The 51,722-nt window shown below is 34.3% G+C and overlaps 1 pseudogene; it reads right to left on the bottom strand.

The window, feature by feature from the left end:
* Nucleotides 1-26,832: 26,832 nt before the first annotated feature.
* On the bottom strand, nt 26,833-30,806 carry LOC134234521 (uncharacterized; annotated as a pseudogene).
* Between the last annotated feature and the right edge of the window lie 20,916 nt (nt 30,807-51,722).

Here is a 51,722-nt window from a genome sequence, read left to right as displayed (position 1 = left end):
TGACCTGTTATGTGACCTTTCAGATCTGTGTGATGTGCGAGATTTCTCATCTTTTTCTTCTAGCTCCTTTGTTGGACTTGTACTTATGTCCAGCACCACCATATCTGCAAACATATCATTATTCACCGAGGGTTTAGTCGAATCTTCTTCATCAAGAACATGGATGCTATCTTGTGGAGAATCATTTTCTTCTTCCTCCTCACTGCCACATTCATCTACTACGGAAAATTCCATGAAAACCAACTCATTTTCCTCCTCTTGCATAATTGTCAAAAATTATTCACTTGTTTTGCATAAACACGTATTTCAAGTATCCGTTTCTTCTTTCTTTTTGACTGAAATAAAAATCAGTATTAAGCTGTTAAGTACAACCAATGAATGAATGAGTGATGATTTTTATACACTTTAGAGCCTGGGTAAATTACATAACCACGGTCTCAAGCCACGCACTGTAAAATCAATGAATCGTCAACAAAAGTTAATTCTATCAAATACGACATTTTTTAACATATATGAAAATATAGAGCACCTCATCTCCTACAAACACATTATTGATTTACTGCCATTGCATACATCTCCTGCAATCTTAGAAGCAAGCCAACCCCCCCGAACAACAAATTGAAAATAGAATACACACATGTAGACGAATAAAAAATTTAACAAAATAATCATAAATCACCGTTCCCTACGATGTTTTATTGTTGTTTTTCTCTGAAAGTTACAAAATATAACATCCACACTTTTCAGTTTTTTTTAGAACCTCGTTTTGGTTCTGACCGGAAATTGAAGTTAGATAAGACACTCACTATGTTATTCGATCATCTACCATATTTGCAGCTAGCCACATATGTTTCTATATTTCTTTCGTTAGGTCGCTTTCAATAAACAATTTATAAGCGGAATTGTATTCTGTTCTTACAGGGACCATAGCAGTTTTTTTTCCTCGGGACAAAAGAATAGAATAGGAATGTTGCACCGTTTTCGAAAGGGGGATTAACTTATACACGACGTACCTAGCAAACTTGACAAATAGAATCTGTATTGTTACAAGTATTAGCTTTCCTAAAAAGCTCGTCTGACGTGGTTTGCTTAAATTTTAAAAGCGGAAAGAAATAATATATTATGGTATATAATTTCTTTCGTTCGATAATATATCTTCAAGAGACCATGCGTTATGCGTAATCAATATTGTATACAATAATGTGCAAAGAACTTTAAATTGAAGCTCCTGGCTCCAGGATCATGAAATAAACTATAAGAATTTAGTGAAATTTTTAATCGCCGATAAAATATTTATTAATTATGGAATTTATTTCTTCATATGCACATAACAACGTCACTGTGAAACAATATTAAAAATATCCCTAACCCTAACCATTCTGGTATGCTTGACTTTTACAACATTTTATTATAAAATAGAGAATTGATCGACTTAGGCTTAAGATGTTTCAAGATCCCGGGTCAGCATTTTTCAAGTAATGTTTTATATGTTAAATGACCTAACTGATTTTTAATTCAACAATCAGAATAAAATGAAGGTTGTAAATGATGAAATCAATGGGAAGATATTTGATCAATTAATGGGCGCGTATAACTCTAATCCTAACCCTGGAGATAACAATCTTGGCAGAGCGTTACACATGCTGACCATTCCCCTGCTTTTCTTGAAAGCTTTTATTGCTTCTTAAACCATTTGATATACAATGATTCTCTTCTTAACACTGTTACGTAATTGATTGATGAAATTCTGAACTGAAGCATCTGGGAAAAGAAACAAGAAGATGCAAACTAATTTACAATGAAATATCGTCCAAAATATAATCGTTGGATAGGAGTGAAGCTTTACACTTCAGCAAAATACAAATCTATTTACACAATAGAGAATTAAAAGCGAACTTGAATAAGACATTTTTTTCTGTTTTTCACTGCATTTTTCTCAGGCACTGTATTATCAGTTTTAACAATACTTGGAGCAGTACAACTAAGAGAAAATATTTGACCACGTGCCTGATGTTTAGGTACTAATGTGAAGGTATAATTTTATTGAGACTAAAGACAAGAACATTCAGTAATGTAATATAAAAGCTCATTTCCTCCTGGGACGAACTACATGCGTCTTTGGAGATTATGCATGTATCGAAATTTCAACCATCGAACTATCTAAACAATTTCATGGAACGACTGCATAAATAAGCCCTGGTTAAATCTAGTACTGTCTGACGCCGTGACGTCAGACAATAATTTGAAAATCATATTTAGAAGATTAGGGGAGTTCCAACCTTTTGCAGTATCGATCTTAGCATAAGGTGTCCGAACCCAGGGGGCGGCGGGCTAGGGGGCACCATACCCCCTTTCTTTTTTCGTAAGATAGGCATAACGGAGGCGTAGTCACAAACTTAAAAGTGGGGGGGGGGGTGTATGGAATGCCATATACGACAGCTTACTGCCAACTGCTGACTGCTTACTGCCAACTGCCACAAACATTTGAATAAATTTTATATTTGTATTGATATTTATATGAATTTTCACAAAAAAAGGCACGGATCCAGGACATTTTTTTCCAAGGGGGTCACCCTGGGAATTGAATAAAATGACCAATATGTTATATCTTACGTAAAATTCAATATATGCGGTTGATAAAGTACATTTTTTTTTGTATTTGTTTTCCTATTTGAAATAGGTAATAAAATGACTATTTTCTGCTTTTAATCTTTAAAGAAGCCCCCCCCCTCCCGGAGACAACAAAACCTTTGAAGAGAGAATAATAATGAAAAAAGATTTGTCGTTTCGCAGAAAAAGATGTTTTGAAAATAAATTTCCGTTTTCCATTATATTCTACTGTAAAAAAATTTCCTCAAATTAAAGATGTATATCTCTGTGTGTTTTAATGTTTTAATGTTTCACATTATCATGACACATGCATGCATAGATCTTGGGGGGGGGGGGGATTTAAAATTTGTACAGTCATACATTAAATAAATTAAACGAACTACCGGCTGACCTTGGACCCTCTACTTAGAAAACGCCGATCAAACATTTATATCCCCTTATTTGTACAAATAAAATATGTTTTACATGCATAGATCTAGAAAGAGGGGTCCGGAACACCCCTCTGAAATTTCTAATTTGTAAAGTTATTTAATGCACAAACTAAACCAACTAAAAGTTATTTAATGTATAAAATAAATGAACTAAAAGGGACCTTAGACCCCCCCCCCCCAACCGAAAATGTGGATTCGTGTTAAGTTGTTATGAAAAATGTCATACACATGAAGGTATGACGCATAAGAACCCCCTCTCTACGGACGAAATAAATTTTCACATTTAGGAAAGGACTTTACATATATTTTTCTTGTCAAGATATTTCTGGGTTGGATTTTTTTGTTACCAGAGTGATAGTCTCATTTACCCCAGACTCTCGTTCTCGAGACTTTGCCCGAGCGAGAGACTCTCGCTCGGGCAAAGTCTCGAGAGCGAGAGTCTGGGGAAAACGAGACTACCAGAGTGACCCTCATGGAAAAAATGTCCTATAGATCGGCGCCTTTTTTTAAATATACATAAATATCAATATAAAAATAAAATTTATCCAAATATGTGTGGCAGTTGGCAGTAAGCAGCTGACACTTGGCAGTAAGCAGTCAGCAGTTGGCTGTCGTATATGGCATTCCATGGGGGGGGGGGGGGGGGCTCAACTCCAAAAATTCTTTGACAAGCAAAAAATAAAAAAAAATAAAAAAAATAAAAAAAAAAATAAAAAAAAAAAATAAAAAGAAGAAAAAAGAAAAAAAAGGTCATCAGATATGGAATGCCATATACGACAGCCAACTGCTTACTGCCAACTGCTGACTGCTTACTGCCAACTGTCAGCTGCTTACTGCCAACTGCCACACATATTTGAATAAATTTTATTTCTATTTTGATATTTATGTAAATTAAAAAAAAAAAGGCGCGGATATATAGGACATTTTTTCCAAGAGGGTCACTGTGGTAAAAAAAATCCAACCCAGAAATTTCTTGACAAGAAAAGAAAACGTTTTTAGTCCTTTCCTAAATGTGAAAATTTATTTCGGCCGGGGAGAGGGGATTCTTATGCGTGGGGAGAGGGGATTCTTATGCGTCATACCTTCATGTCTATGACAGTTTTCAAACCAACTTAACACGAATCCACATTTTCGGTTGGGGAGGGAGGGATTCTAAGGTTCCTTATAGTTGATTTATTTTATACATTAAATAACTTTTAATTGGTTTAGTTTGTGCATTAAATAACTTTACAAATTTCAAAGGGTTGGTCCGGACCCCTCTCTCCCTCTCTAGATCTATGCATATATTTTATTTGTAAAAACAAAGAGATATAAATGTTTGATCGACGTTTTCTAAGTGGAAGGTCCAAGGTCAGTTGTACTGGTTGTTCGTTTAGTTTATTTAACCCATTACTGTACAAATTTTAAATGCCCCCCCCCCCCCCCCCCCGATCTATGCATGAGAAACATTATAACACACAGAGATATACATCTTTTTAAATTTGAGGAAATATTTTTAACTATAGAATATAATGGAAAATGAAAATTTATTTTCAAAACATCTTTCTCTGCGAAACGACAAATCTTTTTTTTTTTATTATTATTCTCTCTTCAAAGGTTTTGTTGTCTCCGGGGGAGGGGGGGGGGTCATTTTATTACCTATTTCAAATAAGAAAACAAATAAAAAAAATAAACAATGTACTTTATTATACTTCTGTTAAAATGTTTCCTATATAAAGTTCAGAAGGTAAAATAGCTATCTTGTATAGTTCACGAATAGCAAAGCTGTACCCCGGGGTATAGTTTTTGCTATCCACCCTCGGAAAATTTTCATGCGATTTTTGCCTCCAATATTGAATTCAAGCGATAAATCTATTGACTGATGATGTCATAATGACTTCAGTAGCATTGTGACGTCATCAGGATATCAGATTATTCTTGCCGTATTATCTAACTCCAAAAACATTAATTGCCATTCTCTGTAACCACTTAAACTTCGTTGCCACGCATGGTCACCGATTTTGATGAAACTTCACCCATGCTTAGTACTTGACACCAGAAACAAATATCAAACAAAATTTCGTTGCTAAGTGTCTCGGTTGCTATGGCAACAGCCGGAAAAGTTTGAAAAATCGAGATTTTCAGCCACTTTAAATCCTGACTGTGGCTTAATAAAAACTAGAAAAAGCAAACAAACCATTCTAACAAAAATATGACACCTTGTTGTCACTTATACTATGAAGAAACTTTTTAGAATATATCTCTAAGCAAGTGGTAACCAAGGGTACATTTGGAATACATTTAAAATGCTGAAATATGCTGAAAAACATTCCATATTCACTAATGGTAGGTGTTACATGCTAAAACTCAATCATTGACATAAGAAAAACAATGAAAATGTTTGACCTTAAGTATATGAGTATAAGCAATATTATTCTATAAATAACTTTTATGGTTGCCATGGTAACACAGTGTTACCATGCAAAACCAGTAACTAAGATTGGGTTAATGCTACTGTCTTGAGAAAAAACATGAAAATTCAAGACTGGCAAATATGCATCCTTAGGACCTTGCAACACCAAAACCATAAGAAAAATTGGGTATAATTGCTACTTTGTAGTGTTACCATGGAAACAAAGTACCAGTGCTTAAAAGTGATTTTTTTTCCGCTGCATTAAGAATTAAATTGCCATTTAATCAAGAAACAAATTAAAGAGATCAGCTGGAATAGTCTTATCTGTTAGAACTGAGGTTAAATATCATATATTGATAAAATTTGATGAATAAAACAACACTGTTGCTATGGTTACCAAGAAGGGAAAATGTTCGATTTTTTTAACTTTATATCAATATTAAACCCTGTGTGCCAACTTCTTGCATCCACTTAGAGATTGGATGATAGTCAAAATTAAAAGTCAAGTTAGCTGTTAATAAATATCAATCATAAAAGTTTTGGGAATCTACATTTAAGGGTACGTATCCAAGGAAACAAAATATTTTTCAGGTTTTTAAGCATATATTTTCTGCTTATTTCCATAGCAACGCTCTATTTAAAGAATCTAATCTGAATTTTTTGAAATGGGAAAATTTGGAGCACACCAACATCTTATAAAATCGATCATTAGTTATGAGGAAATGTGCTTTTTTTAAAAGATAGGATCATATTTAAACATACATAGTGTTACTTTGAAGGCTCTCTGGGGCATAAAAACCTTGGCAACCATTGCCAACCAAAATGAAATATCATTTTTTTCTTGGTATGTGTCTCAAGGCTCTTTTTTCTATTATTTCGTAACATTTCATCCTATAATTGCTTTTCATTTTTACGAGTATGACTTCATAAAATTCAATGAATATTTTTTTTTATTTTGAATTCTTTGTTACCATAGTAACGTATGTAATAGTTGATTTACCAAACATGTTTATCATGCATTCGAGACATCTTACCTTCAACTTTTGGAAACAGTCATTAACAATTGTTTGCTTTGCCGCAAATGTTAACTATGGGGCTCTAAACATGTTAAAAAATGCCATTTTTCGAACTTTAAGACATGTTGCCATGGTAACTATAATACATAGCAACCAATTTTTGCCTGATTTCAGTTCAGGGTATCAATGCCTTTTATCATAGAGAGTTTGGAGAAATTCTGAGACTATGCGTGCCACAGCTCCTATATAAAATTTCAAATCATTACAGAGAATGGCTCTTAAAACCTCACAAATTATATTATACATCAGTATAAAAAAACGCTTATCCACTGTTTGTGAGTGGGATAGCTCTTTTATCAAACCCTCGACAGAGACTATTCCCCTTGGGGAAGCCCTCGGGGAATAGTTCCCTGTCGCGGGTTTGATAAAAGAGCTATCCCATTCACAACCAGTGGATAAATGTATATTATCAACCGCATATATTGAATATTACATAAGCTTTAGATAAAACATATTGGTCATTTATTAAATTTAATTTTACCAGGGTGACCCCCTTGGAAAAATTGTCCTGGATCCGTGCCTTTTCTCCTTTTTTGTGAAAAATTATATAAATATCAATATAAATATAAAATTTATTCAAATATGTGTGGCAGTTGGCAGTAAGCAGCTGGCACTTGGCAGTAAGCAGTCAGCAGTTGGCAGTAAGCAGTTGGCTGTCGTATATGGCATTCCATAATCAGACGGTTTTATTGAGGGGACACCAGCATATAGTACCTAATTTTTTCTGTAGTATATATTCTATATATTGCCAACCCTCCAACCCCCAATTCCAAAGCCTTAAGGTCGTGTGTGTTAATAAAGAAATATTAAGATGTACAACATGTAATATCCATGGGCGAATACACATTGGCGGATCCAGGGGGGGGGGGTTCCGGGGAACCCCCCTTTATTTTTTTTATTTTTTACCAAGTGGAGAAAGAGAGAGAAAGAAGGGGGATAAAACATTTCCCGAGAATAAGTATTTGTACGTCTAACTTAAATATGTATTGAATTGATAGATTCTCACACATTTAGTTTTTCCATTCACCTTCACTATTACTTTTTATGAGTGAATGGTAGAAAATATTCTACTTATTTTTATATATCTTATGTATATGATATGTAACATGCGAGGTTAATTTTGATATTAGATTCCCGCGATCTTAATTTGGCTGTGTTGTACGGAAGCCCATTGGTGCCACGTACGAAAAATATTTTATCTGGCGGCCGCCACTTATTATTTGGCGGCCGCCAGATAATTGTGTGGCGGCCGCCACTTATATATCTGGCGGCCGCCACTTATTATTTGGCGGCCGCCACTTATGTATCTGGCGGCCGCCACTTATTATTTGGCGGCCGCCACTTATGTATCTGGCGGTCGCCACTTAATATCTGGCGGCCGCCACATAATTTATATGGCGGCCGCCACATGAATTATTTTGCAAAAGATAAGTTTTATTGGTTGAAGATGGATGTTGATACTACGGAAGCCCATTGGTGCCACGTACGAAAAATATTTTATCTGGCGGCCGGCACTTGTATATCTGGCGGCCTCCACAAAATTATGTGGCGGTCGCCACTTATTATTTGGCGGCCGCCACTTATATATCTGGCGGCCGCCACATAATTTATATGGCGGCCGCCATATAGTTTTTCTGGCGGCCGCCACATATTTTTCTGGCGGCCGCCACATAATTTATCTGGCGGCCGCTATATAACATCTGGCGGCCGCCACTTATTATTTGGCGGCCGCCACATAATTTATCTGGCGACCGCCACTTATTTAATTGGCGGCCGCCACTTATATATCTGGCGACCGCTACATAATATTTGGCGGCCGCCACATAATTTATATGGCGGCCGCCAGATAACACCTGGCTTCCTGAATCGCGCGCATGTTTTAATGTGTGGTTTAAGAGGTGGATACAGTGTAAAACTAATAATAGCAACATCAATATACCAAACTTGTAAGAGATTTATTATGAACCAACACTCCAATCCACACTTCTAATAGAGATGTTTTTGCATAGAGCAGATTTATATTTGATTTGAATTATGCAAGTATTTGTAGAGTGTTTCGATTATTAAGAAGCTTCATCAGGGGTCACGGACATAAATCATGGTGTTTGCTGTAAGCTATGATTGGTTGAGAATTAAATGAAGTTTTGCATTTTGGATTTCCAAGAATGGTGTTCCAATATTTCAGAATTCGTTTTTTATCATTTACTTTTTTATCAATAAGCAGCGGTTGTGTCAACATCCATCTTCTTAACCCAATAACACTCACCTTTTGCAAAATAATTTATGTGGCGGCCGCCATATAAATTATGTGGCGGCCGCCAGATATATAAGTGGCGGCCGCCAAATAATAAATGGCGGCCGCCAGATACATAAGTGGCGGCCGCCAAATAATAAGTGGCGGCCGCCAGATATATATGTGGCGGCCGCCAATTAATAAGTGGCGGCCGCCAGATAAAATATTTTTCATACGTGGCACCAATGGGCTTCCGTATGATACAGCCGCTGCACTGTACTTTCATTTGGGGTTTACCCACAAAGAAATTTTGTGTTCTTTGGCGGTGAATCACCGTATTGTTGTTAGTTTAAGAACTCTAAAACGAGTGTTAAGTCGACAAAATCTTTTTCGTCGAAAAAATTACACCGATATCATTGATGTCGCCATTTTTATTTACACACAACTTCGTGGATCTGGTTGTATGCATGGATACAGATGGATGCATCAAAAGTGTCTCAAAGAAGGTATGACAGTTCCGAGGAATGTTGTTTATACTTTAATGCAAATTTTGGACCCCAAAGGCATTGAAATTAGGAAGAAGGGGCGTTTGAGAAGAAGACAGTATTTTGCCAAAGGCCCAAATTATTTGTGGCATGTGGACTCTTACGACAAATTAAAACCATACGGATTGTGTATCAGTGGTTGTATTGATGGATTTTCGAGGCATATTATGTGGTTAAATGTGTACCATACAAGCAGTAATCCAAGAGTAATTGCAGGATACTATATGGAAGCGGTTACAGAATTACTTGGGTGTCCTCAAATGGTAAGGGGAGACATGGGAACTGAGAATGGGCATATAGCGCGAATGCAGACGTTGTTGTCAGGAGAAGAGAGCTTTCTTTATGGTGCTAGCATGCATAATCAAAGAATAGAAAGTTTTTGGTGTACACTTAGAAAGGAGTGCTCTCAGTTTTGGATGGATACCCTGGGATCATTAAAGAATCGTGCTGACTTCACTGGTAGTGCTGTCGATATAAGTCTGATACAATTTTGTTTCACAGCTTTAGTACAGGTTAGTGAGAAAACAAATACTGGAGTTGAGCTTTCATTGAATACCTTCTCTCTCTCTCTCTCCACACATACACACACCCTTACACTCTCTCTCTAACACACACACACAGCTCAGGGAAGTTCATTATTCCATCCAATGACAATGTTTGTGCCTATTATATATGTATGTATCGTTCCGATATTCTTCAATAGTCGTTTTCGGTGGAATGCTACACCAAAATTTTATTTTATGGATCGTTAGAGTATCAATTCTGAAGCAAGATTGCGTTGTTCAAAGAAGGATGACTAATAAGCGGAAGTAAATTTTTGAAATGTTAGACAGCATTCTGATAGAGTTTATTGAGTGAGATGATAAATGAGTGAGATATGAGGCCTCAAAGTTGGCGTCTAGGAAGTGGAAGAAAAAAAAGAATAATAATCTTTACCAATAGAATCAGTGAAAGGTCTTCCGTTGGAAACGGAAGACCTTAATAAAATTTTTGTGTAGCATTCCACCATAACTGTATTCTACCTGTATCTCAATAGACCGAGTAGTTAGCGACGAGCGCACTAGGTTCGTTTGTCATCGAAAGCAATATTTTTCGTCTTGCTTAGACAGGTCGAGACCACTACCTTATATGGAAGGCAATTTTCATCACGTGACGATGTCTTTGTCATACACGTTCTCCAATCAAATGAATGAGTTCCAAAGCATGACAATCTACAATGAAGCGCATTGAAGTGGTAAAATTTTCTGTTTGGATAGAAATTTTTGAGTTATCTTTGGACACGCCCATATCTTTAGAAAAGAAAAATTCGGTCAAATGATTCCATCGAATACCTGAAGAACAGTAGCCCTTTTCACAAAAATTCTTACGACTAAGATTAAAATTTCCAAGTTTTTTATACGCATCTAAATTATAGTAACTTGCAAAAAAAATTCATATTTCTATTACAATGAAGCGCATTGAAGTGGTAAAATTTTCCGTTCGAATGGAACGTTTTGAGCTATCTTTAGAATGTCTATTGTCATCTTATGACACGCCCATTTCTTTAGAAATGGATAAAACGGTCCAGTTGTTTCTTCAAATACCTGTAGAACAGGTTTTCCATATATATAATAGCCAGTCAAATTGAGGATCTAAATAAACACCGAGTAAACACATGTTCGACCGAAACATGTGTTGTGGTAACTTCAATAGACATGATAAGTTGAAAAATATGTACATATTTGTTGCAATATGTGTTTTACAGAAGCGGGGAGTCTCTAACTCTCTCTTTTAAATTTTTTAAAGCTCCATTTCAGTGTACCTCATGATGCTTGTTGCGAAGAATGGGGTGTCCTAAAACTACGACGAATATTTCTTTCTCATTTCTAAAAATATGGGCGTGTCAGTATGTTATAATTGACATTCAAAACATGACTCAGAACTTTTCATCCAAACGGAAAATTTTACCACTTCAATGCGCTTCATTGTACATGGAAGTATATTGTGAATTATTCTTTAGATATAAAAATTTTCTTCATTAACCAATGAAATTACAGAGTCATCAAATTTTAATCGTAGTCGTGAGAATTTTTGTGAAAAGGGCTACAGGTATTTAATAAATATAATAGCCAATGAGATTGACGGTTTACATAAACACCGAGTAAGCACGTGTTCGACTGATACATGTGCTATGCTAACTCCAATAAACACGATAAAATCATATTAATTATGTACAAATTCGATGCAATGCGTGTTTTACATAAGCGGGAACTTTATGCATATCTCTTTCTTATTTAAAAATCTTCATTTCAGTGTACATGTAAATCATGTTACTTGTCGCGGAAAGTGTAGTGTCCTAAAACATTACGACGAATATTCCTTTCTCGTTTCTAGATAAAGAAATGGGCGTGTCGTTATGTTTATAATTGACGTTCAAAACATGACTCATAACGTTTCGCCCAAATGAAAAATTTTATCAATTCAATGCGCTTCATTGTACTTTCAAGTCCATATGATAAAGATTCAATAAATATGCATAATTAAATGCTTGTTGTGCATATATATAATCTATACTTTTGCAGAAAAATGCTTTTGATATGCTCCTTAAAACTGTGCAGCTACAGAATTCAGCAGAGCCTGTACATCCTTGTACATCCCCCTTTATAGTTGCTATGACACGCCAAATTCATACAAATGAGCTACACCTAGTTTCACAATTGATAAACTAGGTTTATCGACTGTATACTATATAATAGTTCACAAACCGTGAACTATAGTTTACAATTCGTTAACTTTAGTTTTCATCTGTAAAACTATATTTAACGGTTGTTAACTATAGTTTACGAATACTAATCTAAGTGTATCTGTCTGTAATAAAACGTTAAAAATAGATTTTGATGATAAATATAGATACACGTCTGTAAACTATAATTTATGATCGTAAACTATAGTTAAGAGTTGTAAACCATAGTTTAAAAATCGTGAAACTGTATTTATCAGATAATCTATGTTTTGCAATCGCAAATAATTGTTTTCGGTGTTTATCGCCTTAACTAGGCTATGGTTTACAGATGTAAAATATAGATTAACATTGTTAACTATACAGGTAAACTTCGTTATCTCGACATCGGCGGGACAGTCGGGAAATGTCGAGATATCCGAGGTGTCTAGATATCAAAATTGAGACTCGGCGTCTCGAATTTATTGCATAGTAAAACATACATGTGTATAAACTACGTACATGTCTTCAATAGACTTTAGCTCGTGTGTTTAAGTTTTCCCTTTAAAGCGAGCGCAGCGAGCGTCGCGAAGCGACGCTCGTAACTGCGAGCTCTAACGTCAACGCCTGGGCGAAGAGAAAATTCGGACTTCTGCACATTCATTCCACAGAATTTTTTTCCCCAGTTATTTTGACCCACAGTGCATCGCTTCGTGCACTTACTTAAAGCAACGTTCCCGCGAGAATAACGACAAAAGTTAAACGAATAATAAACGTGCCTTGGTTTTAATGAAATCATCTGTTTATTACAGTGTAGTCATATACTAGCTGATTGAAATCAGCCCTGTTCAGGCTTCGGTTTTGTAAAGCAACGAACGACGTCATTTGACGTCAGAGTCTTAAACGCACCGAATGTCACGTGCGGTTTGATGAGTCCGATCTAAATGAAAACTAGATAAGTATCTGCGCTCGCCCCTTCAACATATTATTTATTAGAAAATCTGAGAAATTATTCACAAATGTAATTCATGAAATGCTTCCCGTTTTTATGGAAATCTTCTAATTTTACTAAAAAAGTTCTCCATCCAGAAACTTGCTTTTCAAAACAGGATACGAAATGCGCTTTATAAACTTCGAACCGTAACGGTATAAATTCGACTTCCGTGATACGGGAAAAAAAATTAGTGCGTATATTTTAAGTTATTTCACTGCAATTCATTTTTATTTCATCATTATTTATCTTTTTTTCATTTCATTTTCAAATAGAAATTTAAAAGGATTTGCGTATGAAAGCAAATTCAATGATGTAACACATGATGAATATACGGCTGATAGTCGTGAGCATGTCGTAGATTTGATTGCTTCCTGTTGAAAGTATTTTTACCACAATTTCCAAGTTAAATTGAATTTAATGTGTATATTATTCAGTGTAATTCAGCTCCTTTTTTTTTTTTTTTTTTTACAAAATGTTAAATTTATGTTAGGTTTCGACATAAACATGTGTAACGGGAAACTTGGTGTGTTTCCATAATTATCCCAAAGTTCTGCGATTTACAGTGACAAAAACAATAATAACGTTTTACAGGTTTAATAAGTTAAACAATCAGGTAATAAATATATAAATAACAAGTGAAATCTGGGGATTGGTGGAAGATTATTACCTATATGAATAACGATAAAATTTGATGTACGTCCGTCGACTACTGGTGCCTAGCTGAGACTGCAACAGGCGTATCACGGTGGTCAGGCCGGTCACTGGCGTTACTAAGAACGGCCTGACCCACGCGCTGCGCCAGCAACGTTCCCGACTGAATACTATGTATTACGCAATATAGTTATCTATAGTAATAATAATACACGAGAATAATATAATAAATATACAAAAATAAATCTTCAACCATTACACATGATAAATAACAGGTTGTGCATTTACGCAGAGTCGAGCAGATTCAGGTTAACCCAATTAACGTTTCAGGGACACCGAAGGGGCTTGGGTTTCCTCTACAAACACATTTCTACAGAAGCGATGTGTATAGTCAAAACATTGGTGTGAATGTTGTGAATTTCTGACGACGTCGAGATACACGGAGTCGTCCGTGCCGACTGCGTGACGCCCGACCAGCTGACAACCAATTATATATACATCACGCATTCTCAATTTATAGTCTCAATTCGCTTTAAATAATGTACCGCGTTTTAAGTAATATAATATTTCAAATAAAGTTTATTTTCTGCCACTCATATGAACCATTGTTGGTTGTTGATTAAAATGCAACAATTGTTTGTTGTAGTTTGAATGATTGTCTTAGGAGAAAATCACATTTTATAGCAGAAATCGATATTTACGTTACTGTCGCCGATCATCGTGTAGTTTTTATTTTAAACCAAAAAGAAGTTTTAAATCATTTACATATCTTTTTCTTAGTAAGATTGCCGTACATTTGAGTTATATTTTCTGAATATCACACCCTTCACACATATGCGTGTCACAATTTTTTAAAAGTTTTAATATATTTATCAAATTTTGATGTCACCGCAGAATTATTACTTTTCTATTTGGAAATTCAAAAGGACTGGAAGGATTGATAAACTGACTCAATAGGACTAAGTTGTTACTTTTTAACATCATGAACACCCTTTCTATTGCATGAAATGGTAAAAAGGACACTCTTTATCTGTATTTATGAACAATAGCCCCCCTTTTCTTATAAGTCCAATGGTTAAAAAGTTCAACGATATTTACGTGTTAGTATTTATTCACAAATTAAGTAAGAGAACTACACTGTTCCCTACGGGTCAAATTGCCTTACACTCAAGCACTAGAATATGCCTTTAATTAACAGTGGAATAATTGAACAATGGCATTAAAAGTTATGATAAATCTCAGAAAGATATTTACGTTACCGATATTTACGTTACCCATATTTACGTTACCATGGTTTAAAGTAAATAAGTATTAATTTCCAAAGCTGTTTGAACAGATTTACGAGTGAATCTTTATTATGTAAATACTAAGAACATGAAGAAATATACACGGTTTCTTAAAATGTCATTTTTTCTGTAACAAGAGTGCAGAAATGCAAATTGAAGTGCACATGTAAAGATGAACATTTTTCACTCAATATCTTGTGCATCCGTGTGATTTGAAAATTGAATTGACATAATATTATTCACAAGTAGAATTGTGGTTTAATGATTGAATCTTTCCATTTTGAGCAATTGCTTAATATTGCATAGTTTCAAGTGTAATGCACGTTATCATTCGGAACGTAAATCTGAAACAAAACTTTCTTCAAGTCTGTATTTTGCTGTTTGTTTGAAATGATAGTGTATTGTCAACTTAAAAAAATGGTTATATGCACCTGAATTCTATACCAAGCTTAACATTTTGAAGGAAAAAAAAATCATTTTTGTACGAAATATAATTCCAGAAAATAGGCGCTGCGTTGCATGCAGTGTGTGTGTGTGTGGGGGGGGGGGGGGGGGTTCCACATCGGGTAAAAAAAAGAGGTGTTGGGTGTCTAGAAACTGGTTGAAATTGAATCCATTTCCATTTTTGATGCTTTGCAAGAAATACAAATATTAACATGTATAAAATTGTGCACCTAATTTTCCCATTGGAATTGTTGCTTAGACATATAACGTATGCGTCCATGCTTTAATGGTACTGAAAATTCAATTTACGTTATATGAACATAGAATGTATATTGCTCTATAGAGCACATGTGATATGCAACTTAATTATTGACAAACCTTTTAAGGGTGGTGGGCGATCTTTGTTTAATTTTTGAGATTTGACGATAAAGTTTTCACAAACAATTAAACATTTCAGACATGTAGCAACAGAGGGGGGGGGGGGAGCAGCCCCCCTACCCCCCCCACTTTTTTCTCCAACCTTACTTCAACTATAGTAAATGTTCAGTGAAAGGCTAATTGCCCCCCACCCCCGCTAATAGTGATGTACGGAAAATGTAGTGTAATAATTGGTACTGAAAGTAGTTGGCATTGAAAAAAGTTTGCCTCCCCTCCCCCTCTAGGATTTTCAACTTTGTTCATTTTTTTTCACCCCCCCCCCTTTTTTTTTTGCCTTGTCAACTTTTCAGGTAATTAAAAAAATTCTCGCCCCCCCCCCCCCCACTTTAAAAAACGATGCTACGTGGCTGCCTTTGAAATAATCAACAGATTAAATGATGGAAGGGGGGGTTATGAATTACATGAGTCCTCTATAGATAAATCATAACTTGAATTTTCAATTCAACCCTTTTGTGAAGGTGTATATATAGATAAGAAAATTCATAAAAATCAATAATTTGAAATAATATAATCATTTTCCCCCGAATATACTTTTATTTTTGTATGATATCTATGTGCGATATTTACGTGATATCTAAAAAACACTTCGTAATCAGGTAATGGCGAAATATTTAACTTTCTTATATTCTAAATAATGTGCGTTTCTCTGAGCAGATTAATAAGGAATCCATTAATGTAGCATTTTAGGGAATATTGTCAATATTAAGCTTATCATCGGATGTGAAAAAACTTGTTAAAATAAAAAGAAAATAATTTCATTTAAATGGAAATTATGCCTGTTTTATTTTTACTAATAATTGAATCAAAGATTCTACACCCCTTTTACAAATGTGCTTAAACGGTTTCATAAATGTTTATAGTTAACAAAATTTGATGTCTATTACATTGATTTTGTATTTTAAAAAAATTCTTTCGTTTCCAAATATGGCTTTTCAACATCACATAAATATCTTGGTGTAAAATTGGCCCTCCAACCGCTTTTATTTCGAAGGAGGCCAACAAAACACAGCATGAAGTATGTAAATTAAATTGCGATTTTTAATAACTATACACTTTCATGTTTCAAATGACGTATAAAAGTGTTAATTTCAGTTCACTAAATTTTTTGACTTTTCCCAAGATCTAATTGGTACTATAAATTGAGAATGCGTGACTAAATAGAGAAAATTGCCCCAATATCGACATATACCAGATAAAGGATCACTTCACCGGGCTTGGTTTTTTCTCTACAAAAACCTTGTCGATTTCCGTTCTGGTTAATAGCATTAGGCTGAATACATATATCACAATTGGGTTTTTTTTTAAATCTTTTTTTCAGCAAGTAGAGGTATGAGGAACCCTTTCATTGATCTCCTGAGTTTGTTACCTCAAAATGTAATAATTGATTTTTGTCTTAACTTCTTCATGTGCATAATGGTAATGTTTACTGCCTCTGAAATTCTATTCTTTATGTCTAGGCAATTTTATCCGTGAATGTAGTAAAACATTCCATTAATGTATGCAAATTATATAGGCCTAAATCAAATCCGAGGGAGTACAGTTATATGTATGTAGCCAAAATCAATTTTATTATATTCCAAGGAATACATGTATATACAATTGACATTCATCGCAGCTCAATGCTGCCAAGAGTACCTGTATTGAGTAACACAGAGTGAGTTATTCTTGTCCTCGGAGAAAGTGTGCTTATACTGAGGTTAGTTCCGCCTGACTGACAACAATACATTGGATTTTTACGATTTGATATCTCTGTAGTGTTTCTTATATCAAGAATGGGCATGCATAAAGGATATATAATTGAGGGAAAATACACAAGGCTAAAAAAAAAAATAGTCTTTGAAAAGGCGATAATTTAAAACTTTAAAAGTGTGGTACCAGGTGGATTTGAACCCCCGACTTTAAAATGTTAATTTACACGGTGTATTAGTCAGCGCATGTATCAACTGAGCTAATTATAACTACCGTCTTCTATGGAAGACGGTAGTATATACAGTTGAAGTTTTTTACAGTCTTCGGACTATGCACTTCCTCTCTTCTGTGATTGGTAGAAACTGCATGATGAGAAAATTTTTAATTATTTCATTGGTTAAAATGCTGTTCAAGGCAAGTCTAATTTTCGTACGACTTCCAATCTTTAAAAAATGATAAAACGAACAACAAAATCAGCAATAATTGATTCTAAATAACAATATTTTTAATAATCTGTTTAAAATTTATAGCGAGCGCAGCGAGCGTCGCGAAGCGACGCTCACGAAGCGAGCTCAATAGACTAACGTGTAAGAACAGAGGAAATTCGGATTGAAATCTGTACATACGTCAGCCAAATTTCTCTGTGCAACATTCCCAGAATTCCTGCACTACCCAATGTCCTTTGCGCAAATAAATCAAAAATAGTAAAAAAAATAAAGGAACATTGTTTCTTACCGAAATCTTAACGAAATGATTTTGCCTTACCTTATTCAAAAAAATACCCCCATGCCACAACACCGGCTTTCACCTTGCCCTTCGGAAATGATACAAATGACGTCACCGGAAACTTACGAATTTTGACGATATGCTAATTAAGTCATGTCGGTTGCTTCCGTGAAATAGATAAATAAATAAACAATAACGTAAAGCATAAAAAGCTTTCAGTTTGTAGAAATCTTTCAAAGAAACAAAAAATAAATCTGCAATGTTTTTCGACCAAAATTGTGCTAGGTCTATAGTTTAAACCAGACGCTCGTCCGTTTCCGTAAGTATAAAAAAGCTCCGTGACGTCGTGTGACGTCATAGCTAGTCGAGATGTCTCGTGCGACTTGATGTTTGGAGTGGCTGATCAATTTTTCAAGTACAACTGCGCTCGCCTCAACGGTCACACCGTAAAACATATGATATACCTTTAAATATTATAGTCAGACAAGTAGAGCTTTTTAAAAAAGCTTACCGTCTTTAGCAACAACCTGAAACAGTAAACTAATCTACATCTTTCAAGTCGTATATTTCTTTTGAATTTCTTGATTTCCTATTTCTATATTAGATTTTTACTGGTATTAGCCCTACCGCGGTTGTCGCTTTGTCATCTCCGTAAAGTAACTGACACCTTCGGCAAACCCCGGCCGATTCCGTTCAATTTTACCTTATTCAAACAAATAAGGGGAAAAGAATAAGATTTATGCAAATATCAAGCCAGCATGCAATAAAAATCAAATCTTATTTGGAACCATCGTCGGAAACCCACGGCTGATTACGCTTCGTTCCTCTCGTCGTAATCAGCCGTGGGTTTCCGACGATGATTTGGAACTTGATGAAAATAAAGAGATCTGTTTAGTTATTGCTATAAACAGATTATATAAATCAGGTTTCCTTATTTTTTGTAGTTTTTTTTTTTGTGAATTTCGACCGTATGGCAGCGGTGCCCCTAAAAAAATCCTATCTTAAATCAATCCTTACATCCAAACCTATCAAAATACCGCAATTTTATTTAGGGGCAGGCCTGCTCTTAAGAACTTCTAGGCCAAAATTCATGCAAAAATCAATGATTTATCGGACAAAATGGTGTTAAAACCAACTTTGGAGGTTTATTGTAAAGTTGTAAATAATAAATTTTAGGTAAAAAATACAAATTTGAAAAATTTAGACATTGTATATACGGTAGAAAACAACAAATAAAGATTAATTCTTCAATGTCACTTTTTCCGGGAAATTGTTTTCTCCTATAGGTGAATTCTTTTGTCAAAGTGAATACGTCCCTTTGCTCTTGGGACTGTGAATATACGTCGAGATAAGCGGGGTAGTCGACATTACCGATGTCGACATATTAGAGTTTTTGCAAATCATTTATATATAGTAAATAATGCCGGGACCGCGGGCGGACGTCGACATATCCCAGGTTGTCGACATATCCGATGTCGAGATACCGAAGTTTACCTGTAGTTTACAGTCCGTAAACTATAGTTTACAACCGATAAACCTAGTTTATCGACTGCGAAACTATGTTTTACTCATTTATTTGAATTTGGCGTGCCATAAGTTGCTTCAAATACCGTACAAACGCTTTGGCGTTTGCATGTACATAAAACACTTTCTGATGATATTGAGGGTCATGAATAATAATTGCACACCTTCTCTTGCTGTCTAATACCAATGACCTATATACTACCTGCTAAAACTATGTACACGTATATCACGTGAAAAAAACTTGTTTTATCGAGACGATAGCACTTACGTCTCTTTTAAAAATGGGTTAGGCCCATATATATTTTAAGTTAATTTAAGGCTTCATAAAGAAAATTACGTAAATGTGAGCATAGAAATGAAAGATTGTACATCATTTTTAATATTTTTTACACAAATCTCAAAAAAGAATTGAAAATAAGATTCCTAGGGACAATTCAAGTTGCCCTTTATTTTCAACACAGTTGGGTACCTGTAGTAGCTCACAATGCATTGCGACTCATTCAGCAGTAGGTAAAGTAAATACAGATATAGCTAATTTACATGTTAATTTATGCTGGTGTCAGAAAATCTAGTGGTCTCGACCTGTTAGATGGCCGAGCGGTTAGCGCGGTGGCCGCTCACTGCTAAGAGAGGTGGGTTCCATAAAATGGCTAACGACACGAATAATTTCAATTTGTCTGATAGAGCAGATACAATCATACCAAATTAATTCTTCATAAATATTATTTGCTTTTTCGTAACGCATTTTATCGTGACGAAATCTTACATCTTTTATATTAAACGATCATGGCTCATAAATGAAGACGAAAATTTATTTATAGACAAATAGGTCAGCAGGTCACTGGATTGGTGACACGTTGATAATGGACAGTTCCCAGTTGAAGGATATTAGTAGTCAATTTGACAGATCGACAGTTGTACAATTATTAAACATATATCCTCTCTACCTGGAAACCAGCTACCCAATATATAAATGGTGCCTGTTTTGGAGGTTAACAGTTGAAATTGCCACCCCAAGGAAAACTATTGTCAACCGACGCGTCAGCGGAGGTTGACAATGGTTTTCCGAGGGGTGGCAATTTCAACTGTTACCCTCCAGAACAGGCACCATTTATTTTATTATACTGAATGTCTTCTTAAAGATTTACTGACCTTTTTATTGTTTGTTTGATACTCGAAGAGTCTTTTATCATATAAAGTTTCGTTATTTCTGCACTTGCAAGCATGTTTCGTCTGTCGTTTGTTGTTTTCAAGTAAGCTACTGTACATCGGACGCAAGCTTTTATTGACGTCAAGTTTATTCCAGGCGACCGTTTCACTAACAGGTCGTAGCTCGTAAACGTAGACGTAAACTTTCGTTTCAAAGAGCGTTTCACTAAAGTAATTGCGAGTTACGATTAAACGTGAGCGTAACTCTACGAGTGGTCAGGGGCACTCTTAAAATACTTACGTGCGAGTCATTTCATGAAAAAAATAAATAAAAAACGAAAATATAAGCAAGAAACTAAGTTATTTGTCACTTTCTTACATTTCTGTCTGCTTCTTATTAACAACAATAGTATTTTGCGTAGACCGAGTCCGATCTTAAAATGACACTGTCAAAGTAAAAAAAAAAGATAACGTTACAATTTACAAAAAATTAAATATACAACTGATATAAGAAATAGTTTAAATTTTCAAATGAATTGTATTTTAAAGCTCAATATATTCTGCTTTCATAAAAATCAAACAGTAAAAATACAGTTTAAAATTAGATCGAATGCCGAATGCATTAAGTACATGTACATACGATCGCTCAGAAGATAGATGCACATTCTCCCCCTTTACAGAAATGAATAATGACACAGAAATAAATTTAAACTAAAAATACTCTATTTCTCACTGTTTCTTTTCTAAATAAATTAAGCATCACGGGAATATGCACATATATACGTGAATTTGTGAAATTAACCAAGTTTCTGTAAAATGAAAATTTAGTTACGTGGACGGTAATGGGTCAGTCAAAATAAAATCAAATAAACCTTTCTAACTTATGAAAACTAATATACCTGTATATAAATGTAAACAGTGGCCCGTAGAACACGGAAGGTGTGCACTCTTTGGGCATATATTTTGCCACATACATGTACATGTAGTAGATCTCTCTTAAGATATTCTCCCCCCTCCCCGTTCCCACTTTTTGTTGCTGTAAGTTCGGGCACCGGCAAATTCTAGGATTTGGGCAGTTTATAATTTTCCTTTGCTTTTCAGATTACTCTTGGGAGTTACATGTACATGTACCCCTCCTTTTTCGGGGAGGGGGTGTTAAAATTAAAATTTGTTCAATAATCAATTTCAATTTGCCTCTCTTAGGGTAACTTGACACCTTTTTATGAAACCATTACTACGGTTCTTATATACAAACTATAAAAGGAGCGCTTTGTCGGTCGTTGGATCAGCGTTTGTTTAAGACAATTTGAATTAATTTAGATTGAATAATTTTGTCTGATAAAATTAATTTGCAATTTGTGAAAGTAAATTTTTTTTTCCTGAATTACATTCCCGATGTTTAAGTGAGAGCGATCTATTTCGATGGATAGTTTGCTAACAACTTTGCTTACTTATTAATATTTTAAAAATATTTTTAAAAACATGCATGCGTGTGAGTTTTGGCAATATTTGAAATAATAAACATGCCGAATTGTATCACATGTATCAATTATTTGTAATTTCTAACAAAGACATGAAACGAAAACAACTTTTATATATTTTATATATGTTTCGGTTTTTTTAGCAAGGTGGGAAACAAATTTAGATTTAAGTAAAATAAAACATTTACACCATTGTGGACTATGCTTTATAATCAAGATACACAGATGCAAGAATGAATAAAGATATTTGATACGTAAAATTTGATCCTAGTTATAATTATAGAAAGGAACTTTAGTCACTGGCAAATTGTATGCATATAGAATAGATATTGCAATAATATTTTTTAGTGATCTACATGTATTTTCCATATATAATAACTTATTGTATGGAATGCCATATACGACAGCCAACTGCTTACTGCCAAATGCTGACTGCTTACTGCCAACTGTCAGCTGCTTACTGCCAACTGCCGCACATATTTGAATAAATTTTATATTTATATTGATATTTATATGAATTTTTTTTTTTAAAGGCAGGCATTCAGGACAGTTTTTCCAAGAGGGTCACCCTCGTAAAATAATTTAATTAAATTGATTAAATGACCATTATGTTTTATCTTATGTAATATTCAATATATGCGATTGATACATTGTTTATTTTTTTTTATTTGTTTTCTCATTTGAAATAGGTAATAAAATGACTATTTTCTGCTTTTAATCTTCAAACAATTACCCCCCCCCCCCCCCCGGAGACAACAAAACCTGTGAAGAGAGGGGAAAAAATGTCATTTCGCAGAGAAAGATGTTTTGAAAATAAATTTACATTTTCCAATATTCTATAGTTTAAAATTACCTCAAATTAAAGATGTATACCTCTGTGTGTTATAATGTGTAACATGCAAAGATCTTGGGGGATAGGGGGGCATTTAAAATTAAATTGTACAGTCATGGGTTAATGTATAAATTACACGAACTATAAAATTGACCTTGGACCCTCCACTTAGAAAAATCCGATCAAACATTTATATCTCTTTGATTTCCAAATAAGATATGTTTTACATAGATAGATCTAGAGAGAGGGGTCCGGACCACCCCTCTGAAATTTGTAAAGTTATACAATGCACAAACCAAACCAACTAAAAGTTATTTAATGTATAAAATAAATCAACTAAAAGGGACCTTAGAACCCCCCCCCCTACCACGAAAACGCGAATTCCTGTTAAGATGTTATAAAAAATGTCATAGACATAAGGGTTTGACATATAAGAACCCCCTCTCCCCGGCCGAAATAAATTTTCACATTTAGGAAAGGTCTTTAGGACTTTACGGGGTTTTTTTTGTCAAGAAATCTGCGTTGGATTTTTTTTTGTAACAGAGTGACCCTCTTGGAGAAAAAGTCCTAGATCCGCGCTTTTTTTTTTTTTTTTTTTTTTTTTTGAAAATTCATAAAAATATCAATAAAAAATAAAATTTATTCAAGTTTGTGTGGCAGGTGGCAGTAAGCAGCTGACAGTTGGCGGTAAGCAGCTGACAGTTGGCAATAAGCAGTCAGCAGTTGGCAGTAAGCAGTTGGCTGTCGTATATGGCATTCCATATCAGGGTTCTCCATGAGCTGTTTTACTGTGTTGCTCCCGACACAGTAAAATTTTCTCCGACACAGTAACGATTCAAATTTTATGCGTGCGACACAGTAAAGATTTTGCCGACACAGTAAGATCTGTGATAATCAGAAAATCAAAACACATAAATTCTATCTAATTGAACCTTTAATCAAACAATCCTACCGTCTTCAATTATAACAGGTAGAGCACTTAATTAGGGCTTCACCTTGCATAATCAATTATCTCCTAGACCCTCACCGGACTTTACGCATGAAGGAACAAAGACAAATAATTTGTTTTCACAGTTCTAAGACAATAATATGATATTATTGTCTTTTTTCTCTTTCTTTCATTCTTTCTTTCTTTTTTTTTTTTTTTTTTTTTTTTTTGGACTAAGACAAATAATGAAATATATTTTTATGTCGTAATGATCTTTCTTTCTTTTTCTCTCCGCTTCTCCCGCTCTCAAACAAATACAAATACACCTCCTTTGTTAGAAGAGTTCCAATAAGTTGGTCGTAACTCGCCAGTCGTAAGTGCTACGTTTACGATATGTTTTGTGAAACGCTCGTTTACGTGCACCTTTAGCAAACGTAAACGTTATCGTACGTTTACGATTTGCGATTTGTTAGTGAAACGGTCGCCAGTTCTTTCAAACGCGCAACTGATGTTTTGAGAATTCTACGGTGAACCGTACGCGCATAATATCCACGCATGTGGCATTACCGTTGTGTTACCCGTTGTCACATGCGTTGCTAAGGCTGAGGGTAATAGAACGGATTGTTAACTGCGTCTAAACCAATCAGATTTTAGTATTTAACATGAAAGTATAATAATATATATATGTACATGTTAATTATTAACCCGTCAACCTATTGAAAATCCAACCACCAATTCGCTGGACGGTCGAACTGTAATCACTTCAACTCGATAACCTTCCTATTTGATATGTGAACTTGTATTGATAGATAAATTATAATAATAATTTGTAGTGATAATTGATAATCGTAGAAATAATATTTAATATCTAAGGTTGTTTTAATGCATATTTATATCAAATTTAAGAATAAACTGATATACTGATTATCATTTTAAGGGAACCATTTATGTTTGATCGTGAATTTGACAAGCATTAGCAATTATAATATCAACCTTCTTATTCCCCAAAAATTCTTTTCAGAGAGAATTGGATGCAGTTAGAGCAATTTGGAATTCCCATAGAATTCGTCCAAGCAAAAACGAAAATGTACCACACGGACGACCTACTGTTATGTTCTCAATGCCAGAAATATTTCACACAAAGAATTTCATGAAGACTGTTGATCAGAGAGATGTTAATACTTGCATGTCAGAGTGTGTTCTTAGAGGAAGATCTACATGTGATCCAGAAATGTTTGAGCTGCTGCTGATATATGGGAGAACAATTTAGTTCCACCAACAACAGCGCGTGAAGGACTTGAACTGTATGAAAAACTTAGGACCTTAGTCCTTACTGATTTACATCCTAACATGTAAGCAGAGATGTTAGAACTTTTGTCTAAACATGTCCACTTTTGAAGACTATATTTTTATGCAAGTTTCTGATTCTTCCGATTAAAAACAATATGTAAATAAGAACTGTTTATTATGTAATGAGATAACCAATTGGTATAAAGAATGCATCAACAATCAGTTGGTATGTGAAAAAACAAGAACACAACTTCCAAAATAAGGTCAATCTCCAAAGTTGTCAATACAGTGTATGGAATATGGACGGTTTTGTGTCATTTCCTTTGACAAAAAATAATTAAAACAACCTGACATCTAAACCAATAATGCATTGAAAGGCATATTTGTGAAATGAACACAGCAAAACAACATATTTATATTTAAAAAGACACTACATGTATCAGACGCAAATAAAAAAGATGGAATCATTGTTTTCAATGTTTTGAGCTTGTTGTCAATCAACTCGATATCATTAAATCAAATACTAATTGTTTGCTTAAGAAACATCAAATACTAAAACTTGAACTAAAACTAAAACAAATAATTTGAATTTAAACAACAAAGCCATCAAATAATGACGTATGCATAAAAATGATAAGTATAAAAACGTGTATGCTTAAAACGAATTTCTAATATAGCAATACACTGTTGACTTCTCTAAATTTTGCATAACTTCTAGAACATTTTGTTTGAATGTTTTTGATTATTCTTATCATGTTGTGGAAAGACTTTCTGATTAGACAAAGTCCATTTGCCAGTATCTATTCCTTAGAAGTGACAAAAAATCAGATTTGAATAAGACGTATGGATCCTGGGAATAGCTTTGAGGAATTTCTAAAACGCACCCGCATGTGTGAGACGATGGGCAACGCACATTACTGGATACATTGCTGGATGTGAAACGTATTTGGATATCATTCTTTGTCATTATGTCTGACCCTGTACAGAACCTTAAGAAGAGCTGCAAGTTTTGGGGATCATCCATTTCGCGGACAAGTTTCCTCAAATATTGACTTAGAGTTTTCTCTTCTGAGGACATTTGCTCTGGGAATTTTATGGAATTGAGTACTTTCTTTGGCGTTGGTTCCAGCGTTGAGTACAAAACTGACAAATCTTCTTGAACAAGAAGCGTTGCATTCAGAACCTTGTAAAAACTGTCTGCTATAAACATTGGTTTTTGTACCAATTCTTTATGTGCAACTTCTCTAACGATACGCTCTGTATTTTCAGCATTGATAGCTTTCTTCACATCGTATTGTTCCAATGCATCATATATTTCATCCTTGTCAGCAGCTTCAAAATCTTTAAGGGCACTCTCTATCACACTTCTGTCCATCGCTGAAACAAATTTGAGAAAGGAATCAATTAGATCCGACTCATTGCAAGCACCGAAAATTGCTTGCTGCATGAAAGATGGGGCGAGTTTTATGGGAAATACTTTCTCCTGATAGAAACCCATTCTGATTACGTTTGCAACTGACTTCCACTGTACATCTGTCATATCGTGCCTTAGTACGGGTACTTTGTACGTGTTTCCCTCTGTGTATTGTAAATAGAAGGTGTCCCAGAATTCAGTAAGAGCATCCCGCATCACCCCTCCGTTATCTTCAGCGGCTTCTGGTGTACCATCTTCTTTCAGCATGTTTATTTCGAAGACTGTCGAATTATGCGACGAAATATTTTCCTGGGAGAAGAAATCTATCAAATCACGAGCCACTCGCCCTCTGTGAACCTTAATTTTACACACCAGTGGTAGGGTTTCGTCTAGATCGATACTATCTGCTGAAATTTGACCAAACTGAATCACACCCGAACTGTCTGATTCGTAATCAATCGACGCTCCTCTCAAAGAGGCAGTCCCACTTGCATCCACCGAACTAGGGCCAGGCAAAGAAGACAGATCAGGAAGGTATTCTACAATAACATTGTCGTTGTTTCTTTCGTTATAATCTTTGTCCATAAATCCAATGTTGTAATTAGTACTTTGTGTCATGGCAGTCTTCTTTACTGAATCGATTTCTGAACAAAGAGTACCTTCCTTCATTTCATTACATGGCAATTTTTCCAGACCCTCATGAAATGTTGGTGTAATTTGATTTTTGCTGAGGTTTTCCAAACTTTCGCTTAAACTAAAATCCTTGTCATGGAACAGATCCGGAAGGCTTTCTTCAGTATCGGAACTTTCTTCTTTCTGTTTCTTTGAAATTTGTGCATCCTTAATATCATTTCTTTTGACAATATCGTTTGTTTTTTTTGTTACTGTTTTTGTAAAGGAACCAATTTGAAAGCTCTTGTCAGAACTGGAACATGTTACTTTTGCTTCATTATCCTTCTCGTCTGAAGAATCTTCTACCAGGCATTTGGCAAGTAAGTAACATCTGAAATGTTTTAATCCAAGACGTCTTGTAATCTCTTCGATAGATTCGTTCTGCATTAGCTGTGTGCCATGGACATCCGTCGATATGTCAAACGAGAATTCGTTGATATTGCCTTGGCAATTCTTTCCATCCGGAAAAAATAGGGGACAGATAATTTTTATCAACTCATCTTTTCGTGTGTTTTTATTGACGCGTGCATAACGAGTGCCTCCACCTAATGGTGCACGAATTTGACGGTATGCCTTGGCACTGGAGTCAAAAATGGCAAACCCAACCACTATCGCTCTGTCAGGTTTAGATGCGATTTCTGCTTGCTTTCTTTTCTTGGATTTTGTTGAAAATGAGTATGGACGTTTTTTTCCGATTGTCGTCTCTTCATCATCTGTGTCAGGCATGTTTGGTACTCCCATACGCTTTCGTAAGCTGTCAATCAGTGCTAATTTCTTTTCGTTATCAGTATCTTTATTTTTTTGTCCACTTGCAAACGCCTTTACAGCAATACGATCTCCTTTGCACGGAAGGTATTTCTCGAGTTCGTTATCACTTATTTCTTTGATTACCTCAATATCAATCTGTAATATGAATGAAGTAATGCATATACATGTACTTACATGGTGTAATCGATCGTTTTTGGTTTAATATTGGCATATCTTACCTTAAAAATTATGTCTTTTATATTCATTAAATGCTTCACTCTAAAAAAAGTTTTACATGTTGCTTTTAAAATAAGATATTAGATTAAGAAAAACTAGTAATTATTAGTAATCCATTTAGTCAGAATAGCAAGTAAATGACTATCATTGTTAGTAATTGTAATCATAATTAGTAATAAGGATGAATTCATTTACTTATAAAATGATTTACTAAGTATCAATACTTAATAGGAATTATATTACTTAATAAATGTCTAAATGAACTACTCATTTTTAGTAAATCATTATTACTTAATTTAGAGATAATATGCTTTCTATTTACTAAAATTTATGAATTATTACTAAGTAAATGTAATTCTGAAATTAATTAAAATCTAGAATTTTATTACTTAAAAGAATACTAAGTGAATGAAATACTTATCATATTTACTCTGATAGGAGAAATAATTTTGAAAGTACAACACGTGAATACTACTACCAGTTTTCTTTATCAGAGTTCCCTAATTGAGCCCTCTGAGTAGTTTATTAGAAGAAATCTATTAATGATGGCAACAATTTTACTTCCTTTTTCTTTTGCCAATTTCTTTGTAATTGTTTTATTATATTTAACAATAAAACATTTGATTCCAACATCAAAAGCCTTATAAATTGAATAAGTTGTATCTTTTTAAGGACCATTTTAAAAATGGTTTAATGTTTCAAGTACTTAATACAGCATTTTTATTAGTATAACTTTTTTTTCACATGAAGGAATATTTAGAAGAAAGATAACTCCTCCTCACAGACAATTAATATGGAAGCCAAAATTCTATTTTACATTTCAAGAATTCAATCCCGATAGTGATTAGACTACCATATTTAAGTAATTACTGCTCTGAATTCTCCTTGATTTAGTAAATAAATTATTGTTTTAAGTAAATCAATTAAATACAATTTAAACAAGATGTGTTTGTGAAACACTTATGCCCCGTATGGCAACATAGCAAAGGTTAAACTTTTCTTATATGCAAATTTAATTTATTGGTATTTCTTGATATCTCCAAGGTCAAGGTCAAAAGGTCAAGGTTTTTGGTATCTAATGAAAGGTCCTGCCAAAAAAAACATATGTGAAATATGGAAACATAGTAACAACCCTTCAGAAGTTATGGTTACCAATTTTGAAATGTAGGTCAAACTCCAAGGTCAAGGACATAGGGTCAGATTTGGTGGTACATGTACATGTACTTAAAGAAAGGTCTTGTCACAGGGATGAAATATGTAAAATATGAATGCATTAACCCTAATCCTTTTAAAGTTATAGTCAAGGGTTGCTTTTTAAAAGTGGGTCAAACTCCAAGGTTAAGGTCAAAGGGTCAAAGTTTTTTATCCAATTAATAATCTTCTCAAAGGGATTACATATATGTAAGTATGAAAGCACTATTTCTTACCGTTCAAAAGTTATGGCCAAGATTAAAGTTTTTTCATAAGGATTTTCCCCAAGGTCAAGGTCAAAAGGTCATAGTTGTTGGTATCCACTGAAAGTTCTTTCAACAAAAAATGTATATGTGAAGTATAAATGTCCTGGTATTTACTGTTCAAAAGATTTGGATCAAGAATAAGTTTGGATTTTTTGTGTAAAAGTGAGTCAAACTTCAAGGTCAAGGTCAAATTTGGTGATACTCAAAGAACGGTCTTGTCACAAGGAATACACATGTATGTGAAATATGAAAGTCATAGCTTCGCTAAATCCAAAGTTATGGACAAGGTTAATGTTTTATATTCGGATAAACTTTTTTACAAAAGAGAGACAGCTAGACAGACAGAGAGACAGAACAGACGGACACGACAAAAAACTATGTACCTTCGAAACTTCGTTTGCGGGGGCATAAAAATATTAGTTATATAGAAAATAGTGGTAAAATGTAAGTAAAGACCAAGTAATGTTATCACTTATATACACAAATTTAAGTAAATATAAATTACTAAGTAGTGTGTAAGTAAAACAATTCTTTAAAATACAAAAAACAAGTAAAACATTTGAATTTAGTAATTGACATATATTTCAGTAATTGATTTAAAATTTTAAGTAAATTCTTAGTAATTATCTATTACTTATCTTTGTTATCTCAAGTAAAAAATGACTACTAAGTAAAACTTTTTTAAGAGTGAATTTCCGGTCATCGTGATAACTGATCATTTCGAAAAGTTGAACCTTTATTTTATTTGTTCATGCATTTATTTTGATATTTTCATCACAAACAGATTTACCTTTTCTTCTTCCATTTTCCTCACGATTTCTTCATTAATACCTCTCTCTAATAAAAACCTCCGAATGGACATTGCCGATCCTGTAAATACACGTTTATTATGTAATAAACAAATATTCTACACAGACAAACCGGATCATCGATATTCTCTTATAAATTGTTTTTCAGTTTAAAAAATTGTTACTTTGTGGCATTCTCCATAACAGAAACCTCGATCCATTAAAATACTTTTAAACAATGTCTAGTATATGTATGTCAACTCTAATTCTTAATTCTAAATATGAGTATTTAATACATAATAAATATTCAAGGTTAAAATATTAGGTCCTAAAAGGGATCGGATACTTTAATTCAAACTAAGTTACGAATCACCTTGAATGTATTGTAAGTAGGGATGTCAACGAATATTCGAATATTCATTCGATGAGTTAATATTCGAATATAAATATATTATTCGAATATTCGTTTTTTCTTTTTAAGTATACAAGCATTAAATAGAGAGAAAATCTAGCAAGTTTTATTTGAAATTGAATCAAGTTCATACCGTTGATGAGAATATGATTTGATTTTAAAAAAAATAAAAGACACTCATGTTGGATTACTTTAAGAGTGTAACTATTACAATAAATTGTGAAGATTGTATGCTCAATGAATACTTTATTGAATTTGAAGAATATTTTTTGCCAATTTTGCATAAACTTTTTAATTGTATTTTACAAACAGGTTTTTTCCCCGAATGTTGGTAAACTTCTGTTATTGTGCCTGTTTTTAAAAAGGGAGATAATTCTGATCCTAAAAGTATAGAGGAATTAGTTTGGATGAATTTCATTTTAATTTAATATGTCCCGCTTATGAAATACACCGTAAAAATACTTAATGTCTTATTATTGGAAAAAACCTTCAATGTTAAAATTTTTGCAACTTTTTAATTTTGAAAATGTTAAAGAACTATGCAACTTAGGTAAATTTATTTACTTTAGCCTAAAAACTAGAAAAGACATGTTAAATTAATCATTCATGTTATTTATATATATTTGTTTCATATGTACATAATTATCATATTCTCCTGTAAACCTGTACAGTCATGTTTGTATTTGTTTATACTGATGAGCTATAATGCTCAAAGTCAATAAAGAACTTGAACTTGAACTTGATCATTCCATTATGGGTATAACAGCGACAACACTTGCAATCAGTTTGTATTCACAGGGGCCTGTAACACACTGTATTTGATTTTACATAATCATTATGTGTATACAAAAATCCTTTTTTGTATATATATAGTGATTACGTAAAATCAAAACACAGCGTATGTTCACCCAATACCACTATTACATGTGTTTGTATTGTTGTAAGGACACCCCTGTTTTACAGAAAACTTATGGATCTCTTCTTTATAAATATATCAGTAAAATAATTATCAGGAAATAAATTAGCTAAAATAATAATTAATTTTAGTTTTTCTTCATTAGATAATTGTTTAGTGTGGCATAAATTTGTAGGCGTTATGAGTGTAGACTTTAGTAAGACAATCAACCATTGACAATTAATCTTGAACATAGTTAGGAATCTTTTGAATTTTCAAAAACAAAATTTCATTACATTTTGGATGTATACTCTTTATATATTCTGTAAAATTTTAAAAAAGATAATCACTTTGACTACTTTGTATTTACAAAACTTAACGTGAAATTTAATTCCAAAAACACATACAGTTGTTTGACCAGTTCCGAATAAGAAACGGATTCGGCGGTGAGAGAGAATACGAGGCATTATTTCAAAATAAATTTGTTTTGTCAAGATAGTTCAATGACTTGTGGAATTAAATGTTGTTTCATAAAAGTTCAGCCTTTCCCCCAAAATAAAATTATTTCACAAGTTAACATAGGTACTCATTTTACCAGTTACGAATAAACCGACGAGTTGGAATACCCTTGCAGCTCCCATTCAATTAGCTGCAGATAAGCTCTCCGAAAAAAAAAATGATAGACCGGAGAGCTACAGTGCCATCCATTGAAAAAACTGTAATATTTTGAGACAACAGTTTTAAAAACATGCAGAAATAAATCCAGAATCGAGCGCATTTTTTTTGTGCGCAATAAATATACAGTCATACCAAAAAACTACTTGACATTTACTAAAATGATATGCTATAAATGAAGTCACACACGTTCGATATTGTCAAAATTTTACACAATGCATGGTGTCTAATTTAACTTTTATTAAACAGTTCTAATAGATGTAATAAGAATATAAAGTCCGCCGAGAACCCGTTTTATACGTAGTAACTCTCAACATACCCTGTGCAAAAAATAGCAACATGTTATACAATAAATACTGATAAAACAAACGGGTCGGGACACTTTGAGAGGAGTGAGAGAGGTTCCAGGGAGTTTTGGTATAGAATTACGTTGCAAAAGCTCAAAATCCTCTTGAAATAACGCCCGGAGAGGTTAGTGTTATACACAGACAGAATGTTTAAATTTACGACCTTGAAATTTAAAATTTGATCTTTTGACCTCAAAATAAATAAGGGTCTTCCATGGGCCACAGGGAGATGCTAAGCTAAATTTCATTGCAAAAGCTCAAAGGTTTCTCGAAAACGAAAGTGTCATAACAGACCGAATTTACGACCTTGACCTTTAACCTTTTGACTCCTTTGACTCCCAAATCAATAGGGATTTTCTTTAGTCCATAGGGAGTTGCTAAGCTAAATTTCAACGCGAAAGCTCAAAGGGTTCTCGAAATTTCGTGTGGAAACGAAAGCGTTACAGACAGACAGAATGACAGACAGACAGACGGACGGACGGACAGACCCAAATTAATATCCCCCACTTTTCAAGCGGGGGACAAAAAGAACTAGAAAGTCTGCCATTGCAAGCAATATGTTGTGAACGAAGTCGGGCGGCATATTGCGATTGTACGCATGTTTTTGTTTTCCAGGCTGTTTCTCGGAGATGGCTGGGACAATATAACCTGAAACTTTCCTCAAAAGACGATCACTGGTTGTATGTGTTGTGTGGTCAATCAGCTTCAAAATGGCTATACCATTGCTATGGAAACCTGTAAAAAGCGACGAATTTTGCCCGCGAGTGTTCTCTCTGGTCCCTTGGACATTCGTCATGGAATTTTATTGATGTAATGATTAGTATCTGTAATTGTGCTTAAATATTGCAAATTGTCAATAGTTGCCATGGAAACAGGGGAAAATTGAAAATTCTTTAACTTTGATTTTTTAATCAAAGTACTGAAAGGACTAATACGAATTGATGGTTGTCCAAACTTAGCTAATGGTTATTGTTTTAGTGATGAAAAAAAGAAAGTCTTTTCCACTTCGGGGCGACATAAGCTATTGCTTGCAATAGCAGAGCTGACGTTCTAATTTGTGTCAACTTAGCACGATTCTTTGACGTTGTAGATCTTTCACCTCGAAAAAGTATCCCGAATCTAAACGTTGCATTGGTCGAAAATGTACATTACCAACTTTGCACAAATCTACATAGGTCATAACTAAAGTTTGTCTATGTAATCATTTACTGTAATAGCAGGCTTGACTGTAATATGTGACCAAAACTAAAACATATAGAAGACAACATGTTGCGTATACAGTACTTATTTACCGATATGTTTACATAACAGTCCTCTTAAGTTAATGTTTTATTTTGTTAAGATATCCCAAACGCGTGATTATTTCATTTTCTCAGAACTTTAGAAACAACTCTGAAGTACGATGTTTTACAATTAAATACAATGCAGAAAGGAACATCTATTTCATTCCAATTTTTTTTCTAAAAAGTCTAATCTACATTCCACGCAAACAGTATTTCAAAACTTTAGCTCCGTTATTGATATTTGGTATCATACTTTCAAAAATTATTATATAACTAATAAATTAGAAAGGAAGTCATCACACTACAATAAAATTACTTACTTTTTTGTATTTGGTTGGTTTTGCAAACTATGTTCTCCAAGCGTGCTTGGGTGCAAGCACTTCGTGAAATCTCACGTTGAAACATGCGCGCGCAACAGGAAGTCAGGTGCTATCTGGCGGCCGCCAGATAAATATGTGGCGGCCGCCAGATATTATATAGCGACCGCCGGATAGATATTTGGCGGCCGCCAGATAAATAAGTAGCGGCCGCCAGATGTTATATAGCGGCCGCCAGATAAATATTTGGCGGCCGCCAGTTATTATGTAGCGGCCGCCAGATAAATATATGGCGGCCGCCAGATATTATGTAGCGGCCGCCAGAAAAATATTTGGCGGCCGCCAGTTATTATGTAGCGGCCGCCAGATAAATATATGGCGGCCGCCATATAAATTATTTTGCGGCCGCCATATAAATTTTGTGGCGGCCGCCATATAAATTAAGTGGCGTCCGCCAAATATTAAGTGGCAGCCGCCAAATATATAGTGGCGGCCGCCAAATAATAAGTGGCGGCCGCCAGACAAAATATTTTTGGAACTAAAATTTAATTCATTGTTTTATACCCAATCCAAAAAAGATTTTCAAATTCTTTAAGAAAATTCTACTCTTCGGAAATGCTGCAAATCCATTCAACTATAAGGCTTCAGTAGTTTTTCAAATGTGTTGAATTTTTTAATACGGACTGGGGGTACCTTTTCAAAGAAAAAAGGACGTAGAACAAAGATATTATTTTCCACAATCTTATATTTTTCCATACATGTGTGTGTATATCTTTGTCTGAGAGTGTGTAGGGGGGGGGGGGTAGAGGGACACAGCCCTGGAACCCCCCTTTCAAAAATTGCTGGATCCGCCCCTGAATACAGGATATGTAATACGGGGGTATGACATGAAATAATATTAGTCTTATCACACTTTGAAGCTCCTGAGTTATCGTGTAATTTAATAGTAAAACCAGAAACAAAAATAGTGGCAATGGTTAGATATGTATCAAAGTATGGCATTAATAATATTAATCATATCAGACTTTAAAATTTTTAAGGGTGTGCGTCCCTCACGCCCCCTTAAATCAGCTAGCTAAAGTGATATCAAACCTCTGTTTAAGCTGAATGAGTTAAAGTTGATTGACTACGCCTATGCATAATAATATAATAATAAGCATTAGAAATTGGGGTTTACCTTTTTTTTCGATGGTTTACCTTCCCCCTTTCAATTAACTATCCCACCTTCAATTTGCTTCCGATGCCTATGCTTAATTAAATATTCATTTCATATTTTTATTCACACATACTGCAACCATTATTTGACTGCAACAAAAAGTGGAAGGGGGGGGGGGGGGGCTTTCAATGAAGATCTGCAATATAGTGAAACACAGGCACCTGACGTCACTTATATTTCTTTTGATAAAAAAAATATACACATACCGAATAATACATTTATTATTTGGTGTGTGTATATTTTTTTTTATTAAAGGAAAAGAGGAGAAAAAAAATCAGGTGCCTGTGTAGACTAGTGAAACGCTATACATATTTGAAAAAAGGAAAGGAGACAGGTCTTCCTCGCCATTCCTAACTACATGCCCGTCCACATAGAAAAAATGTTTTTTTTGACTGTTTCAAAAAATGCTGTTTTGTTAAAAAAATATGTACAGGATTATTTAACAAGTCTTTTCATAATTTTAAGGTTGTACATGTAGAATTAAAACCATGCAGACGTATTTAAAACGTCGCCAATATTTCAAATATGCACAGTACACGTACTTGATAAACGACCTTTAAATATTTCCATAGGTTAAAATTATGTGAAAATAAAAGTATAACTGCATAAGCTTGATAAAGTACATTTTCTAAATTTGCTTTTCGCTATCTCATTAGAGATTGGTTATAAAATAACAATTTTTACCACTATTGTCTGTAAAAATGCCCCCCCCCCCCCGAAACACAAAAAACAAGATGTGTTTGTGAAACACCGATGCCCCGTATGGCAACATATCAAAGATAAAACTTTTCTTAAATGCAAATTTAATGAATTGGTACCAAAAGTAGGGTATTCTCACAGGAAAACAATCGTGAAATTTGAAAGTAAGCCAATGTTAAAGTTTTTTTTTCAATAAGTACAAAAATCTCCAAGGTCAAGGTCAAAGTAATTTGGTATCAAATAAAAGGCCTTGCCACATAGAATACTTATGTAAAGCATGGAAGCCCTAGCCCTCAAAGTTCAGAAGTTATGGCAAATGTTCAAATTTTTAAAAAGTAGGTCAAACTGCAAGGTCAAAGGGTGAAAGTTGTTGGTATCCAATGAAAAGTCTTGCCACAAAGATTAAATATGTAAAGTATGAAAGCACTAGCTTTAAACCTTTAAAAGTTATGGTCAAGGTTTGCTTATTTAAAGTAGGTCAATCTCAAAGGTCAAGGTCAAAGGGTCAAAGTTCTTGGTATCCAATGAAGGGTCTTCTCACAAGGATTACATATATGAAGCATGAAAGCTCTATCCCTTTCCGTTCAAAAGTTATGGCTAAGGTTAAAGTTTTTTCACAAGTACGGAAATCTACAAGGTCAAAGGGTCAAGGTTGTTGGTATCCAGTGAAAGGTCTTTCAACAAAGATTACATATGTGAAGTATAAATGTCCTGGGGCTCGTAACATAAAGCTTGCTAAGTTTTTGACTTAAGTAGGGTCATAAGTACGTTTTAGGCACAATCTTAGGACCTGTCTAAGTACTACTTAATTATGTCTTAAACCGTAACATAAAGCGAACTTAGGAATGTCTTAGCTAAGTCAAACTCATGTCCAAAATATTTCTTATGAATCACCCTAAATTTTTTTTCTTTTTATTCATATATATTACTACAAAATGATTAGGTTAATTAAATATGTAAAAAAGTTAACGTCCTTACTTATCGCATTATTAATGTAAGATTAGAATTTGTATTAAAGATATAATTTTGTTATAAAATACACTGCATATTTGATTAAGAAAAATACTGAGCGGTCACAAAGCGGTTATTTGTGGCTCATTGTAAATGTATGATTATTGTTTATCCCTCGAAGCTGCGAGTTGTTTTCAGTTACCGATTGTTGTTCTTTTGTTTTGACAAATGTTCACTTGCTTTGTTATTCTCGTAGACATGACAAGATAACCGAACGTCTGTCTACTTGAAATTAAAACTCTAAAAAAGTACTAAACATTTTGAATCCCCCATGTTTCAGTCCATGTCAGCAAGCAAAGACTGCAGTAGTTATAATTATTTACAATTTCATCAAGAGTGGAAATTGTTTCAGAATTTTTTTCCATTTATCAACAACTCTCTCTCTCTCATCCACCCCTGTCTCTTGATCAATTGATCAAACTCTAGGAAACCCTGTCTAAATACGCGCTTTTCGTTCTACATTTATGTTAATTAACAGACACTCTTTATTACTTTTTTGGTCATCATCCTCTCACTCCTCAACATTTTCTGTGTTTAAAAATCTATTTCATCTCATATTTTTCAAAGTCAACATACAGATCCATGAATTTACGGAAGCCCGTTGGTGCCACGTACGAAAAATATTTTATCTGGCGGCCGCCACTTATACATCTGGCGGCCGCCAGATAATTATGTGGCGGCAGCCACTTATTATTTGGCGGCCGCCACTTATATATCTGGCGGCCGCCACTTAATATATGGCGGCCGCCAAAAAATTTATATGGCGGCCGCCACATAATTTATCTGGCGGCCGCTACATAATATCTTGCGGCCGCCAAATATTTAACTGGCGGCCGCTATATAACATCTGGCGGCCGCCACATATTTATCTGGCGGCCGCCAAATATTTATCTGGCGGCCGCTACATAATATTTGGCGGCCGCCACATACTTTATCTGGCGTCCGCCAGATAATATTTGGCTACCTGATGCGCGCGCATGTTTTAACGTGTGATTTCAGAGGTGTATACTACGGAAGCCCGTTGGTGCCACGTACGAAAAATATATTATCTGGCGGCCGCCACATAATTTATATGGCGGTCGCCACTTATGATTTGGCGGCCGCCACTTATTATTTGGCGGCCGCAACATAATTTATATGGCGGCCGCAACTTATATATCTGGCGGTCGCCACTTATTATTTGGCGGCCGCCACTTAATAGCTGGCGGCCGCCTCATAAATTATTTTGTGAAATGTAAGTGTTATTGTGTCTTTATTGGGTTAAGATATGATGGATTTTGACACAGCCGCTGCTTAATGATAAAAAAAGATGATAAAAAAAATTTTAAATATTGGAACACCATTCTTGGAAATCCAGAATGCAAAACTTTATTTAATTATCAAATCAAATATTCATCTGCTCTATACAAAAACATATCTACTAGAAGTGTGGTTTAAAGTGTCGGGTCCTAATAATCTCTTACAAATTTGGTTGATTTTTACGGAAGCCCGTTGGTGCCACGTACGAAAAATATTTTATCTGGCGGCCGCCACTTATTATTTGGCGGCCGCCACTTTTGTATATCTGGCGGCCGCCAAATAATTATGTGGCGGTCGCCACTTATTATTTGGCGACCGCCACTTATATATCTGGCGGCCGCCAAATAAACTATATGGCGGCCGCCACATAGTTTTTATGGCGGCCGCCACATATTTTTCTGGCGGCCGCTATATTATATCTGGCGGCCGCCACATATTTTTCTGGCGGCCGCTATATAATATCTGGCGGCCGCCACATAATTTATCTGGCGGCCGCTATATAACATCTGGCGGCCGCCACTTATTATTTGGCGGCCGCCACATATTTAATTGGCGGCCGCCAAATATTTATCTGGCGGCCGCCACTTATATATCTGGCGGCCGCTACATAATATTTGGCGGCCGCCAGATAACACCTGGCTTCCTGAATCGCGCGCATGTTTTAATGTGTGGATACAGTGTAAAAATTACGGAAGCCCGTTGGTGCCACGTATGAAAAATATTTTATCTGGCGGCCGCCACTTATTAATTGGCGGCCGCCACATATATATCTGGCGGCCGCTACTTATTATTTGGCGGCCGCCACATATATATCTGGCGGCCGCCACTTATTATTTGGCGGCCGCCACTTATATATCTGGCGGCCACCATTTATTATTTGGCGGCCGCCACTTATATATCTGGCGGCCGCCACATAATTTATATGGCGGCCGCCACATAAATTATTTTGCAAAAGGTGAGTGTTATTGGGTTAAGAAGATGGATGTTGACACAACCGCTGCTTATTGATAAAAAAGTAAATGATAAAAAACGAATTCTGAAATATTGGAACACCATTCTTGGAAATCCAAAATGCAAAACTTAATTTAATTATCAACCATTGATAGCTTACAGCAAACACCATGTTTTATGTCCGTGACCCCTGATGAGGCTTCTTAATAATCGAAACACTCTACAAATACTTGCATAATTCAAATCAAATATTAATCTGCTCTATGCAAAAACATATCTATTAGAAGTGTGGATTGGAATGTTGGTTCATAATAAATCTCTTACAAGTTTGGTTGATTGATGTTGCTATTATAAATTTTACACTGTATCCACCTCTTAAACCACACATTAAAACATGCGCGCGATTCAGGAAGCCAGGTGTTATCTGGCGGCCGCCATATAAATTATGTGGCGTGCGCCAAATATTATGTAGCGGCCGCCAGATATATAAGTGGCGGCAGCCAGATAAATATTTGGCGGCCGCCAATTAAATAAGTGGCGGCCGCCAGATAAATCATGTGGCGGCGGCCAGATGTTATATAGCGGCCGCCAGATAAATTATGTGGCGGCCGCCAGATATTATATAGCGGCCGCCAGAAAAATATGTGGCGGCCGCCATATAGATTATGTGGCGGCCGCCATATATTAAGTGGCGGCCGCAAGATATAGAAGTGGCGGCCGCCAAATAATAAGTGGCGACCGCCACATAATTATGTGGCGGCCGCCAGATAAAATATATTTCGAACATGGCACCAACGGGCTTCCGTAAAAAATTATAATAGCAACATCAATCAACCAAACTTGTAAGAGATTTATTATGAACCAACATACCAATCTACACTTCTAATAGATATGTTTTTGCATAGAGCAGATTAATATTTGATTTGAATTATGCAAGTATTTGTAGAGTATTTCGATTATTAAGAAGCCTCATCAGGGGTCACGGACATAAATCATGGTGTTTGCTGTAAGCTATGATTGGTTGAGAATTAAATTAAGTTTTGCAGTTTGGATTTCCAAGAATGGTGTTCCAATATTTCAGAATTCGTTTTTTATCATACACTTTTTTTTTCAATAAGCAGCGGTTGTGTCAACATCCATCTTCCTAACCCAATAACACTCACCTTTTGCAAAATAATTTATGTGGCGGCCGCCAGATATATAAGTGGCGGCCGCCAAATAATAAGTGGCGGCCGCCAGATATATAAGTGGCGGCCGCCAAATAATACGTGGCGGCCGACAGATATATATGTGGCGGCCGCCAAATAATAAGTAGCGGCCGCCAGATATATAAGATAAAATATTTTTCATTACGTGGCACCAATGGGCTTCCGTAGATTTTCACACTGTGTCCACCTCTGATAACACACGTTAATACATGCGTACGCATCAGGTAGCCAAATGTTATCTGGCGGACGCCAGATAAAGTATGTGGCGGCTGCCAAATATTATGTAGCGGCCGCCAGATAAGTTACGTGGCGGCCGCCAGATAAATATTTGGGGGCCGCAAGATAAATTATGTGGCAGCCGCCAAATATTATGTAGCGGCCGCCAGATAAATATATGGCGGCCGCCAGATGTTATATAGCGGCCACCAGATAAATAAATGGCGACCGCCATATAAATTATGTGGCGGCCGCCAGATAAATTTTTTGGCGGCCGCCATATATTAAGTGGCGATCGCCAGATAAATATATGGCGGCCGCCAAATAATAAGTGGCTGCCGCCACATAATTATCTGGCGGCCGCCAGATATATAAGTGGCGGCCGCCAGATAAAATATTTTTCGTACGTGGCACCAACGGGCTTCCGTACCTTTAGCACCGAAAGTGTACATAAAATAGTTCTAAATCGATGTATAAGAAAGTTAAGATATACTTAAGTCACCTCTTCCGACCGCCTAAGTTTTGCTAAGATTGTCAAATCTTAGTACGCTTCTAGTTACGGTCTTTAGTTTTAGACAGTACTAAAGTCCTACTTAAGCACGGTCTTAGACTTAAGTAGCCTTTATGTTCCGACCCCCTGAAATCTACTGTTCAAAAGATATGGCCAAAGTAAAAGTTTTAAATTTTCATGTAAAAGTGGGTAAACTCCAAGGTCAAGGTCAAAAGGTCAAATTTGATGGTACCCAAAGAAAGTTCTTGTCAAAAGGAATAAACATGTTAAATACAAAAGTCATAGCTCCACATAGGCGTCGGAACCGGAAAAATGTTGGTACTGAAGTTCGAACTCCCCCCCCCCCCCTCACGAAATAGGATTAAAATTTTTCGTGTTTGGGAAATGGACATTCCCCCCCCTTTTTTTTTTTTGCTTGTCAGGTTTTTTTTTTTGAAGGTACAAAAATTTTTTTACACTTAGCCCCCCCCCCCCCACTTTCAATTTGCTTCCGACGCCAATGCTCCACTAAATCAAAAGTTATGGGCAAGGTTAAAGTTTTTGCGGACAAACAGACAAACAGAGAGACAGACAGACAGACGGACACGACAAAAACTATATACCCCGAAACTTCGTATACGGGGGCATAAAAAAATTCGTATTCATGTGTAAAAGAACAATCCGCACCACCTGTTTACCTGTAAAAAGGAATTTTTGAGAACAGCGCATCATTTTGATCAACTTGAAAATAGATATTCTGTCCTGTAGGGAAATAAAGAAAAAAAAAAATAATTGCACCCCCACATCATCGCACTGCAAACGGTTACCATTGAATGGCCGTCATGGAAAGGGCAATTCAAAAGATCAATAAAATATGCAAAAATATGGTACTGAATTTGTTAACATCTAAACTTTTTATCAAACTATCTTTTTTTTTAATAGGACGAAAAGATGAAAAATTTAAAGTTTACCTATAACTGGGCTGATGTGGAAGATGAAAAGATTTGATTAAAGTACAGTAATCTCAACTTTTAAACACCTTTCTAGCAAAAGAGCTGTAAAATTTTGACTACGTTGAAAAAAGTCAAGAGTAAGTTGAAACTTTATAAATATGTTATAATGGAGATGCTTAATGAGACAATTTATTTGGTTTGTAGAGTAAGAAACGTTGGGACCCACAAAAAATTCTCAAGCAAATGCACAACTCGAGAAACGAATGGTAAGAAAAAGACATTTTATTTGTCAATTTAAAATAGCTTCCTGTTCCATTTGTTAAAAAAAATAAACAAAATGTGTTAATGTTTTTTATTTGCAGAGGGAAAATCCAAGACAAAAAGAAACATACATTAAGCCATCTGTTGTTAAATAAGCCACGTGCACGAGGAATGGTATTGGTAAGCATATACAGTATGGATATAAAAATATGTTCAGTACGTGATAAACACATACTATTTAAGAACAATCCAGTGTTTAATTAGAATTATGTACCATTTTTATTTTAAAATTATTACAGAACGTCTTCAATGCTAAACAGAAAGAAAAGACATTTAAGAGAGATCCCCCAAAATATTGAAGTTCCATCATTTACCGGTATATATATATAAGATGCATATGGTAAGATAGTGAACAGATATTTTCAGGAAAGAAAAGTTGAGAATAAGATTATTAGGCCATGGACAGACCTCCTTGCAAAATCAATTCTGATTGTAATATTTGTACTCCGAAGTTGATATTGAAAGATACTTGAGATCGTCACTTTTAGCATCTTTATAGTCTTTGGAGATCATAAACTGAGAATAGGCTAAAGTCATTATTTTGATTTTGAATAGCTTGTGATTTATAATACATACAATATTAAAAATTTGTAGGTTTATAGATTATTCCAATTTAAACATATACTAGTATATATTGATGACGTTTTATCAATAAACAATACTGATTATCATTATGTATTATAATTCAAAATATTCAACTGAACATGAACCATAAGATTAAGACATACCACGGAGTTTTAAATATGATTCTTGGGATATTTTTACAAGAGAAGAACATTGTTGGCAAATAACAACTCAACTTTGTGATAAACTGAAGACTTTTTAAATTTTCTATCACCATCTTCTGCTATACTTGTAGTTAACATGCAATTTTTATTACCTGCATTTGGAGTTGATTCGATACAAAAAAGCATGTTCTTTTTACGAAAAAGTTCTGAAAACGAGACAATCAACTGACAAAAAGGTTGATAACACAACTCAAGGATGTAATGTTATTAATAATGTCATATACATCTCAACAAACTTTTTAAGCTCACATGGTTTTTCGCAAAAATTAAGGTCACATTGTTATAATGTAATATTCTGTGTTGAGACATCAAAATACATTTTAAAAGTATTTGTTTACATTATTTGAGTTTTATTTCATTTGCTTAAACATAATTCATACAAATCAATTGCTAGAACTTTAATATATTATTGGCTGAAAAAAAACCCCGATTATTTCCATTTGATTTTTTGTAGTTTCTTGCCAATTGCAGCTGTCTTTTATCCTTTCTATTGAAAGCAGTAGCTCTTTGCAGAAACATAGACACGGGCACAGTACGAGCTACTGTAACTTGTATTTTCTGTACATTCTGACTCAAGCGCAGGGTGATAATAGAATTTTTCATCTTTTTGACTGCTTTGTATGTTAATAAGGTGGCATTTTTCAGAGTCACCTTCTGAAAATCTAGAATCATGAAAGATTCATCCCACAGCAAAATTTTCACGTTTCAAATCGTAAATGCAGAAGAATTTTCCTTTTCATGGAAAAATTTTACTATTAAAAAAAAAAAATAAACAATACTTCATTATCCTACCCTGTAGTATGCTTTCTCTCTGCGATGTTATCCCTTTTCGGTGCTACATTTCGACAAAACCCAGATGAGTATGGTAAATGGGCAAATAATTTTAAAAATTACTTACCTTTAAGAAGAAAATTTAAAATTTTCAACTACATTGTTTCAAAGAAAGCACGTTTTATATTATTTGTAAAAAACCTATGGTAAAGGCCTACAATAGAAACATCGTACTATTTATTGATAAATTCCCCTCTAAAACATCCACTTTGGAAACAAGATAAAACTTTTAAAGGGCATTTATACTTGACATTATATATGTAAAATAACGTAGGGCTATGTCATCGTTCTGAGGTTCGAAAATAGTAATTTTTATTACAAAAATGTGGCCTTAATTTGTGCGAAAAACGACGTGAGCTTAAAAAGTTTGTTGAGCTGTACTGTCAGTATTTTGCAAGACTATTTTGGATAATATAATGATTTTGATTAAATCACAACCTGTCGTTAAGTCAATTGATTGACATCTATCTAACAATTTGTATCACACTGAATTAACAACGTTGTTTTTTCTGTTTATCCGATCATAACCAATAATACTCATCGGGTGTGGCTGCTCAAAAAAGGAGGCTTAGTCCTTTCTGGTACCTGATCCAACTATGATGTTTCCAGCTGTCCGTGTTTTCTTTGTTCACATTTTCTATTTTTCATTAGGCTTTTTAGTATAATTACTGTTCGCTATCTTCACATTCCATGGAAAAGGTGACGTCATCTCGTTTATCGTATACTTAGTCGTCTACAGTCAGTAAAAATTAAAATATAACACAAATTTGACAAACTCTTTTTTTCAAGCTCACTGAGATTTATTATCTTGACAAATGATTGAAAAATAAAAAGATGGGGATAACGAACAGTATTCAAGCTCAGAAGTCCAGAAACGTGTGTTCCTTGTTATGATCGGGAATTAAGGAACGTAAAAATCCGTTGATAATTCAGAGTGAAAATAATAGCTTAACAGCTAGTATGAAAAACCTCAGTCAGCATTAAATTTTGACTTAATGTATTTGCTGACATGGTCATTCTATCGATCATAAACTTACGAAATGATGACTTCAAACGAGATTGATATTTTTGTTTCATCAACTTGTTTGTTAATAACTTACATCCTGTTAAAATTTGTTTTGCTTAGAGCATGCTCTTGCGTATCGAATCAACTGAGATATAAACCCCGTATGCTGGTGATAAATTTAAGTTATATTGCTGCAAACGTAAGGGAAAATGACGATTGAAAAGTTAAAGTCATCACGTAATTATAAAGCTTTGTTGTTAGATTAGCATTGACGTCTTTTTCTAAGTAAAATATTCAAATATGAGAAAGATGTGTCGGACTTTTTAATTTCAAGCTCACGGAAATATATCGTATTATATAGATGAGATAACCATCTGGAGATAACCAATGTTAATTGACAATACGATGGCTATTCAATTAATAATGTTATTAGCTCGATGCCATACAACATAGAAATCATATGGCATTAAGCTTGACTTTCTCTCATTATTGAATCTTTAATGAATTGATAACAGTTTATGTGACCACTTTTCATCACATAGTTTCATTGTGGGAAGCTGGAATTCAAGGGCTATTCGAGACACTGCATTAAAATTGAATGGTCAAGAATCGATTAACTAAAGTGAGATCAAACGCTTTATTAAAGCTGTTGTAAAACTTGTTAATATCCCCAAAATATATTAACTGTAATATGTGGAATTTACAGAAACCAATGTGTGTTTTATACACACATGAACAGGTGGATTTCAATGAACAAAAATGATATAATGGGCATCAAAAATGGGTACCGTCCTTGGCGACACTGATTATATTTTATTGACTTTAAGACTTATAGCAAATTTGATAAACATCATTTTTGGGATAGTTCACACTGTTATATTTACATTCCGTGTATTTTTCCTTATGAAATTCATTAGAAATCCACGACATTCAAATTTCTATAACACACGCGAAACCTTGTCACCTCGCGTTAGAATACACAGTAGGAACTACATTGTATATGCATTTTTTCTATAATCTGGGAACACCAAAATGTACAATGTTTTGACTCAATTTAATTAAAAACTATAATCCTGTTAAATTAACGTAAAAATACTACAAATGTGCGTTTAAAATTAATTTGTCACTTTTTTCCTCGCAATGTTTGTTTGCGTTATTTAACGGGAGACCTATGTCTGAAACACTTTGTGTGAAATTTTCAAAACTTTAACATTTCTTTCCTGACCACTTGCTCTTAATTTTTAGGTATTAAAAACAGTACCTGTATATGCTTATTTTTACACAGGAGCACGTGCAAAAACAGTGTGAAATGCTAAAAATAGATTATTTTTAGACATTATTGTTCTACTCCAAATATGCGCTAAAAAGAACCAAAAATGTAAAATCACATTCGAAATCAATAGGTATTAAATTTATATGACTTGTATCTTTAAAATGAATGCAAATTCATTCTAATTCATCTTGCATGAAAAATTTGAAGGGAGCACAATGTAAGCATCACCCCGTTTTTCTTGTTGTATTTTTTACAATTCCGACATGCATAACAGGTAATATCTTAAAAAGTCTTTGTGTGAAAATGTTGTAATTCATATTTTTTGAAAAAAACAAGTTCATCTCTGTATTTTAAAAAGCTTTGAGTATACCTTTATGATTAAATAAACGAGAGATATGACGTTTTCTTTCATTTTCGTATTAATGTGTCATAAATATTGACCTTTCTGCACTAAAAAAAGGTAAGTACAAATGACAAACATCTGAATATAAAACTATTTTGCAGAAAAAAAAAGAAGTGTTTTGTTTTGATTACAAACAATTTAAACAGATTAATTCTTTTCCTCTTCATTCTAATCATTCTGTTTTATCCCCCCTATATTTCCCCGTCAACAACCAAAACCTATTAGAACATAGGATGACTTTATACAATAATTCCAATCTTCATTTTATTTATTGATACCTGTGTTTTGAATGGACGAAATACACCGCATAAGAAAAAGTTTACACATCGATGAATTTTTTAATCAGAACTACTTTCTTGACGAAGCTTCTGGGCTATCGTATAAACAATGAAAACAGTTATTTCTGGTCTTTTTAGCTTAATATTAAATACAAGAAACTTCAAATTTAATAAAATAAATCTGGCGACAAACAGGACTGACAGGCGGGAATATTATGTTTATGTCACTGTCGGATCACGAGTGTGAATTTTAAAAAAAATCGCTGATCATGCTGTCATTTTCTCGACGTTCCATATCAGCTCAGTTGGTATCTTTGTGATAAAAAGAAACGTACCTCAGACTCTTGCCTTATCAGCATCAAATTCATATATTTACATCCTACAGATCCCATATTCTCCATAAACTTTGAACGAACCAGAGCAAATCGAGGACGTCGTCGGTCTGCTACTTTCACTATGAGCGTTGTCGTTAGGCCTAGTCAACATGGCCATGGTCAAGTACAAATTATTCTGGAGAAAACGCGTATTTAGATATTTTTTGACTTTAGCAACATTCAATGAGTTTTTATAAATTTATTTATTGATTGTTTTGACAATTTAAGTTGGATTTTATCGATATTCATCTTTGCGGCATGAAGTATTCCTACGCCGTACAAAATAACTGATTGTATGGCGGCCTCTAAGAGAAATAATTTTAATAATTTTAAAAATTCGTAATTGGAATTATAAGAATTAAACGTTCTTTTTTCAGAATTTATCGATGTGTAAACTAGCAGGGGATTTACTCACAAACTTTACATAAAAGTGCTTCGCACTTTTATTCAGTTTAGGAGGTCCATCTTTACTCTACTTCTATTTTGTATTGTTTTAAGAACGTTTGATCCTATAATAAAATCTACATGTACTATAAATCAATAAGCAAATATAGGTACAAGTACATTTCTTAATTTTTTTTTAGTTTTATCCAGAAAATACATTTAATGGTAAAATAAAATCAATTTTATTTCCATGATATAAGTCGCTTTCTTGGCTGAATTTTATCTTAAATCTTTTTGCACTTATATATCAGCATATCATCGAGGTATTTCTTCACAACTGAAATTGCTATGAATTATCAACCAAAGGAAGAGAATTCTAAAATAAACAAACTCCATAAATTAAACAAAACTGTTATTAATGATGAATAAATTTTCTTTTTGTAATTGTGTGCCATGGACGTTATTGCATCAATAACACACGTTATGCCTATATCACAGTTGCAAAAGGTAAAAACTAACGTCGCTATTGTGACGTCAATAACGATGCTTTGACGTAGAACGACATAGGTCCCCCTTAACTTTGCAACGTCAGCTGACGTCACAAACGGCACTTACGTCTATTAACCGCGTCAGTTTTGAAAGGCGTTAAATTCACATTCAAGATTAACAAAAAAAGCAATTATGAAAAGGAAAATTAGAGAATGTAAATATAAGCATTGAATTCATATTTTTGTCTGTCTTCGGTCCTATAACACACCTGTGCCGTGCCGAAAATTTATCATACCGCGCTAACGCTGCGGTAACATATTTGTCGGCACGCTAACTGTTATAGGACCGAAGACCAAAAATATGATATTCTTGCTTAATTTAAAGAAACATTTGATAGTAAAAAAAGTTTAATACTCTAAGGTCACCCTAAATTTTGAAAAATGAGTGTAAACGACAGCGTGTAGGAATATCTAAACAATTATTTTAAAAAATCAAAAATTGTGCTTATCCACGTTTGTCTAAAATTCAAACGGATGATGAAACTTGAATCCATTTTGCTTTAAACCCTTAAAACAAATTTACAATAAGATGTATCCTCAAAACTGCAAAGGCCCAATTTCGATGCAAAGAATTGCAAGAGCATTAAACAGCTTTATATGCTATTTTCTTAATTATTAGTGGTTTGTTGTTCAAATTCTTTTTCGTGGAGGAAGTTCAATTTCAGGAGGAGTCTAGAAAGCAATTTTTTTGAAAAAAAAATTGAAAGGTTTATGAAAGGTTGGAACCAGAATGAGGAATTCACTACATTTAAAAAAATTTTCATGACAACGTCCAAACCCACAGGCCATGAAGAGTGTCCAGAAGTTTTGGGGATAAACAGAAAGTTAATGTTTTGTCACACCAACAATATTCGCCAGATTTTTCAACCTTTTATTTGTTTCATTTCCCAGACTTGAAATACACCTTTCAGAAAGAAAAAAACCCAAAAAACAAAAACAAGTACAGTAAATCAAAGGATCTGACATATTCCAGTATACGGAGAGTCATACTCAAAAATGTGTTCTAAAAACAATTAAAAATTGAATAAAAATGTTATGGACGTGTATTTTAATTAAAAGAGAATATTTTAGTTAAATAATTAGGAATAAATCATAAGAAAAGCGTTTTTTTTTCTTTGAGAGCACCAATGACATAATCTATTGAACAGCTCTCGTGCGTCGTCATGTTGCAGTTATAGCCGGTTATTTTGGCAAAAATATAATGATTTGGCCTATTTTGGCGATTTATAAAAATTCACCAAAATAAAAACCGCTAAATTTGTTTTTAACACACCTTGCGTTTGTAAACTTCCCCATTTTTGATTGATGGTTACGGCAAATCACCGGTGGAGCCATCACCGGTAAATAAGTCAACAAACAATTATAAATAAAGATCATGACGTCAAACTAAAACGCATGCTTAAACCTCTTGGCACCCTGTCTGTGTTATGGTGTTTTGAATGCAATAAATTTCCATTCACTTTATGTGCAAAAAACATATATAAAATAAATATTTAGATACCTATACAGCGCGTAAATCAATTGAATTGCACACACCGGTTAATTATCAAGCTATTCTTTAAAAAAATAATGTCGAGTTGAAGGCCATATATAGGTAGTGTTTTCCTCTTTTAATATACATTTTGAACGAATTCTGCTTCATATGAATGCAAAAAAAAGTCTGCTTATAACGGGGCACGATAGGTTCTCATGGAAATTAAAAAAAAATTGTTGGAAGATAGACATTGTCAATCTTTTTAATATCGACTTCAAAGTACTAGTGTTTGTGTTTGTGTACAATCCGAAAGTTTTTTTTAACAAAATAATTTTACAAATGACCAATGACAAGATAGAAGTGAATTCATGTGATCCATTTTAATTGAAAACGCAGCTGTCAATGATATCAAAAAGCCTTGACTTAAATTTATCGTCGTGAATGGTTGTATATAAAGCTGAAAATTCGTAAGTTTTTATGTTGTTGATTTTGGGAAAAAAATTGTTGATCAAAAGAAAACTTCGGCAATATGACTAAACGTGGAATTACATGATGGTCACAACAAGATTGTTCTTGTTCTCAGTGGAATGTTTTGAATGAACTCTGCTTCATATTAGCATAAAAGCGGGTCTGCCACTAAAGGAGCACAATTTGCGTCCATTAGAATACTAATAGATAGTTGGAAGTTTAAGACTCGGTCTTAAAAAATGTGGATATCGTCAAAAAGAAATTTAGCATCTACGTTAATCTCATATTGCATGTACGTGTGTGTAGAATCTGAATGAATTTTAAGAAAGTAATTCTGTAATAAATAATCAAATGATAGAAAATCTCCAAGATTTTCATATAAATCAAGTTTAACAACTTCTGTATCGAACAACTGACAAAATAAACGCTGATGTTAGGGCCAGCATTCATATGAGTCATTTTACAAAGTTTTGATGTCATAAGTGCCAATAAAAAAATTGCCAAGCTGTTGACTCCGGATATATTTTATAACGTTTGTTCTCAATTTTCTATGTTGGAAAGCCACCTCCGTGTCAAAAATTTAGTGTAAAAATGAACCCCTGGTCAAATTTGAACCAGGGTCGAAATTCTTCGTTACAAAGGATCATCATTCCATTTGATGTTGTGCCAATCACTTTTGCCCAAGTGTTCATAATAAATCTATGGTCTTAATTCATAGGTAGTGGCAATGTAAATTGGAATGAATTGTAACCATATTCATATGACATGGTGAAATATTATATTGTATAAAAATTTTCATTTGAATTGTATTATATATAATTGTTTTTTCGTATTCCATATTTTCCCCTGTGTATAATTAGTATTTTGTAT

Source organism: Saccostrea cucullata, unplaced genomic scaffold, assembly GCF_032062105.1.
Source record: "Saccostrea cucullata isolate Sc308-1 unplaced genomic scaffold, CSIRO_AGI_Scuc_v1 ctg3602, whole genome shotgun sequence".
In the NCBI taxonomy this organism is placed as follows: Eukaryota; Metazoa; Mollusca; class Bivalvia; order Ostreida; family Ostreidae; genus Saccostrea; species Saccostrea cuccullata.
Note: the sequence above shows the minus strand (reverse complement) of the source record. Positions and strands in the feature narration are given on the sequence as shown.